This window comes from Equus przewalskii, chromosome 1 (assembly GCF_037783145.1).
Source record: "Equus przewalskii isolate Varuska chromosome 1, EquPr2, whole genome shotgun sequence".
Classification (NCBI taxonomy): domain Eukaryota; kingdom Metazoa; phylum Chordata; class Mammalia; order Perissodactyla; family Equidae; genus Equus; species Equus przewalskii.
This window is the reverse complement of record NC_091831.1, coordinates 181,787,170-181,859,258: the sequence shown is the minus strand read 5'-3', so window position 1 is coordinate 181,859,258 and position 72,089 is coordinate 181,787,170. Positions and strand designations below refer to the sequence as shown.

At 36.9% G+C, this 72,089-nt stretch overlaps 1 pseudogene; it reads left to right on the top strand.

Annotated features, from left to right (window-relative positions):
* Nucleotides 1–28,550: 28,550 nt before the first annotated feature.
* LOC103543738 (Y-box-binding protein 1 pseudogene) lies at nucleotides 28,551–32,437 on the top strand (annotated as a pseudogene).
* The last annotated feature ends 39,652 nt before the right edge of the window (nucleotides 32,438–72,089 follow it).

Below are 72,089 nucleotides of genomic sequence, written 5' to 3'. Positions count from 1 at the left end.
TAAATTAAGTTAAATGATAAAAATTTGAGTTTCTAGGTCATTTGCATATAAGATAAAATATTAGACATTAATTACTAAATATAGGGTTGTCTACATTTGGTTTCTTATTACAAAAGATATTTGGGTTTATTAGCAAACTTGCCTTGTGTTTTATTAAAAAGATTGTACTATGAAGTAGCATGTTTCTAGAAATTATAAAAAGTATTTATAAATTTGCCAAGCCACAGAATGTTAATGTAAAAGACAGTTTATAACTACTTACTTCTTAGTTTTCACCAAAAATTAAGGTTTCTAAGGGTTAAAAATTCTAACTAATATATGTGATTAAAGCTACTAAAATTAATAGGGAATATCTTTGTATTCAAGGAAAGTAAGAGGTATGTTTTCAGTAAAGAAGGTATAAGAAATAGAGATATTTTTGTTTGTTAAAAAAAAGTTATAGAAGGTTTATGGGAGAAAAAGTCTGGGAAAGGAATTTTGCACATGGTCAAGTTGGCTAAGATTAAACTGGATTCAATCAAGTGAATGTTCTTATATTCATGGCAATATAGTTATTTGCATAAGTTCAGTAAGACTCTGTCCTCCTATAACAGGAGATGATTGGAAACATTTGTTATATTACCAAGGCTTTGACTGGAATATCTTATTTGAGAAAAACATGCAGACTCAGATATGACAAGACAGCTAAGGGACAAAAGTTGACTTTATGAAATAAAGCCACTTGGAAATATTGGCCTGCTACCTTGCTTACAGGATTCCCAGAAATCTTATCAAGTGAGTAAAGAAGGTCACTTCTCTGGCAGGTGCAAAGAACCTCAGGATATTTTGGGGAACCTCAAGAGAAGAGAGGAATCTACCCAAATCTATATGTATTGCAGGTGGGATCTATTGACAAGTCCTTGGCTGTGCTTGGTCCAGCCTTGAGAGACCTTTAAAGTTCAATCTGAGATTCCTTATAAAAATTTCCAGGAAAACAGATTTTAAAAGCCTATATGGCCAATAGTTACTCTTGCTGCACTTATGGAAATCATTGGGCCAACTTTATTGAAACTAGACATTTTGCAAATCAGTCTTAATTTGGTTATCTTTTGTAAAAATGAGGGTGATTTTAGAGAGAAAAATTATGTTTCAGTAGAAACTATAAAACACGCTTGTGGATATTAGATTCCAGTTCTGTAAATTGTCTTTGAGGTTTTTGTTTTCTATCTGTAAACTGGCTATTATGCTTCCTTGTTGGCTTTGACCCCCAAACCTGGAAGGACACATGTATTATTAGAATTTCTCAGATGTTGGCAAAGGCAAGTATATCCTTCTAGATGTTGGACGTCATATAATGTCTAGACTGGTTTTCAGGACTGTTCTCTTGGATTCCCAAGGGTTTATATGTATTCTCAGAGACTCTTAAAATTTGCATTGTCTATATACTACTTATTCTTCTGGCTAGATATTTGAGGCTAAAATAAGCTTTTAGATGTTGTACTAAAACTATTGAACGAGGTGCAAAAATTCTAATAGTGTAAAATGAAAAATATAACCCAGTACTTGAGAGTATGTTCAATCTCAGTTTGAAAAATTTCATTCCTCAGTTTCCCCATCTTCACTCCCCTTTCAGCAGGAAATAGTCAGAATTATCGATGCCCCGCTTCCTACAAGAGTGAGGAAGGGAAAAAAGACAGTGGGGATTGAAGCCAGGTACCTAAGGGTTACTGTAAATATGCAGTAAGATTACCTTTTGACTTTGTTATGAAAAGAAGTTAATCTTGTCAATTTGCTGTTTTCCTGTTTAACCTGAAGGGTAACTCAGTGGTCACAAGGATTTATGAGCTTGTTTTACAGAATAGAGAATGCCTTCAAGGATCATCAGATATAGCTGACCACCAGCTGCTGTTGACCCTGGAAGTCAGATTGCCCAGGGGCTTATCAGAAGTGAAAGAAATATGATTACCCCTTTGTTTCTCAGAAAATCCTTCTGCCACACCCCTTAGCTCTATAAACCATCTCCTGCCATCCCCCCCTCCCCCCACTGCTGCCTCCGCCTTCTTCTCTTGTTAAGGCAGATTTGAGAGAACCCATACTCCTGCCTTCTCATCTTGGCCAGTTCAAATAAACCTTTCTCCATCTCCAAGCACTGATGTCTCAATGTTTGACTTACTGCATATCGAGGGCATGAACTTGAGCTTAAGAGGTTCAGTAACATATTAAATAAATAAAGCCTACTGATAATTTTATCATTGACTACACTCTACCTTTTATGGGTCTTTTTTTAGACATGTTGTGAATCATGTTGCTTCCTGCTGTCTTCACGCTCTTAAAACTATGAAGAATATATTTGTTTTTTATTGTATAGCTGATGAAACAGAGGTTGAGGGCACCTAAGTAAATCATCCAAGGTCAACATCTAGGAGGTCACATAGTCTGAAACCAAAGACATTATTTTTCAACCCCAAAGTCTGTGGTCCCTTTTAATATGCTACACTGCTTCCTACAAGTTTCACTAATGTTATTCTGAACTACTCTGTTCGAGGAATAATGCTGCTGCTCTCATGTCCAGCATATGACTGAGCTAGTCATTTTTCCCAATTCATGATCAACAGTAATCATCACAGACAAATCAGCTCCAGCTCGTGTGTCATTTGTTAAAGCAGCGACAGCAATCAAATTAGCTGTGCTAAAGCTCAGTACTTTTAGAGATACAGACTTTCCCAGGGCAGATAGCTCTTATTTATTTTTAAAATCATTGGCTATTGACTACTTGCTGGTTAACACTGAACTTAGGAGTACTATAATTTGATAATGTTAGGAAAATGTTTGGGAACATATAAATTGGTATTTTAATGAATGCTTTGTTAGTATTGTCATCATATCCTGAAATTATAAATTGACCTAAGAGAAAAATCTGTAGTTTAAGTTAATTTAAATAAGCTTATAGCCCTAATTTCTCTGAATCTCTGAATGCAGGGTTCCCACCCTTGTGTAAGTCCTTTTACTTCCCCAAATTTTCAATAATTCTTAAGTTACACAGTATTCTTTGTCTCATGAATTCTCAAGAAGATTAAGTAGTTTCCAATAATTAAGAATGGCTTCCAAATAAACACCCTCTCCTCTGTAGATGAATTCATCAATATTAGCAACTTTTAAATTGACAACTGTGAATTGAAAAATCTATGCTTACAAAAGCACAGTACTAAATGCTGTGGAAGATACAACGATTTTACAAGACCTTCCAGAAACTTGCATACAGGATCTCACGCAATGAGATAAAATTAAAAGCAACATACAAGTTAATGAAAATTCAAAACTACAAATTGTTAGTCCATCTGTGATTATAGACTCTACAACTTGACTCCTCTTAGAGGAGTTGGACATTTGCAGGACCACCTATGTCGTCAATTATTGGAGGTGACGTACCTAGAGATCAGGACCATGGGCGCCAGGGGAAGAACATCTGTTTACAGTTGCCTGAGCCTGGAATCTCACTCCAGGTTATGTGAAGGGCCAAATATTTTGTACATGAGCTCATACATACTCAAGAAACATACTGCTGTAAAAATTAGCGAAAGAACATAAATTTTGGCAATAAAGTTATCAAGACTTGTTCACTACCTTAGATAACCTTGTCATTGAATACAAAGCCAATTGCAGTTATGGCTCAATTTATTAGAGTTATCAATACAAAACATCTGCATTGGTCTGCAGGTTTTGCTTTCTTATTCAGACTAAGTTTACAAAGCTTGATTGTTTGATAGTGCTTTTTTGGCATTGAAATATCAGAATATTTACATACTAAGTACAAATTATTTTTTAAAAATAATTTACACTCCTTTTATTTCTCCTGTATAATTCAACTAGGGTGCTATATTAATGTTAGAAATTATGTTCAGGGGCCAGCCCGGTGATACAGCAGTTAAGTTCGCACATTGTGCTTCTTGGTGGCCCCGGGTTTGCCAGTTTGGATCCCAGGTGCGGACATGGTACCACTTGGCAAAAGCCATGCTGTGGTAGGCATCCCACGTATAAATGATGTGGTCCGTGAATTTCAGGATTTCCATTTTCATGCCAGTGTTTGTTGGCTGGGTTGAGGTTGGTTTCACAAATATTTCATAAATTAGCTCTCCAATATGTCATGGTTGCATAAACTTAGTATTTTTTAGCTGTTTTTAAAAAGCTTTAAACCTCAATTTGGAAGTCCAAGGTTACTATGTTGCCTCTCTAAAAATGCAGATAAAAGGTAATGAGGCATTAAAACTTAAAACTTAGCCACGACTTGAAAAGCTTGACTACAGTCTTTAGAAATTTTGAGTTTATAGCTGACAAAGAATAGCTAAGATTATTTTAATAACATTTTTGAACTTCTCAAAATACTATGACATATTTATAAATATTTTCTATCCAATAGTTAACTCTTAAATTGTCTTTTAAATGCAATCATTGTCTCCCTATAAATTGAATTCATTAAGAAATGAAAGCAATTATTAGTGTTGCTAATTCAGATTTAAAATAAAAATATCCTAGCACTCATTCTTGAAACTTCAGACAAGTTTATTACAAAAGGATTCACCAGATACATCGCAAATAGTCAAAAACTTCTATTTATCAGCACTTACTTGTATAAAAATTCTTTTCCTACTTTGCAACAACAAAGAAAGCACAGCAGTAAATTAGGTAACGAGGCAAACAGGACCTCTGCTGTCATCCGAAATCAGCATGAAAATTGTGGTGCTAATCAAAACTCCTCCTGTTCTTAGTAAATAAATATCAAAATTTGAACTTATTCAGTAAAATTAGACTCACTTTTACCCAGTTTATAGGTTTTTATCTGCAAACTAGGTTTAAATAAGAAACTAAAAACAAGGAATTAAAGAGAATTATTCAGCGGCTGATCTCCAGTTCTGTTCAGCCAGTGTCTGTCCACTAACATCCTGGCATCAAAGAAATAAACAAGAATAAAGGCAAAAATATAAGAGAAAGGAAAAAAGAATGTGTTCTTAAGAATGAATTAGTGTTTCTGTAAACTGATTTTTGTTAAGAACTTGACATGACCTAAATCTAAATTTAAAGACTTTGGACGTTATTAAATTATGCTAATAAAAAGGGTGGGTGTTCAAAAAATAGCAGCAGGGAATTGGGGTCTATCGGTCCTCATTAACTGCGGACTTGGTCATGGCTCTTCCCAGCAGCGTGAGGGAGTTCCTCTAGGAGAAAGCTCCTGGGCTTCCGGCTGAGACACATAAAAAACTAAGAAAATAGGACGTCTACGTTATGCAATCAAAATATGGCGTTTTCATACGCATATTAATTCCATGTTTTATCTTTTCCTGTGTGGCTAAGATTTCTGATACCCTAAAAATGATTAAGACGTGGCACTCTAACAAAACTAACCCACAGAGTTTGCTACCTATTAGGGTACATTTTTCATTGTGTGATTCTTTATAAATTCTGTCAAAGTACATTTTTGGCAATACAAAAAAGACAGAGAGAGTCCCTCATGTGTGGTTTGTCACTTTCCTTACTTTCGATGTGCAAATCTTAGAATACTCTGTGTTATAAAAATTTCCAAAGCTATACTTAAAGATTCAGAAAAATATAAATGAAACCGCAGGAGTGTCACGAGGTCAAGGTCGGCGTTAAGAGTAATCAGAATGTGAGTCAGCAATTAAGGGTGACTGTGTCACATGGACCGCTTCTCCACTGGGAAGTTACTCCTTTGGATAAAACCTCGCCCTGTTGTGGTTCTGCTTTGAAATACAAGAACTCCTGAGAGAGGGAAAATACAGGATCTGTAGTGGTAAGGTTCTTATTACGTTATTATCCTATTAGTGCTGCTGAGCCCCGCCAGCTTGAGACCTCTGAAATTAGAAGCAAGAGCTGAAGGTGGAGCAGGAAGAGTGTCACAAGTGTGATGAGGAGTCAGAAAACGTTTTGCCTACAGCACATTTTACTTAGGGCTGACCTTGAGAGAAATAGCATACAGAAAAAGGTTATTAATTTTTAAACATTCAGCCTCACAGTGAAAATGGGGTAGTGTGGGGGCTGCAACAGAAGCAATTGTTCAAACAGCAGTTCCCAGGCTGTTCTGCCGGAGTGCTTAGAGTTCCAAGCGAAACTTCACAATCTTACTGGTTTAAAGAATTAGAGGAGGGCCCTGTTCGCTGGCCAAGTGGTTAAAGTCCCTCAGGCTCCACTTGGGTGGCCCGGGTTCTCGGGCTCAGATCCATGGACATACTCCACTCACCAGCCCTGTTGTGGAGGTGTCCCACATACAAAGAAATAGAGAAGGATTTTAAAAATCCTGGCACAGATGTTAGCTCAGGGCTAATCTTCCTCAAGTAAAAAAAAGAGGAGGGTTTAAAAAAAAAAGAATTTAAAAAAAAAGAGGAGGATTGGCAGGGGATGTTAGCTCAGGGCGAATCTCCCTATCTTCCTCAGCAAAAAAAAACAAACAAAAAAAAGAATCAGAGGACCTGGTTTGGGGCAACAACAGCCACTGAGAAAATCCTAGAAAGGAAAGAGACAGAGAGCCACTGGAATTATCCCTCAGTTTTCAGTGGCCTATCACTATAATTACATTTTTACTGAGGCACCATATTTAAACAGCAGGCTCCTCGGATTATGGGTAGTGGTGTGGATAGTGAACTACAAGACTGACATTTTCAGGCCAAAGTTTGTGAGCTGGATTAAAGTTAGCTAGGCACAATGTTTCACTACTACATGTTTAAGTTTTCAATATGTGGTGGCTATTCTGTGGAACATGTTGAATTTTCTCTTAGCTAGGAAACAATTTTAAATAAGTTTGAATTTCAGGTTTATCCACGGCCTGATAGGAGACAATAAGGAGTCCAAATTGTCTGTTTAACAGAAAAATATCAATTTACTACCAAATAAGTTATAGCAATATTCTAGAAAGGTGCGGTAATAGACTAAAACAGGGAATAGTTCTAATAGGACTTTTTGACCATGTCTGTAAAATAGAAAGGAAAAGAATCATTTCAGGGTGATTTTCGTTTTTTATCCTCTATGCAATTAATTGCCACCCAGTTATTTAGATCAGTACACAGGTGATTTGGTTCAGCCCTTGTTCTATTCAGAGTTGCAAAATTGCTAATGTAAAGGTGGTAATTTTGAAGAATGCAACATAATTTCTATCAACTAGGAATAGTCAAGGCTTAAGGAAGCCATTATTTGTTGTTTGTGTAAACACGGTCATTGTGCCTTTAAACTGCAAATTTCAGAGAAGCTAGCTTTTTAAAACTTTTCCTGAAGCAACAATTTGTAGACTCAAGTTTATTGTACTTAAATGGTTGCAACACAAGTAATACGATAAGAGGCTTCCTCGAGGCACAAGTAAGAAGACATTTATCATTGTTTTAATAATTATTTTAATGTGTTTATCATTATGAATGCACTTTAATCACCAAGATAAGCAATCTCAAATGTTTCCTATTTTGTAGTCTCTTAGAAGAATCCAGGAAAATGTTTATGAGGCATTTTATTCCTTATGCCGGTCTCTAAAGTAAAAGATTTTAGAAGTACCTGGAGATAAGGAGATCCTAAATTATATGCAAGACGTTACTGCAGAATCTAAAAATAAAGAAGATTTAGTCCCTCTAGGCTGCTTCAGAGCTGCCTTCTTACAAAGAAATGTCAAGATGTCCTAACACACATTGCTTCCACTATTTCAGTCTCAGTTGCTAAATAACTTTATAATAAATAATTGGCAACATTTTCTTTAACTGACAGATCTCCTGAAATTCAACAAACAGAAACATGAAATATGAGCCTAATACAAGCTCTTAATTAGGACATTGGTCCCTAAGAACAGATTTTTCTTTCAGCCTAAAGATGGCTCTGTAGCTGGATTACCATTGTATTTTCAGCTGGTTTCTAGTTTACGTGCAAACACACACTCACACACACAATAACACAAAAATATCTTCTTTGCAGGCAACAATAAAAATATTATTTTGCAAATCAGGTTAACTATCCAGATGTTATTTTAAATATATCACATATTTTTTCTTTACTAACGTTATTTCAGAATGAGAAAAGGCTTCAAGATGTGGAGTTTACAACAGATCTTTTTCCTAAAAGAATTTCCGTATTTTTCCACAAAGCCTTCATTATCCTATAAAGAGAAATATTATATGCTTTTCACTATATTCAATTTATTTTCTATCTTTTACACAAGACGTAGGAGCATAAAAAGAAAAGTAATTGCTTTCCTTTTTTCTTCTATCATTCTTTGTGTAAAATCTATGTATTAAATTTGATCTATATATTTATATTTTCCCTTAATGAAGATGTATTATTTTATAATGAAAATGTTATTAAATAAAACATAGCATTATGAATGTACTCAGATCAATATTATTCACAATATCTAAACATTTTTCAGAATAGAAAAATGAGTTCATGATAAATTTAGATAAAATATTCTTCTTGAACAGATTTCGTTAATCTGTTGATACGAGTTTGATTGTGTACACCTTTCGTTTTCAATGTGCAATGAGGCAGCAGGAAGGTAGCAGGGCTATGCTAGGTTCTGGAAATAAGTAATATGAAATAACCGTTACTGGTCATGATGTTAGTTTTCTTAAAGCTCCTTTTAAGTTGGACTCAGAGTTGTGTGGCCTGTGTCTCCTGGCTTCTACCAGCAGTTCAGTCCACGTCAGCGTTTCCCCACCTTCTGTGAAAGACCTCTCTGGCCTGGTCTGGAGCTCTTCTTCCTACAACATACATCAAACCTTAATGTAAGACAATGTAAAGAGTGATAGTAAAATTTAGAAATACGTTCAAAGAATAAATGTTGAAAAAAATTCTCTCAGATGGAGACGTAGACATTCTGAACAATAGAAATAAGATGGATTTCATTTTCTTTTTTTTTTTTAAGTTAATCTTTTTTTTTTTTGCAGGGAAGAGTTGTCTTGAGCTAACATCTGTTGCCCATCTTCCTCTTTTTCTTCTTCTCCCCAAAGCCTCACTACAAAGTTGTATATCCTAGTTGTAAATCATTCCAGTTCTTCTATGTGAGCTGCTGCCACAGCATGGCAAGTGACACGGGTGGTGTGGTTCCGTGATGGGGAAGCAAACCCAGGCCATCGAAGCAGTGAGTGAGCGCCAATTTTCAACCGCTAGGCCATCAGGGCTGGCTCTGGATTTCCTTTTCTTGATCTAATCACATCTGCAGCCAGTCCTGGAGGTCTAGTGGTTAAAGATTCAGTGCTCCCACCTCCGCAGCCCAGGTTCATTTCCCAGTCAGGGAACCACGCCACCCATCTGTGGTAGCTGCATGTTGCTGTGATGCTGAAAGCTATGCCACAGGGATTTCAAACAGCAGCAGGGTCACCCACGGTGGGCAGTTTCCAGCAGAGCTTCCAGACTCGGACAGTCTAGGGAGAAGGACCCGGCCACACACCTCTGAGAAAAGAACGGCCATGGAAACCCTGTGAATAGCAGGGAACATTGTCTGATAGAGCGCCGGAAGGGGAGAGGATGGAGTACAAAGGCCGGGCAGGGTTCCCTCTGCTGTCCACAGGGCGCTAGGAGTTGGAATCAATTCGATGCTCCACAATTACAATCATGCCTATGCTATTTTATGTTCTGAACAAACTTCAATCTCCTATAAACTGCCATTCCCTGTAGAGTTCTCGTCCTGGCATGACCAGGTAATCTCCCGCAGACGTGCAGTCTCTACTAAGACCCAGTAGCAGGCCAAGAGCTGTTTCTTGAAAGAGAACAGTTATTCAGAAGACAGCAGGGCTCCGCCCTCGAATCCTAAGGGCCTGTGCTATGATTCACCTACAAGGCCTGCCAAAGGCTGCAAACAGCATCCCTGTCTGCCACAGACGCTTCAAGCACCAAGGATCTGTTGGGTCACATGGCCCAGTGGCAGAGCACTTGCAGGGCGGGACGCACCTGTTGCAGAGCCTTCTCACGTTCTGGGCCCCACTCAAAACTAGCAGCTTTTCAGGTCGCTCAGCAAAGGGCCAGATTAACCCACCCAAACGATAAATATGCTGCCTCCAACGTCCAAAGAAAGCCACTAGGTATTGTGCCACTTTTTACTTGTAGGAGGGGCCAGATGCAACAACTTCTTCTTCACTTAAAAGGACTATCTCAACATGCCCCACACTGCCAGACCCCTAGAAATTTTGCTAAATATAAGGCCTTGAAATTTGTTGGATTTATTTCCCACCAGGTTTCCACAAATCAAAATAAACTAAATAGGAGATTACAAACAAAGATCTTCAAGATGCTAGTGACACAAAAAACCACAAACAACTCAGAAGCAAGAATCGAATGCCATTATAAACTCAAAAGAATTTCAAATATAGAAAGTATCAAAAACAATATAAAATATTATATATTAAATGTTCAATGAAATAAAATTTGGGATCAGAAAAATGAAGTATCAACAAAAGACAATTAAACACGATCAGATGTATTTTTTTAAAAAATGAAACATGGGGCCAGCCCAGTGGCGTAGTGGTTAAGTTCACGTGCTCTGCTTCAGCAGCCCGTGGTCTGCAGGTTCAGATCCTGGGCGCGAACCTAGCACCGCTCATCAAGCCATGCTATGGCCGCATGCCACATAAAGTAGAGAAAGATTGCCACAGATGTTAGCCCAGGCTAATCAACCTCACAAAAACAAAAAAACAAACAAACATGATCAGGCGTATGTTTTGAAAAAAACAATAAAACATTCAACAATAGATATAAAGTTGTTGAAAATGAAAATAAATGTTAGATACAGCTAAACAGAGAATTTATAAACTGTGAACTCTCATAGGCTGCAACATATGGAAACATGGAGACGTACAATATTAAAGTCGTTTTAATGCATATGAAGCATTGAATGAAAAATTCTAATGTATATCTAATCAAATTACTTGGAATAGAGAATGAGCAGATGCAAAATTTAAAGTGATCATTGCTGTGCATTTTTCATATCATAAAAAAGTCATGAAAAAGTGAAAACTGGAAGTAAGGTATATTAAGTAAAATAAAATTTATACATTGACACAGAGTTATATGATATCAATTAAAATAGAGATGACTTTAAAGTGCCCACAGAGAAAAGACAGATCCTGTACAATTGAACAACCCCCAGACTCACAGAAAGTTTCGAAACTAAAGAGGAATCCAGAAGAGAGTGGAATAAAATCTTCGTTTGCTGAGGGTAAGTCTCAACGTTTAACTGTCTACACAGAGGAGCTCTTTCACAACTTCGGGTGAAGCGAAGACATTTATAGGTTTAAAAATATGGAGAGTTTAGCATAAATGTCCTACACCACAGATAGTGCTAAAGGACGTAATTTACTCATTAATCCAAACATTAATTTACCACACATTTCCTGAGCGTCCTCTATGTGCTAGGTGCTGTTCCATGTCCCGAAAATACAACCAAAATCCTTGCTTTATGACACTTATATTTCCATTTGTGAGAAAGATAAACAAAAATGTAAATAAGTAAAAACTGAATGAATACATCCACAAACACATAATATATAAAATCTAACACATTAAAATATATAGCCCATCTAAGGAGAAAAATAGGGAAGGAAATATGGAGTGCCTGGGGTGGGATTGTGAGTTTAACTAAGACAGGAAAACTCACTGAGAAATATCCAATCATGTAGACAAATAAAGAAAAAGACATTTTGAGCAAAGGGAAAGCAAGTGGAAAGACCCCAGGTCCCGGGGGCATGTTGTGTCTTCTGATGACTAGTAAGGAAGTCAGACCCTTAGAAGAGAGAAGGGCACCCCAGGGAAGGGCGGTGGAGACCATACAGCTGTGTGCAGCCCACTTTAAGGCTTTTGGCTTTTGAAATGACTAAGATGAGAAGGATTTAGGGTAGAAGGCTGAAATATATTATCTGAGTTTTGTTGATTAGTCTAACTGCTTTATTGGAAATAGACATAGGAAAGAAAGGAAAACATGAAAAAAAAAAAGGGAGGAGGGGAAGGTAGAAGAAGAGGAGAAGAGGAGTGAAGGAGAAGAAGAAACAGAAGAGGAGGAGACGGAAGAGGTGGGGGAGGAGGAAAGGGAGGTGGGAGGGAGAAAAAGGGAGAGGAAGAGGAGGAGGAAGAAAAGGAGGGGGAGGAAGAGGAAAGACCAGCTAGAGGCTATCACAGTAATTAACAGCAAAAAGTGACATTGATTGAGCCAGAGCAGCTGCGATGGAGGGAGAAGCACTGGCCGGCCTCTGAAAATGAAGTCAGCAGAGATTGCTGGGAGATTGCTGAGAGGTATGGGAGAAAAAAAACAGCTGATCTCAAGGTTTTTGGCCTGAACAACTGCAAGGATGTCACCATTTGCTGCGATGAAGTCTCAGGGAGAAAAAGGTTTTCAGGGAAATATCAGAGTTTGGATCTAGAGCTGGTAAGCCTGAGATTCGTATTCTACATTCAAGTAGGGAGCTAGAGTAAGCAGATGGACACCTGACGATGGAATGCAGGGAAGAGTTCCAGGCTAGAGAAGGAATTGGGGGTCAATACCACATAAGAAGAAACTAAATTAGTTCACCAAGAGCACGAGCAAAGGTGGAGAAGAGAAGAGGTCCAAGCAACGGACATGGGGATTTGACAATAAAATGCTGCATAAATGCCAATATATTTGAATATTTAAATGAAAGGGACAAATTCTTGAAAAATGCAAATTATCAAAATTAACACAAGGACAAACAGTATATCTGAATAAAAAATATAAAATAATATACAAGCATGTCCAAAGCATTATTATTAATGAAATTCACACAATGAAACAGTCCAGTCACATTTGATAGTCCTTTAATGCAATATTAAATGCAATAGTAAATAATAAATAATGCAATAATAAAGCAATGAAAATTAGCAAAATCATGCAAGATACAACAGCTTATATGCAATCCACAGACATCATGTTGAGCAGAAGAGTCCCAACTCCTACTCTATCATTCCACTTTTATAAAGTTCATGTGCAGGCAAAACTAACCTGTCATTATAGATATTAGAACACGGTTTCCGCTCATGTGCAGGCAAAACTAACCTGTCGTTATAGACCTTAGAAGAAGTGCTTCCTGTGGGGGCTGATAAAGATAGGGTGTGCTGGAAATGCTTTATAGCCTGATCTGGGTTTGATGACTTGTCTTTTTTCTCAGCTTTATTAAGATATTGCTTGAGTCTTTTTAGACTGTAATCATTTCATCAAGGTGTACAGTTCTAATTTCGTCCACTTTCTTTGTTAAACTACTAAAAACATTTTATTTTTTATTAGAAAATAAAAACAAATCAAATAAGCAGAAATAACCAGAAATATATTAAAAATAGTAGTGTATGGAGACTAGCCCTATGACTCATTAAAATAGTCTATCAATCTACCATGACTTAGTAACAGAGTTGACACTGGTATGTTAAGAGAAAGATAGAACACAGGTACGGGATAGAATTTGCATGCGTATTAGTAGAAGAGATGGGAAGGTAAAACAAATATAATCTGAAAGTAGAACTGGGCTGTATAAGAAACAGACAAATCCAGAAACAATTGACATAATAAATGTGACTACATATACTTTGAAAATGTCTGAGTAAACAAAATCAAAACGCTATAGACAAATTAGGAAAATATTTGCAAAATATCCAAATTTTTACAGATCAATAAGAAAAATATTAACCACCTAATAGCAAAATATTTAATATAGAGTCTACCGTAGAAAAATACAAACATGTTTTGAATATAAGATGCTCAATTTGACTCATGATCAGATTTTCTAATTCCTCTACTTTTTAATTTTATGATAAGCATGTATTTTCTACATAGTATGAGGAAATGTTAATAAAACTATATGTCTGGCCGCATGCCCAGTGGAGCAAGCAGTGCGGGATAGTGTGTGGAGAGACCAAAGACAAGACCCAGAGACGGCGCACGAGACATACAGGTTCACCGGGACTTGCATATAGGGAGTGTCCAGGGGTGGCCGGCTGGATGGGGTACTGCACCCACTGCCACGGGTGGAGAGGAGGTTGCTCATATAAGCAGAGGACAAAGGCTATGTGCTTGCCAAGAAGGACTGTCCTTGGTGTGACCAGGGTTCCCAGGAACAGCAGCCCACGTGCAAGGGCTCCGTGTTCTTTCAAGACGTGATGTTCTTTTTAGTGCGTGTGAGGAAGACTGGCCCTGAGCTAACATCTGTGCCCATCTTCCTCTATTTTGTATGTGGGACACCTGCCACAGAATGGCTTGATGATCGGTGTGTATGTCTGCGCCCAGGATCTGAACCTGCGTGTGAACCCCAGGCTGCGGAAGCAGAGCGTGTGAACTTAGTCACTACGCCACTGGGCCAGCCCCTTGAATTGATGTTCTTTGAGTGAGGTAAGTTAAGATCCGAGTTGGCCGTGGATTGTTACAAATCCCTTCTGCCCAGGAGGGGGCCAGAAGGACACATGGTTGTAATAGAGCATGTAGTTACTGCTGAGCAAGCAAGGTCCTACACTATGAAAACACAATTTCTACTCTAGTAAGATTTATAATTTAAATTTTGTTATGCTCGGAAACATTCTCCATTAAAATTTGCTATAATGTTGAAAGAAGCAGTCTCTATGTTACCCTATGAAAACGCAAGAGTCATTGCCTTCAACTTTTTTTTGTTAACATATATATATATTTTTTTGGGGGGGGGGTGAGGAAGATTGGCCCTGAGCTAACATCTGTTGCCAATCTCCCTCTTTTTGCTTGAGGAAGATTGCCACTGAGCCAACATCTGTGCCACTCTTCCTCTGTTTTGTATGTGGGATGCCATCTTAGCATGGCTTGATGAGTGGTGCATAGGTCCTCACCGAGTATCGGAACCTGTGCCCCCCAGTCTGCTGAAGCAGAACTTAACCACTACACCACTGGGGCAGCCCCACCTTCAACTTTTTAAACTGCAACCAACAGTAAGACATTTTACATTGCACACTGCACACATAAAACACACACTCGTTTACCAAACAACATTGATGCCCACAACTTGAGTGGCATGTGGAAATATGCTGGTCTGTCCCACCCTTTTGTGCTTTATTAAAATAAATGCTAGTCTCCAGCCAGTCTTAAAAGCACTGCTGTAGCAGATGCCAAACTAGCTTGTATTTATTTTAAATACATTAACATGAATTTTGCGATATAGCAAGGATATTACTATTTATGACCATTCAATCTGAAAGCCTAATGTAGCAAAGTACAGCTGCGATCAAAGATTCTGACAGAAGCGAGCATCAGTTTAGCATCAACCTTTTGTGCCAATCAGTACGTAATTGTTGACTTTGATTACAGGTCTGTTGGATAAAGGAGTACTTTCTAAAACTTATGTGCATTACTTGCCTTTTTGAAAGAGAACATTTTAAAGAATTATGTCACTCTGAAGAGAAGGAAAAAAAGTTGTGGTTTCAAGTGTACCCACCTTTCACGGGAAAGAATGACAATCTTTTCATCATGTTAATGGTCCAAACAGGTGAACACGTAAAACTTCTTCAGAATCCTGTCAGAATTTTCACAGTGTAACCTCTCAATTGTAAGCAAAAAGAGTATTTATTCTCAACTGTAAGTAAAGGGATAGTTCTAAGCAGTTTTTCTGTTTTCTGTTCCCAAAACACAAAGTCAAGTCCCCTTTCTGTCTTCAAAATGAAAGAAGTAGTGAGTTCTCATCGTACGTGTGAACCTGAACATTTCCTTGTACTTTTTATTATACCACTTTCAAAGCTGCCAGGCTTCCAAGCTTAAAGCCACTTTGTCTTTGTCATTTCCCACTTCCTGTTACCCCAAGAAATAATGTTACTCTGAATATAGATTGGGAATTGTCACCCTCTAGTCACAGGTAAGGTGTAATTTCAGCCTTATTTTATCCAAACTACTATGAAATCATTAATTCATTGTTGAGTGAGTTTGTTTCATCTCATGAGGAAAATGGTGGCTCTATTCCTAAATTCAGCTTAAAAATTAGACGGAATCGCGCACAAAGCCATAGCCTGTTCCAAACTACTAGGATGAGACAGGGAAGGTGGACTGCAAAGGCCCCGGGAGCAGAGGGGGCATTTTGTGTGTAAGAGCTGATTTCTGTTTCATTATTGTGAAAATACGACTCTTCAAATGGCTTGTGACACTTTTCAATCACAAGAAATCTCTTTGCTTGTATTCAAATCGTCATGAAAGAGAAGGCTTTGGAAATAAAATGGATAGCTTTAATGAAGCTACAGCTCTTATGAATACATAAAATTCTGCATTTTGTTTGCTGTTTTTGATATTGACCTTAGTTTTTACTTTGAAAAATGTACAGAAAAACCTACAGAAAAGTTGTAGTAAAAGTCATATTTTAAGGACACTCATTTACCCCTTACTAGGATTCTTCAATTGTTAACTTTTGGAACATTTGTCTTCTCTTTCACTTTCGCTAAACATTCAAAAGTAAATCACAAACACAATGACACTCATCAACGTGACCCCGCACCCCCACATCTGCCCTGAGGGGAGGGCCCCGTCCGCCCCTCCCCAGGGTTGACAAGACTCCCAGGAATTCTCTGGTAAAGCGCCACAAGTTATTCCCTTAAAGAGCCCAGGAAAAACTAGAATTAAAGTGAACGGAAAACCTTGCCAGATTCCTGTAGATAATGGGGCTGCCCTCTCTGCTTTAAACCTCACGCGCTCTGGAGCCTGAAGACGGGATCCTGGGGAAGGCGACAGACGCTGGAGAAGCGTGAGTAGCGCCCGTGGGAAACGAAGGAAACATCTTAAGTCCCTTACTCTCCCAGGGACAGCTATTGCCTTCTTGTGAGTCTCATTTGTGCCCTGAAAACTCAGCTTGGCTTTCTGTCTGCCTGGAGCACTCAGGTGGTTGATGCTTGCGTATGCAGGCAGCTCAACCGTCCGGTCCGGGACCCAAAAATGTGGCTGGATAGAAATATGGGGCGTACCCCATTTGTGGCTAGAGTCTGCCGAATGACAAAACTGAAACAACTTGGTAACGCATCTGATGTCCTTTACTCAAGGGAAAACAGTCTATGGCCTGGGGCAGGGCAGTGCCCCCCTCACAAGTAGTGGATTGCTCTTTCTGTGGGATTTTGGCAAGAGTGAGGTCTCTAGAGCGTCTGACCAGGCAACGGGAAACGCTGTGATGGGCTAGGAGGTCGGAGATTTCCCTAGATGGCCAGCGGGTCCTGCTTCCTGGGGTCAGTGAACTAGCTGAAGCTGAGTTGGAGGACTGGATTGGTAAAAGCCAGAATTCTTCGACAGCTGTTTCCTGTAAGCGCAGGCTGACAGGGTTAGATGTGTGGTGTGGCCTGGGTCTCTGGGCCGCCTCCAGTTTGTGGGTCCTTGATATACAAATTAACCTTATCAGGTCCTACCAACCGTTGCCAGCTCTCAGGGGAATTGTCTAAGTCTTTCTGTCTTTCGGCTGTTTTTTGGGAGTGGCCAGGGATCTTGGAGAGTAATATCTTTTGCGCTGTCTTTGGAGATGCCTTTTGCATCCGAAGAGTCCTTCAATACCGCCAGGAATGTTTACTATTGGTCCCGGCTGAAACCTGACCAGATATTTGAAAGAAATTTTTGTTGTTTTTTTAAAGATTGGCACCTGAGCTAACAACTGTTTACAATCATCTTCTTTTTTTTCTGCTTTTTCTCCCCAAATTCCCCCAGTATATAGTTGTATATTCTAGTTGTGGGTCCTTCTTGTTGTGGCATGAGGGACGCTGCCTCAACGTGGCCTGATGAGCATGTCGGCACCCAGAATAGGAACCATCTAAACCCCCGCCACCCAAGCGGACATGATCTTTCCCACTAGGCCATGGCCGGCCCCAGGAATGTTTTTTTAAAGTAGCTCTCTGATCAGAAGTTGGGCAAATTGGGAGCTCATGCTCAGACTGGTAGAATTTGTTTTTCCTGCCTTCTACCCTCAGCTAAATGAAACTATGTACCCAAAGGAAAGAAAAACATTCCAAACACAAACAGCTCTAAATCTGGAACATAGGAACATTTCAACTTAGTTGAAGATCTGGTCTCCCATAGAAAGAAGCGAAGGTCATACAGCGGGATGGTTGGCTCAGCCCGTGGATAGCGTTCAGGTTGCAGCCCAATCCTTGAGAGATTAAGAACAACTGTCCTACAAATTAAGGCCAGTGTGTACAACTCGAGTTATAAACTGAACCTTTACAGGAACAGAAAAAGCCCAATCATTCTTTTTACCAATCCCCAAAACCCCTCATTCATCTCAAAAAGCTCATAGTTGTTGCAAAAATTCTGGATTTAGGAAACATAGGCCCTCCTTGGAGGAACCTGCAATCTGTCTCTGTGCCTTCGAGGCGTAAGTGTTCTGCCTGGTCTCCTCTAGGAGCTGAGGGTCGGCTCCTTGAGATGCCAGCTTCAGGGAGGTGATTCTATCAGAAGGAAAAAAAGGGAAAGGCTATTTACAACGTAGGTAGGTGAATGAAAAATCTTAAAAGTCTTCTCCACAAATACTAGTGAAAAGTTTAAGCCATCTGAGCAGGTAACAAACTTATTCCATTGGCCAAAATCATGATTTGGATCCAACTATTCTCTTATAAACTAGTGTTTTGCATTATCATCCCTGTGTCATAGCTAAAATTGTAAAATGAAAGCTGTAAGATCTCAGATTGCATCCGTCTGTATGTTCACGTGTGTCTATGTGTATATGTTACAGACGTGTGATATTTTTTCTACCTCCAGATGGTATTGCCAGAATTAATTTGTAAAGAGTTCTACTTAATTGCTTTAAAGACAAACAAACATTTATATAAATCAAGTATACTTTCAGAAATATAAAAACTAGTTTCAAATTCACATGATCTAGGATGATCTTTGGTAAATAAAATCTAGTTTAAGTTTGTTGATTTAATTAACACAGGCATGCCTTTAGAGCTATCAATATTAAATATAATGCAGACATACAATTTTTATTCTACTTAGGTTTACTAAAAGTCAAATAAGTTCGTGTTATCTCTGTTACAGCATTTGTCAGCAAGAAAGATAATAAGATGTTGGTTAGCTGTTTAATGTCTCATGAAATTTTTTTGAGGAATGTAAACATAACTGTTAAGAACAAGTAAATTAAATATATGTAAGTAAGATAAAAGTTTGCAAATGGATTTTTCAATAATAATTATGCTTTATGGTATGTCTACATAAAAATAGTTTCCAAAATCCTTTTGGTGACTTGAAACTTTAAAGTTATACTGAGATAAGTTAAATGATGGATGTTCACTGAATATCTAGATCATTTCCAAATAAGATAAAATATTGAAACACTAATTATTGATCATTGGTTTATCCACTTTTCACTTCTTCTTATAGAGAACTAAAGATATTTGAGTTTGTTAGTAAACATGTTTTGTGCCACATTGAAAAATTTATGTAGGGGAGGAAGACATTTCCTCTACCCACTGTGGGTTCTTCTGGCCAGAGAATGAATTAAATTCACATAAGACAGAATAACAGGAGAAAATTAAACAAAGCTTTATAACATGTATACATGGGAGAGGCTCAGGCAAGCTGAGCAACTCACCAAAATGGCTGAAGCCACCACCTTAAATATCATATCAAGCTAAAGACAAAGGAGGATGTTGGGGGTGGAGGGGGAGTTGATCATGGGAGATTACCACACAAGTACAGTAAACAAATGCAGATTTAACTCCTTGCCTTTGGCATTGATTAAGAGTTTCTAGAGATAAGGTCATTCCCCCTTCTTCCTGGAACAGAGAGGGAGACACATTTACAGATGGAGATTTCCTTTATGATGTAAATATTTCTTAACAAAGGGTAAGTAAACTCTACTTTTCAGCGCTCCTTTCCTGTCTGCAGTTTATTAAAAGTAACCCTCCCCAAACAATCATCATGCCAAAGAGACATATCTTGGGGTGGCCAATTCTAGGGCCCCACATTTACTGTGAGGAAGAATGTACTTCCAGAAATTATGAAATGTGTAAATTTGGCAATCCACAGAATCCTAGTGTTAACAGTCCACAATTGCTTACTTTTTAGTTTTCACTGGGAATTAATGATTCTAAGGGTTAAGAATTCTAATCAATTAAAACTACTTAGAAATAATAAAGATGAAAGAAAATAAGCATGTATGAAAAGTGGGTAAGGAGAGTAGAATGTGGTGGGGTTTTTGGATAAGGAAAGTTATGGAAGACATGGGTTTTTTAAAATCATTTTTAAATACCTCACTTAATTAACTGAGATTGATGGCTCATTGTGTTCTAATTTGCATTTCTTTCATTTAGCATTTTTCCATCTTAATTGACCTTTCTGTTTGTTTTTCAGTGAATCGCCTACACGTGCACTTCAGTGGTTATTTTTCCTATCAACTTGTTGCAATATTATTATTGCTTTGTAGGAGCCCTGATCAGTCCCCTTAACCAAACAGGGAAGTAATTGACAAGAGATGAAAGATAACATAACTTCTTTGAAGGTTACCATTAATTTAACAGTAATCATTATCACACAAAAGGAAATAACAAGTTTTAAGTCCACCTATGCTGAGTTCCTTGTTTCATTTTAATTGAAGTAATCTTGACAAATGCACTAAAAACAGTTATATATTTGATGTGATCCTGTTGATTTAGACTTCCTAGCTTTGAAAAAGATCTGTTAAATGTGTCCAATTTATGACTCTTTATCATTAAAGAGCAAAGTCTTTCACTTTATCCAGACTTTTTTCTTTGTAATGATTTTGTTTTTCCTCCATGAAGAAGAATAAAACTGTGACCAATATTTCCCTGACAAATCCTGTACTGGTAAGCCAACTTTTAAAAGGACTTTTCACTCTCCTTACTAATTTATTTTTAAAAAAGAATATCCAAAGCACTGTTAAACTCATTTTTGATGCAATTTTTTTTTTTACCACCTACTGAATATATAGAGAAAATAAACATGCAAAATGCTAAACGCAGTCTGCTCCCTGGCTGATTCACTGAGCACACTTACTTTGGTGCAGTCTGCTATTTCCCGCAATCGTGTCTGCTGTGCATTTGATTCTATTCTATCTGTATATTTTTTTCCAGGAGATACCAGGCTTCCTAAAAACACTCACATATATTTCTCCAAATGTCTTTACTTCGTATTTTACCATCCAGCACAAATTAGCCATCTCCTTAATTTACCATCTACATGGTAATCACAATGCTTACTCATTCTAGAAAGTCACTTGTAAAAGGATGTATTTTGATGATATTAAAATCTTTCTTGCTGGTACCATTGAACTTTTGTATTAGCCACCTTGTTTTGCGTTAGTCAAAAATATATCTAGATTAGCGCTATAAGTCCTTTAGCGCTTAATTCATGATATTGTAAGTCACTACAGTGTATGTACACGTTATTTTTAAAATATTTTATCTATTGTGATGACTGAATATCTTGATACAAAAAATATCTCCCTTAATATTAGCAAAAAAGAGTCCTATTTTTATTATGATGATTATTTAATGTTATGTCACTATGGCATTAGGATACAACTCTCTGAAAGACCAATTATTATTATGGTCACATAAAATAGAAATGGTTATTTCACTGTGGGGGTGTTCAAATGATAAAGGGAAATGATCAAGGATCTTCAGTGAAGGCATTCTAAAATGTGCAGGGAGGAGACTAAATCAAGACAATATACAAAATCATTAAGCAATTTTATGTCAACTCTTCTTTCAATGTCCAAGATATATAAAAAGAAACAAAAATCTGGTCTGCAAAGAGCTTTTAAAGTCCTATAGAATAGTGAAAGCATCAGTTTGCTTTGAAACGATCTCTTCCTCACTTATTCCTGAGAATGGAAAGTTGAGAGGAATTGATTGCAGTGTCTAATGTCAGCAAGTTAACACCTTCTTTTCTAAAAATATTTTAAGAACTGCAATTTTAACTCTCATCCTTGATCTTCACAGAAACTCAAACTCAAACAACTCTAGGCAGCAGGAGTCTCATTCTCAAAATAATAGGTGGCTCCTTAAGCAAGCCAGACAGTGTGGGGAATATCCATTTTAAGGCAAGCCAAACAGTGTTGGGAAATATCCATTTTAAGGCTTCTCCCAAACTAACCAATGGAACAAGAAAGGAAAAAAATATTCCCCTTGCATATTAAGCTCAAAGCAAAAATACTAGACCCAAATGTGAAATTCACAGTAGTGTATGTGTGTGTGTGCGTGTGTGTGTGCAAGAGAGAGATGTTTTACTTGAATGGATTTTCCCATTAGCTAGAGATCATTGACTAAGATGAAAATAGTACACTTTGTTAGATTCTTTGTGTCTCATATCTATAAACTTAAAATTTCGACAGAAGACTCTAAGGAGATGACTCTTATAAAGCACTCTCTAAATCATATGCCAAATTCTGTAAGTGATGTTTTATTAGAAAAATAAAGTTTATTTTCAAAATTGCGTTGTGGCTTGTATATAGTTACCAAAGCAGTGTGTACTGTGGGTCATTTTGAAACTATAAAAAAGCATAAAGAAAAAATAATTCCAGAGTTACTTGTAATGTCAATCCAAATGTCAGTTCAAAAGATTAATATACTATTAATACAAGATGAAATATCAAACAGCAACCTGATAGTTCTTCTTAAAATAAAATGCAAATTTTTCCATGTTGTTGGGTCTCCAGGAAGCTCTTGTTCTGGCATGTTGTTCTGTAATGTCCATAAATTTTTCTCTATTATTGGACTTCAAGTTTTTTCTCTAATAGTTGCTATTATAAACAATGTCCCTATGGATTCTTAAAATAATTTTTAAGGACAAATTTTGCTATATGTATTTTAAACCATGAAGATAACTATGTTATCTACCTATTGCTCCTTGGATATTTTTTTAAATGTATTTCAATGCCATATTATTTGGTCCATAAAAGTCACAAATGTTCTTTTTTCTTTGTGGATGCACTCTGACCTATATAAAAAAAATCCCTTTTCCCATTTAATGCTTTTGACTCTCAATTCTTTTTACATGCTAACAGTATGGCCATCACTGCTATCTTTTCATTGACTTTTCGCCATTATATATTTTTATCATTCCTTTATTGCTAACCCTTTATTTCGTTTTGTTTAATGAGTATTGCTTGCAATAGGTAAGTAGTTTCACCCACTTTTATTATGTCAGTGGACCTACTTGATGCGTGGTCTCCTGAGGGTCTCTTTTAAGCTGCGGTGTCTTTCTTTTCCTCCCCCCTCCTCTGCTTTCTCTCCTTCCCCTCCTCCTCTCTCTCTGCCTCATTTCCCTTTTCTTCTCCTTCCTCCGCCCCCTTCTCCTCCTCCTTGTCTTCTTCTTCTGTACTTCTTTGCTGTTGCTTTTTTTTCTTCTCTTCCTGGTCTTTTCCTGTATGCTCCAAAGCATCACTGATCTTTATATTCTCTAGACTCAGAATCATTTAGGCAGTTTTGTGTGGTCTAGCATCTCGAGGCGCAGGAGCACCACATCTTTGGTCTGAACTCAGACTGCTCAACTTAAATTCTAGCTCCGTCTCCTGACAGTTCTATGATTTGGGGCACATTATCAGTATTTTCTGGAGCCCAGTTTCCTCATCTCTAAAAGATACTAAATACATTACACATCTCATTGGATTACTTTCTGCATCAAATGACACATCGCTTGCAAATATTTAGAAAAATATCTGGAATTTAGTCATAATGTTACTCAATAAATGTTGCACTATTTTTATTAACATCATTATCATTAATAGTATTAATAATAAATAATAATAGCACCATCAACAAGATCTAGATTGAGTTTGAGAAATACTGATCCACAATTCTGCTTCTTGTCCATCATCTGCTGTGTGGAGCCAGGAGGTTTCCATGGCCTCTGCTGTCCTGTCTTCTAATTGTTTTCTAGCTTTGCTGTTTTTCCACGTGTGGTAAGTCTCCCATAGGGGAATCTTTTCTCCAATAGATTTGATGTGTCCTGTAACTTTCAGATTTTTCTGAGGTTCTTGGCATGTAGGTAATATAGTTTATTTTATATAGCAACGGTACTACACTTTTCTTATTTTTATATTAATATCAATTCAAAAGGAATGATCTTGGTGGAGGAGAGTAGCATTAAACAGGTAGGCTTGGTCTATCATTATTATTATTATTTTTTTTGAGGAAGATTAGCCCTGAGCTAACATCTGCTGCCAATCCTCCTCTTTTTGCTGATGAAGACTGGCCCTGAGCTAACATCCGTGCCTCCTCCACTTTATATGTGGGACACCTGCCACAGCATGGCTTGCCAATGGTGCCAAGTCCGCACCCGGGATCTGAACCTGCGAACCTCAGGTCGCAAAGTGGAACGTGCGCACTTAACCCCTGTACCACCCGGCCCCTGGTCTAGCATTTGTAATCTTAAGTCCAAATAAATTTTGTTTCAAAGAGAAGAATAATGTATCAACATGAAAAAAAGTATGTCAAATTCATACTCACAAGAAAATATTGATCATTGTCATCGACTGTGTCCAGAAACAATTTTGACTACAAATAGAAGAAGAGTGAGAGAAAAAAGGAAGCTTTTACAACTACCTTCTTGCTTCCTAAATGTGTGAATAGCCAGCCCTGAAGATCTCCATTCTGATCTGTGTTCTCTCTATACAATTAAACCCACTCACGTGACCTGGCATGGGGAGAAACGGTACTGGGGAGGGCCTGATGGTTTGTCTCTAGCATCCACACTGTCTCAGAAATATGCATAATCTTAGCACTTTCCAATCCACCATAACTATTCATAGGTGATGGATATGTGTACTTCTACGCAAGTCTATAAGAGTACATGGTTTTAAAAGTTAACTTGGGGGCTGGCCCAGTGGTGCAGTGGTAAAGATAGTGCATTCTACTTTGGCAGCCCAGGGTTTGCTGGTTCGGATCCTGGGTGTGGACATATGCACCACTTGGCAAGCCATGCTGTGGCAGGCGTCCCACATATAAAGCAGAGGAAGATGGGCATGGATGTTAGCTCAGGGCCAGTCTTCCTCAGCAAAAAGAGGAAGATTGGTGGTGGATGGTAGCTCAGGGCTAATCTTCCTCAAAAAATAAATAAATAAATAAAAGTTAACTTGTTTGGAGAATTTAGAATCCAGGCAGAAGACACCTCTATTATTGCAAAAGCAGTGGGTGTTCAGGAAAAACCTGTAACTAATGACATGGTCAAACTAGATAACAACAATCCTTAGACAGCCATTTCTCTGGTATGTACCTGACTTTCTCATTTGCTGTATAATGAGATGAGCTTGTAATCCTCCTTATAAAGGAACACTGGCACAACTCCTTTTATTCATAACGGCTGTTTCCTCTGCTTGTTAGTGCTGTACCCATGTATTTGGAAATGCTTTCACAACCAAATGACTTCCGAGTATCCATGAGTAGATTCCTCAACTACTCAGTAACAAGAATGAGAGAGTGGGTACTTTCTGTTCTTTGCATTTTTTATTATTTTCTTTTGCTCATCTGAAAACTACAGCCATGTTTTCTGGTATCTAGTGTGTTAACAAATAGAGCTTAAGTTTGCTTTGACTTAAAGATTATAGAAAAGAGTGACTCCTTGCTCACTAGAATAAATATCTCAAGTTCTAACACTACCTGAGAATAACGTATTTAAAGACGCTAACATTTAAATTAAGGCTGGAAAATTCTTTTTTTTTTTTTTTTTAAGATTGGCACCTGAGCTAACTGTTGCCAATCTTCTTCTTTTTTTTTTTGCCTACTTTTTCTCCCCAAATCCCCCCAGTAGATAGTTGTATATTTTAGTTGTGGGTTCTTCTAGTTGTGACATGTGCGATGCCGCCTCATCATGGCCTGACGAGTGATGCCGTGTCCACACCCAGGATCCTAATCGGCGAAACCCTGGGCCGCCAAAGCAGAGCGAGCGAACTTAATCACTCGCCCATGGGGCCGGCCCTGGCTGGAAAATTCTAATAAGGAGTATTATTGACTCACGAAAGATTTTAAGATATTAATAATATATTTGCATTGTAAAGCACCTTTTGGCAAATGACAAAAAAAAATAGAAAATCAATGACACAAAAACCAAGATATGAAGCTTATTTCATTAGAATATTTTGTTCAGAGTATAGACTTTCTATTTTTAAAAAAAACATTAAAATATCAGCTTTGACAGTTTTAGCTATGTGATACTGGACAATTTATCGTTTTTTCTCAACTAAAGAGGTTATGTTAAAACATAACTTTAAAGATAACAGCCTTATTAAATGAAGTAATGTGGACCGTCAAGCATAGAGTAAGTGCTCCACAGCTGGGTAGAACACGTAAAACTACGTCTGTTTTCAAAACAAAACAAGATTCTACTTCTTGAAACACTGAGGTGAGCACTTGTGGTGAATTTGAAACATATTTTAATTTTCAGTAATGTTTCCATATGACTCATTTCACAGCACATTTATATTCATTATATTCACACTAGCTCAATAAATTAGAAATAATCATTTACGTAAATAGAATTAAATATGTTCTGGCTTTTACCGCTTTTAAAGATATACACCAGAAGATGATGGTGGTTGTGTTTAAAACAAAGTATAAGAATTTAACTGTGAGACATCTTATTTAAATCTTTTCCTTTTTATTTTTAAAGCAACCATAGTTTACTGTACATAGAATAAAATTACTCACTGGACCACACAGCTCATTTTGTTTACTTTTGGCACCATAGTCCACTTTAATTAAGAACGTTTTCAGAGAATCACAATGCCAAAATTCTGCTTTCCTGATTGAAAGAAAAGGCGCAGTTAGCTGTTCTATTAGCAACGTGAATGATGCTATTAGAGCAGATAATGATTTAGGGAAGCACACTTAGAAGAGGGTAAACTTTAGTACAAAGAACACAGAACAAAATGAAGTCCACACTGATCAGTTACTCAAAGTGAGATATACGGGCTCATGGTTGCCAAATATTCTTACATAGACAGGTAATGTAGAGTTTTGGTTTTGTTACATATTCTAAAGCCCTTTGTCTCAAAATTGGCGATCCTAAGCTTTACCACAAATGGAGTAATGTCATATAATAGAAAGATAATTGAGTGTTTGCATGTGTGCCTGTGCCTATGGGCCGGAGGAGAACATACATGTAAATGTACATTCATGATAGTAGAGACAGAGAAATCCTTGAGGCATTAGTTTTTAAACCAATAGACAGCAAAGAACTGAAATTAGCAACACAATCAGGCTGGTCAGAAAGGTTATAATACATTTATACAAAGAATTATTATGCAGTCAATAAGTACATTCAAGATATATGATTCAGTGGAGGGGACAAGATGTGGAATAGTTTGTATTATAAATTGCTATTTGCAACATCCGCATAAAATTTTAGAATCCTTTCAGGCTGTGAGTAAGCAGTTTCAGGGTCACGGGTAAGCTGCATGATCTCTGAAGAGTTACCCGGCTGCAGCAATCATTCCAGGTGAGGCTTCCGTAGATGCTGGATTTCTTTTTGGAATGTAGGCTATATAAGAAGCTGTTAAGAGTGGGAAGTTAAAAGTAAGATTTTAACATTTACTCTTACTAATATTTGAATTTTTAAAACTTGTTTAAGTATCTGTAGACAATTTAGTTTTTAAAATAAAAGACCTTACAAAAACAATATTTTCTGCATCATTAATTCATGTTTTAGTCTTTCATAAATAGACATTTTACTATAAACCTGAATGTATCCAGACTTTTTTAAAAGAGTAATATCAATCAAGAATTAAAAGTTTCTGGGGCCAGCCCAGTGGTGTAGTGGTTAAGTTCACACACTCTGCTTCAGCGGCCCAGGGTTTGCGGGTTCAGATCCAGGGCACATATCTACACTTCAATCATCAAGCCATGCTGTGGCTGCGTCCCACATACAAAAAATAGTAGTAGATTGGCACAGCTGTTAGCTCAGGGCCAATCTTCCTCACCAAAAAAAAAAAGAAAGAAAGAATTAAGAGGGGCTGGCCTGGTGGTGCAGCAGTTAAGTGCACGCATTACACTTTGGTGGCCCAGGGTTCACTGGTATGGATACCAGATGTAGAACCATGCACTGCTAGTCAAGCCATGCTGTGGCAGGTGTCCCACATATAAAGTAGAGGAAGATGGGCATGGATGTTAGCTCAGGGCAAGTCTTACTCAGCAAAAAGAGGAGGATTGGTGGCAGATGTTAGCTCAGGACTAATCTTCATCATAAAAAAGAATTAAAAATTTTTCTCTGAGTGACTTTCAAAATACAACACAGTATTTTAACCATAGTCACTTCTGTACATTTTGCAATATATATATATATATATATATCAAACCATTATGTTCTACACTTGAAACTAATATGTGATGTGTCAATGACATCTCAATAATAAAAGAAAAGTTAAATAATTACTACATTTTTCTAAACTATCCTTTGTTATATAAACACAAGTTAATTTTCCTTCTTACAGTTATTTTGTCATGAAAAAGGAGGTGAATATGAGGAAATTATGTGGTTCTGTAAATCCATTACTGAACTTTTCTGTAGAAGTCCTATTGCCTGGCATAGAATTATCTCTATCAAGGAAAGCATCTATAGTTTTAAAGACTGCTTGATCATATCCCAATGGGATTGCAAAATGCTAAGACTTACATGCTTCTACGGTAGATGTGACAACACAGTGAACCGGAAGTCAGTGTCAGGCTTTAGCACAGAGAAGCCCAGACTCACAGGTTCACATCAGCCTTTGGTAAGATTTTCAAAAGTGGTTTTCATTTCTACTGAAAAGAGAATGAAAATTATTGTCAATATACGTATATACTGCTGTGCAGGACTAGACTCAAATTGCTCTAAATAAGTGGTGCTATTAGTCTGTACTCTAAATCTCTGTGCTAATCAGAAACTTTCTACAAAATGAATAGAAGTTTACCGTATGTGAAAATGACCCCTAGACTCAGTGAAATGCACGTAGATGAATGTTTATAGAAACAGCATGTTTGCAGAAACATTATGAGAACTTCAAGTGAGGAGATACATGAGGTGAACTTGTTTATTTACAAATTGGGCACCTGCTATGTGCAAGGCACCAGGTGAAGCTGCGGGCATCGGGGAGGGGCTGTGTAAGGGCAGATTATCTGGTATGGATTACCTACCAGCTGAGAAGATTGTAAACTATTGAATTCTTATATTGAATATATATAAGTATGTGTGTGCGTGTAGGAAATGTGTAGATAGGCATCATGGGGCAAAGCCTTAAAAATGTAGTCTCTTAAAGTGAGAAGTCTGTCTCCATAATCACAGAACTGGATTTTGCCCATTGTGTGTAATTGTGAAGGGTCTGAAACTATACGCCATTTGCATGCGACAGGTTGGCCTGCCATAGTTTCCTGGATCTTGGCAGATGTCACAAGATTCCTGGGACAGAAATAAAGGACTTTATTACTCATGGCACAGCAAGCAATTTGGGCATCATGTGTATGTTTGTTCTTCTTGCCCCCCGATCTCGTGAAGCTGATGCACAGACAGACCTGGGTGGATGCTGCACACTGGTGGGTTTGCCTTATAGCCCAGGAAATCTAAGCTTAGGAATGTGTTTAAGGGAGCTGCTCGTAAATCTGCTCAACCGTTGCCTCAGAGGAAGACATTTTCTTTATTATCTTGGACAGCACATGACTCTGGATTCTGAATTCTGCCCCAGAGGAGGCACTATCTCTATCTTCCAATGCTGTTTGCTATACAAACGTCTAGGAAAACATAGTCCAGAACAAACGCTCTTAATGCTTCTGTTTGGAAGACATGCAGAAGTATGAGAGACCCTTGGAGAATTGTCTCCCAGCACATAGCTCCTGGATAATCTTCTGACAATAGTAGGAATGTTGGCCTTTTGAAAGAAGTTTAAAATTATTTCATAATTAGAATATGATTCCACCTAGACTTTCTCAATATTAGATTGGTCTGAGATTTAATGACTTTGATAATTCTTGATTATCTTTACACAAAGGACTTGATTTGATTTGCTTTTTAGACTTTAGTAAATATCATTTCTCAAGCATCTGTTGAATCGATGATCCACAAAACAGAATAGTATCCACTCAATAAAGATCCAATTCTTAGACTGATTTCAAGTTTATTTTGAGGGTTTTTTTTTTTTTTTGTAATGACACATGTAAACTGTGTAAGTATAGGACAGCCTTTTGCTCCAATTACACTATGGAATTATAATAAATAATAGTCTCACTATAGAATGTTGTTGGAACCATTCCAATATTTATTCTGTCAAGGTAAGCATCAAAAAGTGGAAATATATTCTAAAACATATGAAAATATTTTGAAAGTTTCTCTTTTAATCTATGCCACTCCCTGGGTAGTAGTGCCACTCCCTGGGTAGTAGTATGTGAATACCTGGACCATAAATGTCTACCTTTAAATATGTTTGTAATTTTACCCATGTTACAAAGGTGAGTTTGTAAGATTTCATAATATTTAAACAAAATAGAGAAGTCACCTAATATACTGGATTAAAAAAAACTGTTACAAAGTGTTTGACATTTCTTCCTGTCTCTGATTTTCTCTCTATGAAAATTAACATGATAACCTTTGAAAATTAGTAGTAAGTATTTGGATCTTTATAGATCTTATATATTTCCCTTTCTTTTTCCATCCCGCATTCTCTCATGATAATTGCTCAGATTTACATAAATTGATTGCCAAAATATTCTTTTTTTTACCTAGATAAATGTCACTTTCGCAGGAAAATTGATAGGGTATAACTCTGTGTCTTGAAGGGAAGTTCATAGTAGACAAGATAATAAGGTCTGAAAACATAGCAGTTAACTTTTGGATAAGGAAAATCAGATGAGGCCTGGTGGTCAATAAATTAAACTCCAGTAGAATATTCCAGAGAAGAAGCGAGGGGAGGTATCCACTACTCTATTAGAGAGTATCCTCTGGTGAATTTAGATGAACAAACATCTGTTCTATTTAAAATGTTATATAAGGCCAATACTTAAAATACTGTTTCCCTTTTTATATATTAAGAAAAAAGTGAACATCATGCAGATTAGAGCTGACAGTCAAGCTGTGCAAAAGAATGAGGCTACAGAAAACCGAGGAGAATCACAGACTTCGTTCCTGGAACGACCTGTCCTCCATCCTGTATCACTTTTTCCGTGATCCTTTTGTGTCACCGTTTTACACTTTCCTGCTCCTCCCCTCTGTTTCTTCAGTTTTGGGAATTATCTGCTGGGCTCTCTGGGTCCTCAGTTTTCCTTGCTCTAGTTTCTGGAGTTAATCTAGGCATTTTAAAAATGGCTCAACAGAGTTCGATCGGTAGGGGGAGCGGAGAGCGGACCCCAGAGAGCACTGAGCACCCCCACCGCCGCCGCAGGCCTAGTTACCATCACACCCCGGGGGGAGCCGCAGCTGTCACAGCAGGCCCCACTCACCATCACCGCAACCGTGAGCAGCGAGGCGGAGACCCAGCAGCCGCCCGCCGCCCCCGCCCTCAGCGCTGCAGACACCAAGCCCGACACCACGGGCAGTGGCACAGGGAGCGGCGGCGCCTGCCCGCGGGGACAAGAAGGTCATCGCAACGAAGGTTTTGGGAATAGTCAAATGGTTCAATGTAAGAAACGGATATGGTTTCATCAACAGGAATGACACCAAGGAAGATGTATTTGTACACCAGACTGCCATAAAGAAGAATAAACCCAGGAAGTACCTTCACAGCGTAGGAGACGGAGAGACTGTGGAGTTTGATGTTGTTGAAGGAGAAAAGGGTGCGGAGGCAGCAAATGTTACAGGGCCTGGTGGACTTCCAGTGCAAGGCAGTAAATATGCAGCAGACCCTAACCGTTAGAGAGGCTATCCACGTTGCAGGGGTCCTCCATGCAATTACCAGCAGAATTACCAGAATAGTGAGAGTGGGGAAAAGAATGAGGGATCCGAGAGCGCTCCCGAAGGCCAGGCCCAACAGCACCGGCCCTACCGCAGGCGACGGTTCCCACCTTACTACATGCGGAGACCCTATGGGCGTCGACCACAGTATTCCAACCCTCCTGTGCAAGGAGATGATGGAGGGTGCTGACAACCAGGGTGCAGGAGAACAAGGTAGACGAGTGAGGCAGAATATGTATGGGGTTATAGACCACGATTCCGCAGGGGCCCTCCTCGCCAAAGACAGGCTAGAGAGGATGTCAATGAAGAAGATAAGGAAAATCAAGGAGATGAGACCCAAGGTCAGCAGCCACCTCAACGTCGGTACCGCCGCAATTTCAATTACAGACGCAGACGCCCAGAAAACCCTAAACCACAAGATGGCAAAGAGACAAAAGCAGCCGATCCACCAGCTGAGAATTCGTCCACTCCCAAGGCTGAGCAGGGCGGGGCTGAGTAAATGCCGGCTTACCATCTCTACCATCATCCGGTTTAGTCATCCAACAAGAAGAAATGAATATGAAATTCCAGCAATAAGAAATGAACAAAAGATTGGAGCTGAAGACCTTAAGTGCTTGCTTTTGGCCTGTTGATCAGATAACTAGAACTATCTGCATTATCTATGCAGCATGGGGTTTTTAGTATTTTTACCTAAAGATGTCTCCTTTTGGTAATGACAAACGTGATTTAAAAAAAAAAAAAATGCCTGGTTTCTCTCAATACACCTTTAAAGGTTTTTAAATTGTTTCATATCTGGTCAAGTTGAGATTTTTAAGAACCTCATTTTTAATTTGTAATAAAAGTTTACAACTTGATTTTTTCAAAAAAGTCAACAAGCTGCAAGCACCTGTTAATAAAGGTCTTAAATAATTTAAAAAAAAAAATGGCTCTACAGTTCCTTGCTTGAATTTCAATAATTACTCCGGAAATAGCCGTATCCTGAGATTTCCTTAAGAGAAATAGCAGAGCCTCCGAGGGCTGCTCTGTGGCTCCAAGAGACTGACACCGTTCAAGACCACGTGGCCACAGAAAGGAATGACCTTGAAGTTTAAACTTCTCTTTATCCATAAGAAGAAATGAAACAGAACGAAATAAATACAGGCTTTGCTTCCACATGGAGAGAAGGACAACCTGGCTATTAAAATAGGTGTGTTAGGATTATCAGGTTGTTAAAGCTATGAGTATGCAAATTTTGAGTCATCTCTGAAAAGTAACAGAAAGAAGTCTCAGCTGGTGGATGGGCAATAACTCAGAAGGAAAAAGATTGCAATCTTTATAGTTAAGAAAAAGTCTCTTTGTTTTCTGTGGTGAAAGTTTAATGTTGATAAGGTTATCAGAGAAGTAGGTTTGAAATGTGGTGCATTCCAGTACAGAAGAGAGGAGAGGCATGTAGATTAATTCTCAAGGTCAAAGTAGGCCACTTTGCATCTCAGCCTTCATATCTGAATGGCAGAGCCATTAATACTCGGGGATATCTCAAAGCAAATTCTTTCTTTCTTTCTTTCTTTTTTGTTATAAACTTGAACAAGACTCTTAAAGGTTAGGAGCAGGGCACATCAGAAGAGTTTTCCTAGAAGGAGTTTAGTCTGAGTGGGGGGGCTATATCCAAGCTTTCTGTGCTTTCATTCATTGCATCCAAATTCAATCTATCGAATGCAATATCATTTTTTAAAAATTTTCAAGATGCTTACTCATCTTCCCACATTTGAGTACTACAAGGTAAGGTTTATAGTATTTTTCTGAATCCTAATACAATAAGGAAACAAATATATGAGAAAATAAACCATTAAGAACCTAGAAGAATACATAAAAAGGATAGTGTGAAGACACATGATGACCAGGAAAGAGTTCCTGGAAGTATTTTTCCATCATAATAATCTGAATTTTCTTTTAGCTTTCCATATTTCATAGTCATATGATTTAAATGCATTTAATATATTTTTACTGAGCATTTATGGTTAAGTCACTGTGTGTGGTAGAAAATGAACAAGGCAGAGCTCCTAACTGCAAGAATGTCTTGAGATCCAGAAGGAACCATAAAATATACATGTGGAGGTGTGGAGACAGAATATGATACATATATATATAGTTTATATAATAAAAAGCAGAATATCATTTATTATATTAATTACAAGATCAAGATAAAATTAAATTTCATAATGTAAATGAGTAGGATAACGTTCTAGTATTAGAGAGAATGTAAATTAAAATAATGCCATGTGCATGAAGAGCCATTAAAATATTTGTGTTTTCCTTTCCTAGGAACTTCTCCTAACACATTAATCCCAACAACAAAAAAAGTTACATGCCTAAAATTTATCATTCTGTAAGTGTCAAAAGAGCCTAACTGTTGAACAATAGCAGAAAAAAATAATTTTTATAATTTGATTCAATGAGATATAATGCTGCTTTAAGAGGACAGTTTTAAAGACTATAGTAACAGAAAATGTGTTAAGTAGACATGACTTCAATTTTACTAAACAATGATAAAATTATTTTAGAATTAAGAGGCATGGAAAAATGATTCTAAAATGATATTACAGCAAGCAGATAATGGACAATAGTAAAGCACCATTATCAATTTAAAATGTACAGCAGAATACCATTATTTTCATTATTATCTGAATATGTTGGGTTTTTTTGGTTGTTTTTGGGGGATTTTTGCTGAGGAGCATTAGCCCTGAGCTAACATCTCTGCGAGCCTTCCGCTATTTTGTATGTGGGTTGCCACCGCAGCATGGCTGCCAGCAAGTGGTGTAGCTCCATGTCTGGGAACCAAACCCAGGCTGCTGAAGTGGAGTGAGCCAAACTTAACCACTAGGCCACAGGGCCGGACCCTGAATATGTTGTTTTTATTATTCCCCCTTAATAAATAGAAAAAAATCATCTTGTTTTTGCCCAATCTTGTTCTTTCATACGATTTAAAATTCATTCATTGCCCATTCTTTGTGCAGCTTTCCCAAGATTAATTCCTGGTACTTGTTTAATAAATATTTGTGAATTGAGGAATTTCTTTTTTTTGGTAGGAGAAATAAATTCCATATTTTAGCTGTAATATCTCTCAAATATATAAACCTTTGTAACTTAACTTTTTCTGTGTCTGTATTTGGAGCCATGCTCTGTTATTCTGTATCTTTGTGCCATGCTGGGAACTGTCAAATCAGCAGCATTCTCCCCTACATTGCATGGGAGAAACCTTGGAAACGCATTTCCCAGAATCTCTTGTCAGCAGGATTTTGGGTTAGATTCTACCAATGAGAGGCATTCACATAAGATCTGGAAGACTGAAGAGAAGGAGAAGCCACTGACCTCCACTGGCCTCTGGCCATGGTGGGCAGATGCACAAGATTTGTGTAAGCCCCCAGGCGCATATGTGCCCCAGCATCTGACGCACATTAATGGCTGTAAGATCCCCTTCTGAGAAGTCATATTTACCCATCCAGCTGATCTTCGGTCTGTGAGAAATCTAATAATATTACCATTTAAAGTTGCAAGGACTTTAACCAACCTTATAGTTATCCTAGAAATCATCAAAAAAATTTTTTTCTTGTACCTAGTCTAGAGCTGTTAGCCTAACCTATCTTCTGATAATATAGCTTCTCCCAAAAGACACATTAGAACGTACTTTGTTGCTGGTTCTCTTAACACAAGTTTGAAATAAAACTTTTACCCGTATCTGCAATGAATTTGTTTAAGCAGTTACTTTGTCAGGTTGCTTTGATAATTCCATTCACTAGGTTAAAATAGACAGTATCCCAAAGAAGCTGAGTGAAGATCTTGCATCCACAAGGTGAAATTGACTACTGCGAGAAAGCACAGCAGGAGACAAACAAAAATAATTATTTAATTCAGGTATTATCCTATTAATATTATTTCCATTGCACAGCTTTCTTAGCTTTAGTTTTAGAATTACAAAATTATTCTTTTTCAAATTTTTCAAATTTCTTTTTTTCACTTGCATTTACAAACTAATTATAATCTTTCTGTTCATTCATGGATATAAATATGAAAGATCACTGACATTATAATTTTGTTATTAGCATTTTCCTCTATTCTTCAGTTATTGACTAAGGCTGTTTCACTCTCCCTACTATTAACAACCTGGCATTCTGTCCCTCTTACCCTGAGCTACTTTTTTCTTCACAGAATTTCTAATAAAGAATATGGTTTACATTTTAAGTCGCATTTGTTGTTTATTGTGTTTCTTCCCTGCTTGAATGTAAGCTTATAGGGCAGGCATTACTTTGCTTTATTCAGTGGTAGATACCAAGCATCTGAAAGAGTGCCTGCCACATGAAAACATTTGATGAATAAACCAGCGAATCAATGGAGAATGAATATTTGTTGAAGAAATAAATAAATGAATGGAGGGCTTTAACCAAAGGAATGATGTAACAATTTAGATGTGTTACTTAGATTAGCCTATAGGAAAGTAACCATGGAAGCAGGGAGACAAGCCATGAATGCAGGGAAGAGATATTGGTGGCTGGACCAGGGTGGTAGCTGCAGAGACAGTAATGGGGTGCTCAGCATCTGGATATATTCCTGCTAAGAGATTGGATGCAATTTTAAGATAAAGAGAAAAGTTGAGTATCATGCCAAAGATTTTGGTTGAAACAGCTAGACAAACAATATTTCATTTGACTGAGATGAATGGATGAAACAGGTTTGGGGTGGCAGGAGAAACCCGGAGTTCCATACTAAATATGATCACCAAGAGAGTGAATGTGAACAGAGAAGGGAAGTCCAAGGATTGTGCCCTGGGCATGCCAACATCCAGAGACGAGGGGGCTGAGCAGGGCCCAAAGGAGAAGTAACCATTTAGGTAGGAGGAAAATCAGTAATGTACGAAGTCCTAGAAACTAATGGCGGGAGGGATCAATTTTTACTGGTGGGTCAAGTAATATGGGGAATTTAAGGATTATTTAATATTGATAGAGTAATATGGAGGTTTTGGTAAGCTTGACAAAGCATGTGACTCCCCCCAACACACACACATCACTTCCGATGCACGTCATCCCATTTCTCTCCTTCTGGCATACAATCACCGCTGATATTGGTCTCACAAACCTTTGCTTCCCTCCCTTATAAAATGACATTGAATTTATCATCTTAAACTTTCATTCATTTGAGCTCTTGCCAGTGAATTTCCAGAATATTGCTATCGCTTGCTTACTTTTGATTTGAAACAGCAAAACATAAATATACAGGCAGCATAAATCAGAAAGTCCCATTTCTCTGCCTATTTTGGCAACACCTTAGTTGTGTCTTACTGATATCAGTGCTTCTCTGGGCTTCAGTGTCTTTTTACACAGAGCAAGGAGAGTAGACTAAATTATTTGGAGACTACCACTCCTTCTAAGCCTGAAAGGAGATCCCTGGCCATCAAGTGCCCTGTGGCTCAAGTACTGATGTGATAATTGATTGTGCGGAAAGGAGAAGAGAGCCCAGAAAGAGCACATGAAAGAGCATCAGATAAATTTCGCTTTTAGTTAGCCATGGGCTGACTCAAGCATCTGCTTGAGCTGTCTCAGGAAACTTACAACTCCACAGAAGCAATGGAGCTTAATTTCCATGAGAGCTCACAAATTTTATGATAGTGCATATTGTTACTACTAAAATCTCATTAAGATCTGCAGTTATCTAATTGAAGTGTAGAATGATGTGCAATGTTAATGAAATGACAATGACGCTCAAATGTCATTGTGAAGATTTAGAGCAATAACAAGTTTTAAAGAGTCTGAAATGTTATGCCATTATGTGTAATGGGCCACTCGTTTCATCAGTAAATGTTTCTTATCTCAATAAAATCAACTTAAATTATTTGGGGAATAGAACCATATTATAACATAGGTAACATGAGAATTTACCCTATATATTATCTTGCTATAAATGGTTATATCAATTACATTGATATTTTATATTTTTGCATAGTTCAATTTTGTTGAAAATATTGATTTAAAACTAATTAGGTGCCAGCCCCGTGGCCGAGTGGTTAAGTTTGTTCGCTCCACTTTAGTGGCCCAGAGTTTCACTGGTTCGAATCCTGGGCATGGACATGGCACTGCTCATCAAGCCATGCTGAGGCGGTGTCCCACATAGCACAACCAAAAGGACCTAGAACTACGTAGTGGGGGGCTTTGAAGAGAAGGAAAAATTAAAAAAAGAGGAAAATTGGCAACAGATGTTGGCTCAGGGCCAAGCTTTAAAAAAAAATTAATTTAATTAAATATCCTCCCTAATTTTCATTAATTTTACATTTATTAAAAGGGGCATTTCTGGGCATTTAATCTAACAGAAAGGAAAAGTGATGCAAAATGTTTTAAAACCCACCAAGTTAAGGATTAATCTAATAATGTTTACTACATGTTTTGTGGTTTCCCTTGAATTTTTTATCTCATTCTAGCATTAGTTGAATGTCCCTAAATGTACATAAACCTGAAAAAGTAATAAATTGCTCATTCGACTGTAGAGCCCACAGCATAATACCTTTATCTACAGAGATCTCAAATAATTGTTGGTTGGTATGTAGCACTACGCCATCCAATCAATCAGCACTCCCGTGAGTTTTGAATAAAATAATGCCTATACAATGCTTATTAAAGTTGTGGGACATAATAAAAGTAAAGTCATAATAATTAGTTATTATTGGCTGTTGATTGTGTTTTTATGAAAGAAAATAGGAGCACCAAACAGTAGGGGAGGCAGAGTGGGGTTGGTGAGGAAAAACTTCCTGAAAAAATACACCCAAAAAATGCCTAAGGGATGTCAGAAAAATGCAAGTTTGGAGTAGGTGAATGGTTAGATGAGTGAATTCACAGAAACTTTTTATGACTCTATTTAAATAGTGAGCACTTAATGTCTATGATGCTAAAAATATTTCAAGGAAGAGATATCTAAATAAAAGGTTAGGGGTACTTTTTATTTTAACTCTGGTGCCAACTGAATATATATTAAAAAATCTTTTCAGCATGTTTAATGTAACTTATTTATTGCAAAATGTTATAACTAAAACATATGGTCTAGCCACACCTTCTACGTCTTGAATGACAATTTAAAGCTCAATGATTAAATATGGCTCCCGTAGATGAGTGTTTATGGCTTGGTACATATGCATTTACTTCTTTGTTTGGATAACTTGTTAGTTATCCAAGAAAAAATAAAATGAAATAAAGAAGAATTGTATATATGGTGATAAGAGTGAAGCGGTATTTGGATTAATCCTTTTTCTGAAAACAACCAAAAATGTTGAATGACAGAGATTTTAAAAACTTCTGAAAGCATCCAAAAATAGATAAGAAAGCAAGAAATAATTGTGCCAATATCTAAGGTAAACCAGAAGGCTAGGAAGTAAGGAGAGTATTGAGTTCCTTTAACCTGAGAGCATTTTCAGAACCTAGAAATCACTAGCTTGGGTGCCCAGATTAAAAGAGACAAACCAAAGTGCTTACATAGGGAGCACAAAAGGCTGCCTGCTCAGGTTGAGGTGCTCCAGCGGCAAACACCCCCAGTGAGGGCAAGGAAAGTTCCCAGGTGCTAAGAGAATCATGATGCTATGAAACTGCAGCTCCTCGTCACCCCTCTCAGGGATTTTCCACCCAAGTTTCAATTATCTTGGCATACCAAAACCTCGTCACAAATTTAAAGTTCTCCAGGCGGGCGATCCTGTTGCTCTGCACTGAGGGAATGCAAGCCTACGCTAAATGCTTCTTCTATTGTATACCTAAATGGATTTCCACAAATGTTGTTACAAGGGAAGCAAAAAGTTCAAAATAAAAAAATCTTGTTAACAAAGCATTATGGGTCAGCCAGCCAGACATGGATATGACAAATAGACCAGCAAAATTTTCAGGTGTTTAGAAGATCCGATCATGATAACATAACCATGTTCATTATATTTAAAGAAATAAATTGCATGTTTTTGAACATTTACAGGAAATTGGAAACACTGAAAATAATCAGATTTTAAAGAGAATCTGATACAAATTCTAGAAATGAAAATATAGTCAAAAGTATGAAATTATGAACTCAAATTAAAGATTAAAACCTCTGTTTAATGGTGTAAAGATCAGAAATGCTGAAGAGAGAATTAAGAAACTGGAGAATTGATCAAACTACATTCTTCATAGTGCAGCCCAGAGGGACAAAGAAAGGTAACTAGTTTAAGAAGTAAGGAATATGGAGGAAGGAGTTTGAAGTTCTGACATATGCCCAAGAGGAATTCCAGAAAAGAGGAAAGAACAAAGCCGAATCTGTGACAAGACACCTAATCACATATTCATGAAACCTGATGAACCTCAGGCAAGCACAAAAAAATTCTACCCCTAGAAGCATATAGTGAAACTGTGAAAAGGTGAGATACAAAGAAAATCTCCAAAAGTATCCAGAAGGCAAAAAGGACAAAAATGTCTTCAAAGAAGTGAGCGTTTGGCTGTCAGAATGGAAAGTAGAAGCCAGAGGCCAGTGGGAATATATCTAAACCATAGCATGGTGCATCTCAACTAGCTGAAGAATTAGGTTTAAATGAATTTCATAACTCTTTCCAAAAAGACTGATTTGGTGACAGTTAGGGGTTGACTTGTGTCACCTCAAAAAGATATGCTGACATTCTAACAGAGTTGTTGCAGATGTAATTAGTTAAGATGAGGTCATACTGGAGTAGAGTGAATACTAACATGATGTCCTCATAAGATGACCATGTGAAGATACAGAGATGCAAGGAAAATACCATGCGACAACAAAGAAAGAGAAGAGAACTAATGCAGCTCCAAGCCTAGAAATGCCAACGGTTGCCAGCAAACCACGGGAAGCCAGGAAGAGGTGACGAAGGATCCTCCTGCAGGCTTCGGAGGGAGCCTGGCCCTGGCAAGCCCATAATTTTGGACTTTTAGACTCCAGAACTGAGAAACTAATTTCTGTTGCTTAGGAAACTAATACAGTAACTAAGTCAATTATAGAGACATTGAATATCTGTATCATGGCTCTGCTATAAGAGATTTTGTTGTTATTGAATGGAACTCCTGTTACTTCACTAAGGATGTTAGGAAAAATTCCTACTAAGTCGGCTACCAAGGATCTGATGAGTATCTATTTAATGGGGCTCATGAAGGGGCATAATTTAGTTAGTAACGGCCACATTAAACAAGAGATTGCACTAAAATTTCTTGAAATCACCAAACAAATTGGAACATATTATAATGGTTTGATGAATAATGTACACTACAATTTACATGACTGAGTAAGCAGTTCCATACACACATATACAGTTAATTTATATTACTAGATTACATTGCTAAATTACTAATTTGTGTTACCAGTACTGAATATTTCAGTGTTACTTATTTATAAATATATTTATATTATTTTTATATTCAAAACATTTTGAATATCATTCCTTTATATTATGAAAATATATATACCGTATCTTTTAAATTTAGAAGAAATGTTACTCATAAAAATGACAAGAAGAAGTAGAAAATATCAATATAACTATTAACAAAATTAAATAGTCAAAATTTTCCCCAACAGAAAACTCTAGTATAAGTTAGATTTTTAGGATGAGTTTAATAGGATGTTCAATAAGAAATAATTCTGAAGTTACAGAAACTTTCCCGCAGAATAGAAAGTTGGGGGAAAACTCTCAGGTAAATATAAATCTGACACCAAAACCCAACAAGGCCAGCATGAGAAAGGACAATTACAGGTTGGTCTCAATCTTTGAGGTGCAATGAGTGTAGATGTAAATATCATAATATGTAAATGTCATATTAGTAAGCCAAATCCAGCAATGTATAAAAATAATAAGTACCATGCCCAAGTTTGTTTTTCTCCCCTAGAAATTCAAGTTTTGTTTAACATTGGAAGAATAATAAAAGTAACTCAAGGGGCCGGCCTGGTGGCACAGGTTCTGCTTTCGTGGCTCAAGAATCGCCGGTTCGGATCCCGGATGCAGACCTACACACTGCTTGTAAAGCCATGCAATGGCAGGCGTCCCACATATAAAATAGAGGAAGATGGGCACGGATGTTAGCTCAGGGCCAGTCTTCCTCAGCAAGAAGAGGAGGATTGGCAGCAGATGTCAGCTCAGGGCTAATCTTTCTCAAAAAAAGAAAAAAAAAGTCAACATCTGTGCAGAATAAAGGAGGAAAATCACATCATCTCTCTAGATACAGAAAAAACATTTGATAAAATTTAGTATTTATTTATTATTAAAACTCTTAGTGAAATAGGAATAAAAAATGAGTTGCTTGACTTGATAAACTAAATCCCCAGAACTATGATAAACTCATAGTTAATAGTAAAATATTGAAATATTTCTCCATTTGGATGTAAGACAGAGGTACACACCTCTGCAGCTGTTTTTGGATGGGCTGCAACTTGGTAAAATACATTCCTCGTTTACTAGGTGGACCTCTACTAGGTTTTGCCAAAAACTTCACCAGAGAGAGATTGGAAGGAAAAAGGAATCGAAAGGAAATGCTCCTTTCTGATTCCATCAACAAACAATAATTGAGAACTTATTCTGTGCTTAGCCATTTGTTCCAGTGATAAATTTGTTTATGTTTACACCAATTGCATGCAATATTGATTAACATTGCTTTGTGTTAAATCTTGAAATAAAGTTGTACGTCTTCCAACTTTGTTTTTTAAGGCTTTTTACTAAGGCTTTTTTAAGGCTTTTACTAATCTAACTTAAAAATTTCCACATGAATTTCCATACAAATTTTAGAATCAACTTCTCAAATTCTATTTTTTAAAAAAAGCCTGTAGGAATTCTGATAGAGATTTTCTTGAATTTATTGATCAACAGTGTAGAATTAACATCTTAACAATATGAAAATTTCCAGTCTATGAACATGACTAACTCTTCTTTATTTGAGTCTTTAATTTCCCTCAATAACATTTTATAGCTTTCACTGTAGAGGTTTCATACGAGTTTTGTTATTCCTATTTATTTAATGCCTGTTGATGATGTAAATAAAATTTTTATTGCACATTTTAGTTATTTGTTACTACTATATAGAAGTGCAATTCATTTCTGTATATTGACTGTATCCTACATTCTTAATGTCCTCATTCTAACTCTAGCCATGGTTTTATAAGTTTATTAAAGCTTTTCTAGGCAAAAAATAATGTCTTCTGTGATAGAGAAGTTTTAGTTCTTTCATTCTAATCCCTATGCTTTTTATCCTTAGCACTAGCTGATACCCCTCAAAACAATATTTAATAGAAGTGATAACATTGGCATCCCTGCCTTGTTCTCATAAAGAGAAAATATTCACTATTTCACCATTAAATACAGTGTTAGCTGTTTGTTTGTTTTTAAAGATGTACATTTTTAGACTGTGGAAATTCCTTTCAACTCCTACTGTGCTGAAAATCTTTATTATGAATAAAGATTGAATTTTACCAGATGATTTTTGTTCAATCTTTGAGACGATCAAATGGCTCTTCTTCTTTATTTTGTTAATGTGGAAAATTACATGGATTGACTTTTTTTGATGTTAAAATAGTCTTGATTTCTTGAGTTACATTCCAATGCTCATCATTTATTTTTCTTTATCTATTTTGCTCAGTTCTGCTTCCCAATATTTTGCTAGGATTTTTTGAGTCTCTGTTTCTCAGGGAAATCAATCTATGATTTTCTTGACTTGTAATGTCTTAGCCAGACTTAGTATTCTACAAATTCTGATTTGTAAATACTATTGGTTAGTGCCTCTTCCCCTGCAGAGGAGACCTTGCAGGCCACATGTTGCACACTTCATAACAACAACATGGAAGTGCTCAGCTCGATGCAAAAAGGAGTGAGACTTGAGGAAACAAGGTGGCATAGCAGAAATGAAACAGCGCAAATTTTATTGTCAGATAATTCTAAGAATCACGGTTACAGCACCTAGCAGCTCTTGATCTTGGTTGATGATCCTGAGATATTCTCCAAGAGATTTCCTGCATGCAAATATCCTTCTCAGTGTCTGCTTTCTGGGGAACATAATCTGTGACAGAAATTGACCCTAAGAAGTTTCTTTATGTACCTTAGAGGTTGTGGAAGAGAAATCTAGTGGTTTTCATGGTCTATGTCAAGGAACGCAAAGGTCAGGGAAGGAATAGGAGTCAGAGACACTTCAAAGTCACTGAGACACCCAATCCAGGGACAAGGTTGGGACAGCTGCCCCTGGCAGAGCTGAACAGTTCTCGGTGGTGGAGCTGAACCTGAACCCTTTCCAGGAAAAGCCCACTCACCACCTAGGTAGAAAGAATTACTTCAGAACAGGCTACCAGCCAAGCAGACCGAACCACGTGAGTCCTGGAGTACTTCCCCACCACTGCCGTGTGGCTGGTCATGAAGGGAGACCTCTGCCACTCCTGTCCCCCTTCAGAACCCCAACATTGGAGAACCCAGCTCTCAGATAGCAGTGAGAGGCATCTCAGAGCCACTTCATACCACCCACTTACTACAGGCAGGAGTAACCCGTGCTGCAGTAGAGCATGAGATAATCTCTGAATCAAGTTCAAGATTGGAAATACTTAATGAAAAAGACTGAGTTCTAAATACCAAGATTACACCACTGTAGTAACCAAGAGTAGCTGAAATCTCATGGAATCTGGCAAAAATTGTACGACGAAGGGGCCTGGCATGTAGCAAAAAAATGAGGGTTCAAAATTGTCGTTACTGAGGGACACTGTTAAAGAAAAAAAATCAAATTTATTTAATAAAATCATTGAGAAGTGTTTTGTCCTTCATTTTCTAAGATTGTTTATTTAAAGTTGGCATTATTTCTTCCATAAACGTTCCACCACTGAAAGCATCAGTATCTGGAATTTTCTGTGTGTTTTTTTAATTTAATAATTCAATCTTTTGTTAGATATAAAACTATTGAAATTATTTAACTTTTCCATTTCTTTTTGTGTTAGTTTTTGTTAATCTGTATTTTTCTAAGAGATTTTTCTATTTCACTTAGTTATTACTGTGAAGAACTTGGTATTCTCCTGCGATCTTTCAATGTCTATAGAATCTATGGTGATACATCCAATGTAATTCTTGATATGTCACTTCTTTTCTCTCTTTTTCTCCTTCTCTCTTTTTTGGAGTTTCTCAATCTTATTGTCTTTTAAAATGACTAACTTTTGACTTTGTTGATTTTCTCTATTGGTTCTGTGATACAACCAATTATTTATATTTCCCATGTATGAAAAAACACTTTTACAATGTTTTCATGTGACTGGTGACATTTTAATTAGATAACCACAAGTCATGCAAAAATTGAAGGTTTACTGAGGCAGATATTGCAAAATTTAAATTCAAATTCTATCTTTTATAATAGCTGTCAGCAAACGATAGCCTGAGGGTCAAATACAGCTTGCCCCCTATTTTTTAAATAAATTTTCATTGAAACACAGTATCGTTCTTTTTGTTTATGTATTCTCTATGATTGTTTTTGTTACAAGAGCATGTAGAGTTGAGTAGTTGCAACAAACATCGTACGACCTGCAAACTCTAAAATAGTTAACAGTGACATTTTATAGAAAAAGTTTGTCAACCCCTGTTCTATACAATATATGCCATAATCATACTGATCAAATATAACTAATGAGAGATATTCATGAGAATTTTTTGTTAGATATAGTATCATTTTCCCTCTACATAATTTATTTCCATCCACGATATTCATAGTGAGTTCCCAAACAAATGTTAGTCAAACATCTTATACCATGCCTAGCTGTGTGCTAGGACAGGGAATAATTAATTCACCATGTTTATTCACATTATATTTATATTTGAGTGGTAATGTTGCTGAGGTTGAGTTCTCACTTTTTTTTTAAACTTGCCAGATAGTATTTAATGTTTTTTTTTTAAGTATGCTTTTTTTGGTGAGGAAGATTGGCCCTGAGCTGAGGTCTGTTGCCAATCTTTTTCTTTTTTTTTTTCTCCCCAAAGCCCCAGCACATAGTTGTATATCCTAGTTGCAGGTCATTCTAGTTCTTTTATGTGGGGTGCAGCAAAAGCATGGCTTGATGAGTAGTGTGTAGGTCCGCCCCCAGGATCCAAACCTGCAAACCCTGGGCTGCCAAAGCAGATTATGCCAACGTAACCACTAGGTCACAAGGCGGCCCCCGAGATCTCATTTTTATTCAAGAAAGAAATGGACCATTTTGCATAGCCACGTAGCTTGATGTCAGAGATTTATCAATCTTTGTTATCTGTGGTAAGTCATACTTTCACAGCAGTCCTTTTGGAATTGTGATTCCAGGAAAAATTATCTGGTAACAAAGATATTAATTGGCATTCTGTTTAATGAATGAATTACTAAGTGACATTATTAGCTAAGTTAGAATGGGGACTTTTCATACTGTGTAGTCTATTCTTGATCATGTACGCTGCTAATTTGTTTATTAAAGCCCCTGGAAAGTCCTAGAGTAAAGACGTTAATTTGGTTTAACTCAACGCTGGCCAAGCTCGCGTGATCATGGAAGTCTGTCTGCCTTTCCAAAGTCTTTTTTGACTTCAAACAACCAGATTAGGAAGATAGCTCTACTACTTTCTATTATCTCTCTTCACAGAGTCTTTGATTTTTAAAAAAAGCTTCTGTTTTCTTTTACCTGTTGAGTTTCTTTCGCTTGTCTCTACAACTCTTATCCTTGGAATGACTTCTTTTCAAGCACTATTATTTAAAAGAACACTTTTTTGGTATATATATATCGAAAATATACTTTTTGAAATTACATATAATAATATATAATTTCTTTCAATTTTTGTGTTTGACAAATTTTAATGCATATTTCATTGTTCTTTAGCCAGTTGCAGATATAGTATATAAATAATTGTACTTTGTTGAGGCAAATGGTAATTTATTGGCTTAAATCCAGTTTTTATAAATAATCTTATTAGTTAAATATGTGTTAAGATTATGTTTTAATGAAGAAACCTAGAAATATCTGTAACATAATATTTGACCAATAAAATTCATATAGATGATAAACTAGTCCATATCCACAGATTTTTCTTATCAACTTCAAAACAGTGGATTCTTTTCTTTTTAGCTTTGAGTGGCAGTGTCGGAGTACATTAGACAGATTAAAATTATCATCTCCTTCAACTTGTAACTTGGGAAATTTTAATGTCAATCTATGAATGGCTTCACTGAGCTTCAGCTTCTCCATTTCCCATAATTCTCTAACAGCCAGTAGATGCTGGAAGCTGAAAAAAATCACAGGTCTGGGTCCAGCTCCAAATTCCTGCCAGCTCCTTTAGTTGTGTCTGTTCTGGAGCTTGGCCTTCTCTCTCAGGAGCTGTTTGCTCCCAGGGCCAGTTTTCTTTTCTCTTAATCCGTTAATTTCTCCCCCCTCAGAGGCCCATCTGCACTGGTCTCTGACGAGTTTCTAATTCCAAAGACTAGTGTCTGTTTAACACGACTTATTTACCTACTTCCCAGGTCCTTTCTGCTCCTCTTGACTCCTTCCTAAGTCCCTCTGTGTCTTTTCTTTGTCTTTCTACTTTCTTGGAATCTGAGGGCCAAGTTCCACTTATGGGGAGCCACAAAAATACAAACATGTAGTCACCCCTGAGTTACTTATCTTAAGGCAAGAGTCAGCTATGTGGAATTTATTTTGTGTCACCTCTGCCATTTAGTTTTCTCTATATGATTGGGTTTCAAAATGTTTAGACAATAGTAACGAAGGTGAGGAAAACTGAGCAAAGATAGAAGAATTTTAATGATTTTTCATTTCTGTGATGTTGGAAGTATTTTAAAAAGGCATCCTAGGATGCACTTAAAATTAATTTTTTTTTTATTTTGGCCTTCAGAAAACTGGTCATCCTTTTATTGTAGTGATATGGGTATGCATATGTAATCCTGTCTGACCAGTATATTCTGACTTCAGAAGCAATGAGCCTCCTTAGAGGCAAGATATGATTCAGTCTCTAAGTTCTTTAATTTTATGTGAAGTACAGTTCCCTTACGGCAGCAATGTGTATTGGTCCTATACTTTTTGTTTGTGTGCTTATTATCTTTCATTTTTCTTTCACAGTCGTCAAAATGATGCACACTACCACTCCATAGATTGCTGTTTCACTCTGTTGATTATTTCTTTCACTGGGCAGAAGCTTGTTAGACTGATATAGCCCTATTTGTTTATGTTTTCATTGACAATATTTTTGGTATCATATCCATGAAAATATTGTGAAGACTAATGTCGTGAAGCTTTTCCCTGATGTTTTCTTCTAGGAGTTTTAGAGATTTAGATCTTAAGTTTAAGTTTTGAATCCATTTTGAGTTGATTTTTGTTTATGTGTAAGATATGGATCCATTTTCATTCTTTTGAAAGTGGATATCCAGTTTCCTCAACATCATTTTTCGAAGAGACGTTCCCTATTTTGTGTTCTTGGCATCCTTGTCAAAAATCAGGTGACCATATATGTGAGGGTAGATTTCTGGGCTCTCAATTCTGTTCCATTGGCCTATATGTCTTTATTTATGCCAGTACCATATTGTTTTACTTACTGCAAATTTGTAACATATTTTAAAATCAGAAGTGTGATGCCTCCAGCTTTATTCTTATTTCTCAAGCTTTTTGGGCTCTTTGGGGTCTTCTGTGTTTATATATAAATTTTAGGATTGTTTTTCCTATTTCTGTACAACATGCCAGTGGTGTTTTGATAGTAACTGCATTGAATCTGTAGATTTCTCTTGGTAGTATGGACATTTTAACAATATTAAGTCATACAATCCATGAGCATGGCATGTCTTTCCATTCATTGCTGTCTTCTATAATTTCTTTCATCAGTGTTTTGTAGTTTTCAGTGTACAAATCTTTTCATTTCCTTGGTGTAAATATTTATAGACCATATATGTGATAAGGGGTTAATATCCAAAATATATAAGGAACTGCTATAACTAAATAGCAAAACAAAAACAAAAACAACCAAAAAACCCAACTTAAAAATGGGCAAAAGAACTGAATAGACATTTCTCCAAAGAAGCCATAAAAGTGACCAACAGTTATATGAAAAGATGCTCAGCATCATTAATCATCAGGGAAATGCAAATGAAAATCACAATGAGATATCACCTCACATCTATTAGGATGACTAATTATCAATATATATATTAACTGCCCCCCCCCCCCGCCCCGAGAGATGGTGTCAAGATGGCAGCATAGGCAGAATCTGAACTCACCTCCTCCCACAGACCAAACAAATTTACAGCTAGGCTTGGAACAATCACTCCTGACAGAGAACTGAAAACTGGACAAAAAGAAACCCAACAACGAGGGACAGTGCTGACTGAGATAGAAGCAGAAATTATTTTCTGGAGAGGAAAAAGCCACCTTTGAGTCATGGTGCTTCACGGCTGGCCAGGAGCAGCCTTAAGGTACATGACCTTCTCTGGAGGAGTCAAGGAGCTGAGTGGGAGCGTCTTACCACAATAAGCAGCTTTTGGACTTAGCACAACTGAGACAAGCATCACAATATCTGGCTTTACTGGTTACTAACAACAACAGGGAACAACCCCAGAAAAGCTATCAGACATAAGGAAAAAACGCCTCCTCATAAAGGGCCCATGCACAAATTCACCCATTTTCCAAAGCAATTTAAAATCACCAGAAAGAAAGGTGTACAATCCTTTGGTGAAAAGAGACTCACCTGATAGGCTCTGGGTGCATCTTGGTGAGAAGTGAGACCTCTCCAGGGACTGAGACATTGGTAGCAGCCATTACTATGACCCAGTGCAGGTGTGTTGACACAGATGCTAGCAGATCCCATTGGAGTTCTTCCCAACTGGTTAGCCCAGGGTCTGCCCCATCCACTAGAGCATTGATTTAATCCAGCTCAGCCAAGGCAGGCAGCCCGCCCTAGGGACTGGCCCCACCCAACAACAAGCTGTCAGTCAACTTGTGGATCTGCATAGGCTGGACGACTGGAACCTCTGCAGCTGGGGCAGTGGGACCACCTTGGAGGGGCAGGGAATGCACGAAGAGTGGGTTGAGTGTATGAGGCATTGGTGGAGTGTGTAGGGCATCTGAAGTTGGGTGACTGGGTCTGCTTCAGAGCATTGGGGCATGCACACAAGGAAGGACCATGTTGATGGAGTGTGTCGCCCTGTGGAGTGCTGACAATTGCAGTCGACTTGTGTTTCTGAAACAGTCACATTGGGGATCGGCCCCACCTTTCAAAACCTGAAACAACTGGGTGCTCCCAAGCCTGGGGCCAGCCCCACTCAGCTGCAATCCTGAGAGAGGTGACAAGAGTCTTGTAGGCAAGAGGCCTACAGCAATTATAAGCCCCTGAGCCTAACAACCAGCCATGCTGGGGGTCTACTCACTTAACAGAAAAACTGGAACAGGAATGTGCTATTAGATCTAGCAGCCAACTGTGCTCAGGCTCCCCATGCCCAACAAAGTGACTGAAGGGCTCATAGCAGCTACACACACCTGAGAATTACAAGCAGCTGGCCAGGGAAACAGACTAGCCCCCCCAGCCACCTGCAGCAAGAGCCACCCTGCCACAACAGAAGGACACATATAGCCCACATAAGGGTCACTCCTGAAACATTTGGTACTGGTGACAAGCAGGAAGCACACTGCTGACCTCATAAGGCATCTCTTACATAAGGTCACCCCTCCAAGATAGGAGACATAGCTGACCTACATAATGCATGGATATAAGCACATAGAAAGAGACAAAATGAGGGGGGAAAGGAATACATTACAAGTAAGGGACAAGAGCAAAACCCAGAAAAAGAACTAAATAAAACAGAAATAAACAATCTACCTGACAAAGAGTTGAAACAAATATTCATAAGGATGTTCACTGATCTTCAGAGAAGAATTGATGATCTTAGTGAGACTGACAGCAAAGAATTGGAAAATATAAAAAAGAACCAATCAGAAATGAAGAATACAATACCGGAAATGAAAAACTCACTAGAGGAACTCAATAGCAGAGTATATGATGCAGAAGAAGGGAACAGTGAGCTGAACAAAAGTCTAGAGGAAATTACCCAAGCTGAATAGATAAAAGAAAAAAGAATTAAAAAGAAAGAGGACAGTCTAAGGGAACTCTGGGACAACATCAAGTGAATTAACATCCATCTTATAGGTGTCCCAGAAGGAGAAGAGCGAGACAAAGGGGCAGAGAATGTATTTGAAGACATAATGGCTGAAAACTTTCCTAACCTAAGGAGAGAAACAGACATCCAGATACAGGAAGCACAGAGAGCACCAAACAAGATAAATGCAAAGAGGGCCACACCAAGATACATTATAATTAAAAGGTCAACAATTAAAAATGAAGAGAGAATCCTAAAAGCTACAAGGGAAAAGCAACAAGTTAAATACATAAACCCCATAAGGCTATCAGCTGACTTCTCAGCAGAAACCTTACAGGCTAGAAGGGAGTAGCACAATATATTTAAAGTGTTGAAAGGAAAAAAACTACAGCCAGGAATACTCTACCTGGCAAGGTTATCATTCTGAATGGAAGGAGAGATAAACAGCTTCCCAGACAAGCAAAAACTAGAAGAGTTTATCACCAAGAAACTAGCCTTACAAGAAATGCTGGAGGGATTTATTTAAGTGGAAAAGAGAACACCACAAATAGGAATAATAAAATAATAATAAAAAATGATAAAATCACAGTTAATAGCAAATGTACAGTAAAGGTAGGAAATTGAGCACCTTTGAAATTAATGTGAAGGTCAAAAGACAAAAGTACTAAAATTATCTATTTCCATGATAAGAGGGTAATGGATATACAAGCACAACAAAAGAGGTTAGATATGATATCAAAAACAGAAACTGTGGGAAAAAGGGAGTAAAAAAGTAGAACTTTTAGCATGAGGTCAAACTAAAGAGACCATCAACTTAATATAGATTGCTATACCAATAATCTCAGGGTAATCACAAACCAGAAACCTATAATAAATACACAAAAAAATTGAGAAAGGAACCCAAACATAATACTAAAGAAAGCTGTCAAACCAGAAGGGAAGAGAGTAAGAGAATAAGAAAGGAATAGAGAAGAACTACTAAAACACCCAGAAAAACTGACAAAATGGCAATAAGTACATCCTTATCAATAGCTACTTTAAATTTCAATGGACTAAATGCTCAAATCAAAAGACATAGGGTGGCTGATTGGATCAAAAAACAAGACCCATATGTATGCTGCATACAAGAGACACTCTTCAGACCTAGAGACGTTCACAAACTGAAAGTGAATGGATGGAAAATGATACTTCATGCAAATGGCAAAGAAAAGAAAGCTGGGGATTGATACTTATTATCAGACAAAGTAGACTTTCAAACAAAAACCCTAAGAAGAGACAAAGAAGAGCATTATATAATGATAAAGGGAACACTCCAACAAGAGGATATAACACTTGTAAATATGTATGCACCCAACATAGAAGCACCTAAATATATAAAGCAATTATTAATAGACATACAAGAAGAAATAGACAGTAATGCAATAAAAGAATGGGACTTTAACATTCCACTTGCACCAATGGGTAGATCATCCAAACAGAAGAACAAAAAAGAAAGGTTGACCTTAAATGACATGTTAGACCAGTTGGACTTAATAGATATATGCAGAACATTCCATTCAAAAACCTCCAAATACATATTCTTTTCAAGTGCACGTGGAATATTTTCCAGCACAGTTCACATATTAGGCCTCAAAACAAGTCTCAATAAATTTAAGAAGATTGAAATAATACCAAGCAACTTTTCTGACAACAATGGTATGAAAGTAGAAATCAACTACAGGAAGAAAATTGGGAAAGCCACACATATGTGGAAATTAAAGAAAATGCTACTGAACAACAATTAAGTCAAACAAGAAATCAAAGGAAAAATCAAAAAGTATCTGAAGATAAATAAAAAAGAAAATACATGCCAAAATTTATGTGATATGGCAAAAAAAGTTCTAAGAGGGAAGTTTATAGCAATACAGGCCTATCTCAACCAACAAGAAAAATCTCAAAGAAACTATCTAACAGTGCACCTAAAGAAACTGGAAAAAAGAAGAGCAAACAAAGCCCAAAATCAGTAGGAGGAAGGAAATAATAATAAAAACCAGAGCAGAAATAAATGAAATAGAGACTAAAATCAATAGAAAAAAATCAGTGAAACCAAGAGCTGGGTCTTTGAAAAGATAAACCAAATTGACAAATCTTTAGCTAGACTAACCAAGAAAAAAAGAGAGAAGACTCAAATATGTAAAATCAGAAATGGAAGAGGAGAAATTACAATGGACACCTCAGAAACGCAAAAAATTATAAGACAATACTATGAAAAGCTATATGCCAACAAATTGGATAATCTAGAAGAAATGGATAAATTATTAGAATTATGCAAGCTTCCAGAACTGAATCAAGAAGAAATAGCCAATTTGCATAGACCAATCACCAATAGGGGGATTGAAACAATAATCAAAAACCTCCCAAGAAATAAAAGTCCAGGACCAGATGGCTTCACTGGGGAATTCTACCAAACATTCAAAGAAGACTTAAAACCTATCCTTCTCAAACTGTTCCAAAAAATTGAAGAGGAGGGGAAGCTTCCTAACTCATTCTGAAAAGCCCACATTATCCTGATACCAAAACCAGACAAGGACAACACAAAAAAAGAAAACTACAGGCCGATATCACTGATGAACAATGATGCAAAAATCCTCAACAAAATGCTAGCAAATCAAATATGTCAATACATTAAAAAGATCATACATCATGATCAAGTGGGTTTTATTCCAGGGATGTGGGGATGGTTCAACATCCACAAATCAATCAACGTGATACACCACATTAACAAAATGAAGAATAAAAATCACATGATCATGTCAATAGATGCAGAGAAAGCATTTGACAAAATAGAGCATGCATTTATGATAAACATATTTTAAACAATACCAAAATATCAATAAAGTTAAAGCAGAAACTTTTCCTAACTGGCTAAATGAATTGTAGGCAAATGGAAATTTTATATGTATCTATGATACACACATAGTGTGCAAATATATACTTTGGCCATAACCACCTACAGTAAGTCGAAACTAAACTCTGAACCCACCTAATAAATCAATCACTGAATCTTGGTTATTACTTACTAGAACCAAGTATTAGACTGGCGGAGGGTAAACTGTGTACTGTATGTTTGCTGCTTTCAGGGAGCAGCCATTTAATTTGAGAGGGAAAGGAAGCAGTACAGATGAAAAGGACCCAATTTAACGGCCATATCAGCAGACCCTCGGCCAGAGAATGGTTGTTCATCCCTGTCCTGCTCAATCAGGTGTGGACAAGTGCCTTGCTTTCAACTAATGACATATGAGCAGAAGTGATGCGTGTCACTTGTTTGCAGAAGTTTTAAGAACCAAAATGTGACTTGCTATTATTCTCTTTCCCTCTGCTTAGAAAACTGTAGAGTATTCTTCAGTCTAAGCAGTTGTGTCATCCTGGATGATGTGTGGCAGACAAACAGCATGGGAAAGAGACATCCTTTTGGTTTTGAAGGCCACTGAGATTTTAGGACTCTTTGTTACTACAGAGTAACCAAGAACATCCTGACTAATACGACTAATGTGGAACACATGAAGAATCGTGAAGAGTTCTTTCTAATTTTTTCAGTCTTTTTAATTTCAAAAGAAACACGTTCATAGCAATAGATTTAAGCAACACAAACAGGCCTCTGTTTTACCCTAAGGTAAATGTGGTTTATTAATTTTTTTATCCCAAGCTTACTCAAAAGTAAAAATGATGATCAAGAATTCATATTTCCAAATATATGCTATATTTATACAAAGGTATATGCATAAATATAGGGTATTTATTTACCCAACATTATATCATATTCTTTATATTGACCTGCAAGTTTTCCCTCTTCACATGTTTTAAGGAGTGTGTATGATTCTTCACATGAGGTTTTCACTGATATAGGTCTTAGCATCGGGTCTTTCTATCAAGTAAATAAACCATTTTCTATAGAATGCGGGTATGAATTCCTATTTATCTGAGCAATCATGTATCTGTAGACTCATATTTAACTATATAGGAACAGACGCCGACTTTCCAGTGAAATTGGGCATATTTTACAATCTCCAAGGATCAGACTGTCATCATATATTTAATAAAATGACAGAATGATTATTTACAATCCTTGAGTGGCATTTTCTTCTCTGACTCTAACTTGATTCTTTCTGTGAAATTATGAGTGAGACCTGGAGAGAACATAATGCATGTGCACTTTCTTACCATTGTTTGGCAAAAGGTGTATGAAAGTATCGAAATTCGAAATAAGTTGGATTTTAACAGACGAATAGGGGGTGGAGTGGAAAACAAAAGGCAATTTTTATACTGACTGTAAGTTATGCCCTTTATATAGCAAACATTTCATTCAAGGACTTCAGGTAGAGAAAAATCCACCAGCAACGGAAAGAAAAGTAGACAGATCTGGATTAAAAACAGCTTCTATTCATGTATTCATGTAAAGAAAGAATGGGCTGAATTATTGATAGCATTGATTAGAAACTTGAGTCAAAGTCTGGAAACAAGGTGACTTGATGTGGAAGATAAAGGAAGGCCTTGAAAAATGAACAACAGTCATGGACATAAAGATGAAATTCTAAAATTACATGAATCAAACACCTTAAAAACATGCTATGTCAAGGAATGTTACAGATTGTTTACAACTGGAATGTTCAAATGCCCACAATCAATAAACCGATGAAATCTGTTTGTAAGTCAATCTTTGAGTCATTATAGAAAAAAATTCTCAACTGAAAGAGAAGACTGTTAATTAGAAGATGAATATTCATATATGTTTACTTAATTCCTATTAATTTTGTTTTGAAGCAAAATCATTTTTTCATTTTAGCAGTAAGGTGATTACTGCCGGGATGAAACATATTTATTCTTATGTCTGAGGGATGCCAATGCCATTTTCATTTGTAACAGCTCAAAATTAATGTCTGTAGGCGAGATAACAACTAAACAGCATTTGTATTTTCCTATCAGCAAATATTGAGATTTGTTTTGTGACATCTTCTAGAATTACTCTGAATAATAAAAATTCTGGCTTAGAAATAATTTCAAGTGATGCTAGCAAACATATATAAATTAGTTGATAAGCTGCCTATCACATAATAGATACTAAGTAAGTGATATTTCTTTTTACAGCTACTTAAATTGCCAAATAATTTAGAGTCATCCACAGGTATAAATAAGAAAGAACCCTGGGAAAGGAAGAGCGAATAACTCTCATCAAGGTTTTCAAACCAAAAGTTTGCTCTTCACTACTTCCATGATAGACTCACTGGTTGAAAATGCGGCCCCATCAACCATCCTAAGTGTCTGTCTTTGGCTGTGAAGGAGCATAGTTTCAAGTACACTCGAGGAACTAATGCACTGTAGATGCTGGCATCATCCTAAGATGGCCAAGGTACCACCATAGCATGGTCAAAACTTGGTGGTTCCGGATAAATAAATATAGTAGAGTAGGGCTGGGCCGAAGATGCTGAAATTGTCAGCCAGCCTGCAAAGACAGGTGGGAAAGTCAAAGCTGCTTTCTACTGGATCAAAGAAACCCCATCGTTTTACTTCCTGGCAAAATGAAATAAGCGTCTCAAATACAGAAGCTTCTAGAATCTAATTAGAATTAGAATCTAGTTCTATTCTACAGCAATGGACAAGATATGTTATATCCAGTTCTGTATTTTCACTGTCAAAGCCTCAGTTCTCTTCTCTCTCTGCTGCTTGATGTGAGAATTTGTACAGGGCAGACGTCCTCTGGGTCTGCACGGAGGCGCTCCAGATCATTCGTCCTAGGCCTGCCGGGTTGTGTCACAAACGTGCCTCCTCTAAGTCCAGTACAAATTCTGAGACTGAAGTGAATTTGAAGGCAGATTGGACTCCTAATGGATTCGGTACAGAAATAAAACTTCTAAAAGAAATTATTGTCTCACATTCTTAAAATCTCACAGACGTTTCTCAACGTTCGCCAGATATACTCTGCATTTTTCCTCTGGTGTGTTTTCATTCCTTTTCTTGCATAGTCCTTTTCACAATACTCATTATTTAGATGTCCACTTATCCTTTAAGACTGCTAATCTTGATTTCACCAATTAGTTGCTTTTTTTTTCATTTTGTATCTTTTAAAAATTCTAATATTGTTTCATTCTATAACGTTTCATTTTGATTAATTATTTTGGATTCTGTATATATCAGTTAACTCTGAAATCTTTAATGTAAAGGCTATCTCATAACTTTTATATTTTTCTGGTTTAATTCGTTAGTGCTAGAAAGTCACAGAACCACTGAGTAGCTACTCAGGAAACGTTTTCCTTGGGTGAGGGGGAGACAACCTTACTTCTCAAAGAATAAATTTTTCTGATTAATTTAGGGTACCCGGTCTCTTAGGTGGCTAGCTCTTTAATTCTGTACCAGGCTTGAATATTGCTTCGGCTACCTTGAAATCTGACCTCGGCCTTTGTGACATGACATAAGCCAACTTCGCAGAATCCAGCCTGACCTGGATCAACACCTAAACCAGCTGTCTACATGGCTTGTCTCCAACCTTTCGTTGATCAATGCCGACTACCTACATGTCATGCCTCCCAATATCTCCTTCCTACATCTGTCATCCTCCCCGGCTCTGCTGAGAATTTGCAGCATGATTCTTCAACCAGTTCCCAAAGTTTGTGATAACTTATGATCTCAGATATTAGTCCTCATTTATTTTTATTAAACTGCCTTGGCTCCTTAATGTCCCCATAGTTCGCAGTTTCTGATTGTACACAGAATTTCCAGTCATTTCTCTTTGTTCCTAAAAGATCTGGTATAGTGATAGCTTTGTATGATGCAACTAGTCAACTTCAGTGGGATCAGGTATCAGATGGTGTTTTAGCACCTAGAATGCTTCATTTAACCTTCTTACAGTTTATTTTTTCCAAATCATTAATTAGGTTTCTGATTCTTCCCACCTGCCTCATGCAGCTTTAAGTGTCCAATCATATATATAGCAGTTGCGCCATTAGACTTTAGTAAGCTGACTGAATTGATTTATTTATCTTTTTGTAGAACTACACACAGTAGTGATTAAGAGTTCATGCTCTGAATGTCAACTACCTAGTTTGACCACTTACTTGCTTCTAATCTCTCTGCATTTTAGTTTATCATGTTAAGTGGGCATAGCACTAATAATACCACCTATCACATAGGGTTGTTCCGCATAGAAGGAATTTTATACATATCCACTGGGAGGGAAGAGGTCAAAGTTATAAGTAGAGAGACTAGTTAGAGCAAATTAGTACAATCTAAACTAGATAGGTGTTGATGGTATGTGTGAATACTAGTGGTAGTTCTGATGAGAAGCGGTTGAACACAGGATATGTTTTGAAGGTAGAGCAAGAAGACTTTCTAAGGGATCAGATGAGAGGATGTGAGCAAAAGAATAACGATGATACCCAGGTTTTGGCCTGAGCACTCAGAGAGTAGAATTTTCACTTACTGAGGTGAAGAAGACTGTGACAGTATAGGTGGGAGAGGGGAGGGGATAGAGGTATTTTGGCGAACATTAGGAGTTTAAAGTGTTAAGCTTGAGATATATTTGAGCCGCAATGAGATATCACCTCATAGCTATTAGGATGACTAATTATCAATATATATATATTAAAAAAAAAACTGAGAGATAGTGTCAAGATGGTGGCATAGGCAGAATCTGAACTCACCTCCTCCCACGAACACAACAAATTTACAACTAGTCTTGGAACAATCACAGTACAGTAACATCCATGACCAGAAAAATTTTCAGTAAACCCTAAGGAATAGCACTGTTAAATTTATACCTGCTATGGTCCAGTGCTTACATCTGAGCTCCATGGAGACATTCTAAGGAGAATGATGTAGAGAATCAAATCCAGAATTTCAGTGAAGTCCAGAAAGATTGACTTTTTTGCCTTCCCTTTGACTATAATCTTGGTGTTCAGTCTCAGTGGGAAACATCACACAGCATTATCTGAGCTTCATGTAACACTTTTTGTTAATTCCATGTACTTCCAATTTATACAAAATTGATGATCTCACATTTTTTACGATAACAGATGTACAATTGTCATGGTTTCCATTTTCCCTTTGGCAAACTTCAGATACTTAAGTTGTATTCTATAATTCTCCAGAATTATAACTGATGACTTTGCAATAGGAGCTATCAATTTCTCAAGTATACAAAGATTCATTTATCAAGCCTTTGTTGATTTGATTACATTTAGCTTTACGAAGATCCTAAACTGAGTGGGAAAGGATAGAGTTGAACTCCTCATTTTCTGTTCCAGGTAATGCACTCTCACTACTGATTTTTAACTGCAGAATGTAGATTGTGTGGAAGAAAGAGAAGTCTTATTTTCTACATCTCTTTCTTTGGGTAATGACACATTCTGACAGAAAAAACAGACAATAATATTGTATTAATATATTACCTTTCAAGATGTTTTTATACAATACCAAATTCAATGGTGAACAAGTGAATAATAAAAATAATTATTATTGACATCTCTGAGTGAAAGAAAATTAGAAAGAACCAAGGTATTGGATCTCAGAATCTTGTTCAACCTTTTGTTGCCTTCCAAGCCTTCTGAAAAAGATTTCGATGGGGATACCTCAGGCAAAATCTCTTTAGAGCACAAGCAAGATTGTTGATTACAAAGTCCAATGAAGGCTTCTGGTGAGATGATATGGAAAACGCAGAGATATCACTAACCCCAGACTGTGGCCTAGATTTGAAACACCCTCTTTAATCACTTTCCTTTAGGCCCTACTCCAATCTTGGTCTTTAAATGTCTTATCATAATATCATTTTCTACTTTCTAATAAGTAGTCATCTCCTTAAAATCATCTTTGTTCTCTCATAGATTTTACTTTAAATTACTAAAAAAGGAAACGCAAAAACTTGGGATGTTTCCTCAACAAGTTAATTCTGTATAGCCAATAAACTGCATGTATTAATTTTAGGTTAATTTAAAACAATCAGAATATGATCCATTTTCTGTGGATTAAAAACATAATTAGACCATAAATAAAAATCATAAAAGAGCAAATTTTTCTGTATTGGGAGAAAAATTTTGGCAGAATTTTTACTAATTGTGATGGATGTAAAAAATTGATTTAGCATCTTAAGAGGAGTTGAAATTCATTTATATAGATAGAAATTATGGGAAGATGTGATCTTTATTTAGGTTCATAGACTCTAAGTCTAAGTGGTAGAGAAAACTTGAGAAAGAGAAAATGCTAAAGAAGGTCATAATTTAGGTAATGAGAAAGCACTAATATCAAGTTTATAGTGGCAACTTCCATCAAAATATTTATTTTTTGTTGCTTCTGACTTGATTTAGGAGCTCACTCTCCTAGAAAGCAGCAAGCACATGTAGAATTCTGCAGCCGACCTCACGTGCCTCAGGAGGCAGAATGAGGCAGAGATGTGAGCAAACCCAGAGGAGAGCAATTTAAATGATTAAGGAGACGGATATGTACTCAAGAAGAAAGATTTTAAAAACAAAATGAGTGTGACCTGGCAAAAAATGAGAAGGGAACAGAATCACGGAATTCTCAAGCTGGAAGAACTTCCAGCTTTCTTATCCAGTCCCACCATTTGACAGACAAGGAGATATTCTCACCAACATTAAGTGACCTGCGCAAAGTCACTCGTCAGTGAAGGGTACAAGTAGATACTTAAAATTTATGTTAAGATCCATAACTAGGCATCTTCTGCAATACTCTACGTTAAGATGTGTAACGAAAACTGAGGAAGAGGACGCAGGGTATGTGCAACAAGCCTTTTTGAAAATATATTGAAGGATTATGTTTTAGCTGAATAATAGGCCCAAATTTCTGAAAAAATAATCACTTTTAGATTATAAAATTTAAACCACAAAATTGAGGGACAGAAACAAATCCCATTTTAAATAGACCTTACAATTCACACACTTTTCTATGATTTATTACGTAAAACAGTAAGATAATCAGGTAAATGTTTGCAAAATTCATATGTTTTCAGATGTTGTCTGTACAATTTATATATTTTCATACAGATATAGATATTCAGATAAGTTGAAAAATTTGAGGTGGGACTTGTACTTTATACTAAGACATATTTTTTGTTCTTGATGGTTGTGATTATTAATCAATTATCTGTGTGTGTGTGAGAGATATTATTTAGAAATAGCCTCCACTTGTTGAGTGACTTCTGTGCCAGGCACCATACTTGGTGTTTATACCTCTTTAAATCCTTGTGATAACTCAATTCTCAATTAACAGATATTCCACCTGCATTTTACAGATTAAAAAGCTAAAATAATTTAAAAGGTAAATTACATAATTTACCTAAGCTTACATAATTAGAAAGGCCACACAATTTCCTACCATCTATGTCTGTTTGTGTGAGTGTATACATGTATACATGCATGCAAAGATATATATGCTGATAAAGAATTTTACATCTACTTCTTTAATAGTCAAAACCTGATAAGAGAAAACTAATGATGAAAATCTGATTTATAAATTTAAATTTCAATTCCTTTATGTGATAAAAGACCTAAAAGGAGATATTAGAGTTTAACCAAGAATGATTCCTGAAAAAAACTTCAGTGAATTCATTTTACTAACAATAATTCCTTAAGAAGTAATGGAAAAAATCAAGAAAGTATACTCATCTATCAAATTGTACACTAATGAGTTGCCTCCACGTAGGTCCCTTTTATATTTTATCAAAGATCAGAAGGAAGACGACAGCTACGATAGGAGCACCTTATACACAATTTTTACATCTACTTGGAATTGTATCTAATCATCAAAACTGCAAGTTTTCAAAGAAATTCTCAAGAAAATATTAAAATATAATTGGGTAAAATATGATGCAGCCTGTATAACTTACAAATCTTTACCAGGTAGAAGTTTTACAAGGAGTTTTTGCTGAAAGGTTTTGAGAGTTGAATATGAAATGATTGAAAATTATCAACTGTTCCTAAAGAAGCCAATGACATTGGAAGTAATGAAGTTTACTCTTGATATTGTTATTTGAAATAGAAAGATGCCAAAATGATCTGCGCTTAATTTTCAAAGGTTTGGAATCTGGCATAACCTCACTGATTGTATGGAGGTTGGAAATCGTTTACAAATATGCTGCATAATACATATATTTGGAATAGAAATTTAGTGCATTCCTATACCAATCTGTAAATTATAAGGAGAAAAATAAGCGAATAACATAAAATATTTAAATAAGAATTGACTGTATTCTGGGTGATACACTTGACGCACACATGTATCGATGTTAGAAGAGCTCCCTGGCTACCATCTTTTCATATTTGGTTAGAGCCAAACTTACTATCTGCTTAGAAGTCAGCAGGTACAAAATGGGAGCAAACAAAAAGACTGACTTTCTATTATGAATGTCACTCTCAGGTTCAAAAGTGGCTACTTTGATTATAATTAATACCTTATTTCCGGCCTTTGTTCATCATTCATTTTTTAATAAGGTAACAAAATGTGTCCCAGTAATTGAGCTGAAGCTTCTAGAAGGGGCACATTCTTTTCTGCGACTCTTTCAATCATTCTTCAGCAGATTGACATATTTTTGGTCTATTTCCCATCTCTATGGTCTACTTCTGCACAGGACGTAAACCTGTGTCCCTGGAGTTCTAGGATTGTGTCTAGCTATCCTCTATTTCCTGCAAATGTGGTTAAAAACCAACCTGCCTCAGTCCAGCTCTGTGGCCTAGTGGTTAAGTTTGGTGTGCTCTTCTTCCACAGCCCATGTTCAGTTCCCAGATGCGAACCTACACCACTCATTGGCCTCCACGCTTTGGTGGTGACCTACATACAAAATAGAGGAAGGTTGGCACAGATGTCAGCACAGGGTGAATCTTCTTCAAGCAAAAAGAGTAAGATTGGCAACAGCTGTTAACTCAGGGCAAATCTTCCTTTGCAAAAAAAAAAAAAAAATCAATCTGCCTAAGTTAAACATTAGACTCACATTTTTTTCTTTCAAAAAGTATTTATTGAACTCTGTACTCGGTGCTATGCACTACACAATTGATTGTGAATACAGAGGTAAACAAAGCATGCAAGAATCTTAAATTCTGCTGGGGAGGGACACAGGTGGGTGGTGGTTAGCCCATTCTTACTTAAGAATAGAGCCTGGGCTGGGTAGAGAATGGAGCTAATCACTATTCTCATTTTTCTAAATGTACACTATCAAGGTAATTTTCTGTATACCTTACACGGTAGTGGGCATGCCATTATTTAAAAATTACCTGAGCTCTGGCTAGGAGTTTGTTGTAGCATATTCAGTAATGATCCTAATGACAGCACAGCTATGAAGGTAAACTCATGGCTTGGAGGGGCTGAGAGCTGCAGCATCTTATAGCAGGAGTCAGCATGCAATATACAAAGGATTCATCAGACACGTGCAAATATTGGCTTCAGATGCACTGCAATGGGAATAAAGCAATTCTGAGCACCTGTAACCTGCCCCATACTAAAAATCTATCTTCTTTTCCTTATTCTATAATATTTTCTTTCTTACAATTTCATAATCCAATGTAGAACTGTAGGATGTGAGTAACTATTCAATGTACTATTCAAGGAATTCAATTTTTATGTACCTTTCTAGGTAAGTTAGACACAATTCCATGATGGAGCTACAGAGACATTTATACTAATAGTGCACACACAGCCAAGGAAAATTTAGGTAATCGTAGACAGATTAGAACAAATATCACATGGTAAGCTTGCACTAACTTGGGCGACTTGCTGATTATGAATAGCTGGGTTTTTCCTGCCTAAAAATATTTCCACTTCAGCTTATCAGGGAATCTACTCTACTTAATCTGTTATTCTCACCATTGGACTTAGGCAAACATTAAGGAAAAATGGCTCCAGTAAGTGACTAAAAATAACACTTATTAGTAGTTCTGCTTATAAAAGCAATATATGTTGATTTCAGGAAATTGGAAATTATAGAAAAGCATGAAGAAATATATATACATACATATATTAGAAAGCCATCAACAAAGTATGACTTTTTAAATTTTAGGATATGTATATTTGCCTTTTCAGCCATATGTTTTCTTCATATATATATTCGTGTTTTTGTTTAAAACTTTCAACACTAAAAATGTAACTAATAAGCTAGTCACAGAATAAGAATGATGACAGAAACTAAAGGTACTCTTATTCAGATCACCTTCTAATTCTTGTTCAGTCATTTATTCTTATTGTGATGCCCTAAGTCTACTTTGCAAAGTTCTTTTTTATCTTTGGTTTATCAAAGCTTGTCCTTCGTGTGCTTACGTATAAATGTGATCTAACTGGAGTTCTGCAAGCTTCTTGAGTCTGAGGGATGGTGTCCTTCAACAAGTATGGATCATTCTCAGCCATTTTTATTTTCCTCAAATATTGGTTCTGTCCTTTCCCCCTTGGGTTTCAATTACTCATAGGCTAGACTTTTTCATTGTGCCCCACTTCTCTCTGACACTCCACTCTTTTTTAAAAGTTGTTACTTCTGCTAAAGTTTGGATATTTCTATTAACCTGTCTCTGAATTTGCTAATCTTATCCTCTGTTGGTTCTGGTTGGTTGTTAGTTTCTGTATTATGAACTTCTAATATAGACAGTTGGTATATTTAATTGATTCTAATTCTTGAAATTCTCAACATTTTCTTCCACTTAGCTCATTTTTTCTATTTTTATTAGTATATTAATTTTAATTATTCTGAGCTTTTTGTCCACTATCTGCATCATATACATTATTTTTGTGTCTATTACTATTAACTCATTTATCTCTTAAATGTGTCACATTATCCTGCTTCTTCACAAGTGTAGTATTTTTTTATTCGGCGCTGGGCATAGCGTATGATATCTTTTGAGCCCCTGGATTGTATTGCATTCCTCTACAGAATGTGTGTTGTTCTGGCAGGTACTGTATTGCCTCTATATCATTTTGATCACGTGGAGACATAGTTTCAGACTTAGTTCAGGTGGCTCTAATTTTGTTCTTGAAGGGTTTGGCCTTTCTTGGATATCCACTAAAGTTTAGAATAGTTACTAAACCTTGGCCTGGGTCAGAACCATAGCGTTTCCCCAACCCTGTGTGACCTCCAAAACCTCTTTTTCGTTCTTAGCTTTCCAGCAGCTGTCCTTGCCCTGTTTATGCACAGCTTAGGAATTTTCCAAGGAACCAAGGAATACTTTAATGCAGTTTTTGTGCTTCTCCTCTGCAATCTTTTTCTCTGATAACTAGTGCCCCAAATTCCAGTTGTTTTAGTAGTCCTGAACTCTAATGTCTGTTTCCATTGCAGAGTAAAATTGTCATTCTCTGCTTGGGCTTTATTTTCCTGTACCAGTATGTTTGAAAAATGTCCTAAGTGGGAAACCCAGGGTGAAAAATGGGTTCACGCCTGAAAACAGTTATTTTATATATTTTGTTCAGCTCTTCTGGTTGTTTAACACAGGAAAAAAAATATAATATCAACTATTCTATCATGGCCAGAACTTCTAATAAAATAAAATAACTTTTTTACATACTGCTTTATAAAGCATATTTTAAAAATATTGCATTAATTTAAAAGAAGTTAAAAGGACCAACCTGACCACCTTTGACTGACGTCTTGTATTACTTAAGTGGTTCTCAACTTCAGCTGCACATTACACTCACCTTGTCTTAGTCCGTTTGGGATGCTATCAGAGGGTACCATGAACTGGTTGGCTTGTAAACAACAGAAATTTATTTCTCACAGTTTTGGAAACTGAGAAGTCCAAGATCAAGGCACCAGCAGGTTTGGCGTCTAATGAGGGACCACTTTCTGGTTCCTGGCTCCTGGTTTATGGCTGTGTTCTCATATAGCAGAGAGAGCGAGAACGCTTTCTGTGGTCTCTTTTATAAGGGCATGAGTCCCATCATGAGGGCTCTACCACCATGATCTAAGTACCTCTCAAATGTTCCCACCTCCAATGCCATCACATTGGGGATTAGATTTCAACACGTGAACTTGGGGTAGAGGCACAAAATTCTGTCTATTGCACACCTGATTAGTTTTTAAAAACTGGATGTCTAGATAACACCTTAGACTAATTAAAATCTATTTATAGAGTAGGATCTTAACATAATTAATTTTTAAGTCTCTCCAGATAATTTTAATGTTTACCCAAGTTGAGAACCACTCTTATAGATTAAGTGCATTGATTAGTTTAGCAAATTCATAAAATAACTTTTGAAATACTACCTTAAAATGTCTTTGAGGGAAAGGAAACAAAGGACACGTACGTATAAATAATAAATGTACTGACAAAAACCAAACAAGTGTTTTCGTGTGGGCCCCCATTTTGGCAAATACTTTATCAAAGGACCTGTGTACTGAGGGAGCAACAAGAGAACATGATCCAACAGTTACCATTTTCTGAAGAGACTTGAAAGAAGAATAAAAGAAGGAAAGATGATAGAACAGGCTTAGTGAGGAGGCAAAGTGCAAACAGGAGGTGTATGAAGTGTCAAAGAAAATTGGGTTCAGGGTTCACTCTGGGTGCAGGGCAGATGTATACTCATATGGGAGAATATACTTTCTTACTGGTGGCGATTTTTTAAAAATTAGAAGAATAATACCTACTAATTATGTGATCTCAGGTCTAATAATATATCTTCTATACAGATATACTTTTTGAGCTTACTCCTGATTTCTAAGTGAATTTAAACCACCTGCGAAATAACAGTATAAGCAGCATCCTAAAATAGGGCATGCTTTACAGCAATGACAGTGAGGTCATTGTCACACTGCTGGCATCATTCTGATACAGTAGCTAGACTATTTCATGACTAGTATCCAAAACAACTCAAATAAATGTGCAAGGAACTTTTCTTCCATAAATCATTTATTGCAGTCCTTGCTAAAATAAATGGCCTATAAGAGTACACGTTGATACACAGTCAATGGAAAGCAATCATGTTCAATTTAATACGACACATCTTCCAGCTGACTCAGTAATTCAAATGCAAAATCCCCAACTCAGGCAAAGCTTGGGCATTCACTGCGCTCTCGAAAAGACTTGAAGTCTAAAGACCGGTGAATAAAAACCATGGATTACCGGAGTCTACATAGTCATTTGTTTTGCTTTGAGAGAGAAAATATGGGTAATTTTGCCATAATGAATAATACAAATATGTACACAGCAAATTATTGAGAGTTTTTTCCTGAAGCCACTTTAATAATCAATGTAGAAAAATGGGAAATTGCTAAAAAGGCTAGAACAATTAGGGAAAATGCCGAGAAAAATGTAAAGTTCCTTTGAGTTCTACAACTTTTTTCAAGTCAGACTGAACCATGATATGAAAAAAATTACATAAATATCTTCACTAACTTCTATGTGTCAAGATTGAAATCCTAAATTTTCACTCACTTTCAGACTGAAACAAAAATCAACCAGAACCAACAAAGAATATTCTTATTTATATCAATACATATTTTAAATAAAGGACTGACTACGTACTTTATGCTTTTCTAGACTTGGGAATAAAAGCCAAATTCCCTGCTCTTTCCTTACCGTCTCTTCCAACTCCATGACCAAATTAAATGTAACAGGGCTTCATTTGATTCATTCAGAATATATTGTTGGTACATTTGCTGTCATTCAGGCACTGCTCTGATACGGAGATTAAAAGCTGAGTGTGTCTCCTCAAGACTCTTACTCTCTGACATGGAGAACAGAAAGAATAACTAATCAATTGCAGTAGCAAAATAAATGCTCTAATACAAATATTCACAAAATGCTACGGGAATAAATAATGGAGAAAAAAAACTTGAAGGTCAAGGAAGTTGAGAGGCCTGAAATACGTTGTTGGAGTTGAAAGGAGCATAAAAGGTAGGTAAGCGGAAGGTTGGGGAAGTGTTTAAAGAAAAACAAATCATATATAATCAATCACGTAGGCATGTGATTGATAGTATGGCCCATTTAGGGAACTGTAAATTGTACATTAGATTAGGGTTTGAGGGTCTCTTAAGGGGTGAAAATCATTGGCTGGAGAGGTCAACACTGCTCAAATCTTAAGGAGGTTAGTATACCCTATTAGGGAGTTTCATACGTATATTATATATAATGTGGAGCTGTTGAAGAATTTTAAATCATAGAAATTGTATTTAGACATTTATCACAGACAATTCTAATTTCAACTCTGAAATATAAAAAACTTGGGAGTCTTCACTTACATCCTTAAAACCAGAACAAAAAGCTGCTCAAACTGGAAATCAATGACTTTTTTGTACCTAGCAGAGAATTGAGGTTGCAAGGCAAAGTGGCACCCTATAAACGGGAGATAGGAGAATGTAGAAAACACAACTGAGATATCCTTACCGGAAGCAAAAGTTACTGGGGCCATGAACGGTCCCAAAACTCATAGGGTAAGTGGAAATTTCTGGAGTCTGAGTTGGTACTAGTGTGAGTACAGTGGGTCCCTTAGCCCCCACAGTCTTAGGGGGCCCCAAAACTTGCTTGGATTTTATCTCCAGGAAGTCCACCAGGATTTCACTGACATGAGCCAAGAAAAATTCTTTCATGGTTGTGGGAAAAGGGGGGACAAAGGAACAATTTTGAAATAAGGGAGAGACTTCTCAATGATAAAAACCTACTCTTCAAGAGAAAAGACTTTACTGGAGCTGTATTCCTCCCAGGTAGGAGGGAAATTCCCCAACTCCAGCCCTGTCTGGCCTTTTGTCTCAACAAAAGGGAGTGGGAAGCCTTGAGACACTTGAGAAGTCACAGACCAGGGACAAATGACCACTGAAAGACTGTAATTTAATCAGATTATAGAACGCTCACAGTCTCCCACACATTACCTCCACATCAATAAGGATCCAGTGTAATAACTGGATTATGGGTGAAAGAGCTGCAAGGCTCAGACTCTGTTTAAGGAGGAGCTCTTAGGAAAAAGACAGACAGAGGGGAGCCAAAAGGAAGGACACTAGCGGACACTGAAGCCTCTGACACCTACAGCTATTGCTAAAATTAAACACAGCCCAAGTCCCAGCCAGATTAATATAAAATCTCATGCTAAAGGCCTTCAGTCTTGCATCATGTCTGAGTTTCAACAAAAATCATAAAGCTTGCTGAAAGGAAAGAAAAATTGTAACCTGAAGAGACAAAGCAAACATCAGAATCAGACTCAGATATGACAGACATCTTAGAATTATAAGAGAATTTAAAATAACCATGATTAACATGTAATTAGACAACATTCAAAAATAGATGAGTAATGTAAGATGAGAAATAGAAACTAGGAAATAATCAAAAGAAAATGCCCAAAATAAAAAAAATTCTGTAAAAGAATCCCTTGATGGGCACATCAGTAGACTAGACATAGTAAAGAATCAGTGAACTTGAAGATATGTCGATAGAAACTTCCTAAACTGAAGTGCAAAGAAAAGAAAAATCACAGAATATCCAAGAACTGTGGGACAACTTCACAAGGTGTAACGAGTGCATAATTGAAATGCCAGAAGAAAAAGAAAGAGCAAATAGAAGAGAAGAAATATTTGAAGTAATAATAGTGAGACTATTCCAAAATTAGTTGCAGACACCAGCCCCTAGCTCCAGTAAGCTCAGAGAATGCCAACCGGGATAAATACCTAAAAATCGACATGTAGGCATATCACATTCAAATTACAGTAAACAAAATACAAAAAGAAAATCTTGACAGTAGTCAGAACACAAAACAAAACTGAAAACACCTTCCCTCTAGAGGAACAAGAATAACAAGTACAGTGGACTTCTTGTAAGAATGCGTGCGCAACTAGAGAGCAGTGAAATATTTAGTGTTGAAAGGAAAAAAACACCAAACTAGAATTCTATATCCAGTGAAATTATTCTTGAAAAGAGAAAGAGAAATAAAAACTTTCTGAAACAAAAACTGAGAGTGCAAAAAAATGATAAAAAGAATTTCTTTAGGACAAAGGAAATAATATGGTTTAGAAACTTGGGTCTGCTTAAAGAGAGCAAGATTATCGGAGAAGTAATTAATGAAGCTACGTGAAAGTATTTTATTTTCCTTATTCCTACATACAGTTATCTGTTAGGTAACAGTTCAAAGTAATAATAGTAACAATGTATTGGGTGTTATAGGATATGGATTAGTGAACTAATGACATCAATGTCATTAGGAAAAGGAAGGAGGAATTAGGAATATTCTGTTAAAATATACCAGCACTACATTTGAAGTGATACAGTGTTAACTTAAAATACATTTAGATTTATATATATATATATACACACACACATATACACATGCAAATATGTATATATACATACACACTAAATTTTAAAAAATATATATCAAAAGATATAAATATATCAAAAGATGTAAAATATCAAAAATCTATGCCACCACTAAAAGCATTTTAAGAAGCACAATTTATATACTAAGAGAGGAGAGAAAATGGAATAATATAAAATGCTCAACTGAAATCAAAGAATGCAAAGAATAAGAGGAAAAAAGAAACAAAGAACAATTGCAGAATAGAGAAGCTTTATGAAAACGGTAGATATTAATCCAACTATATCAAAAATTATATTAAATGTTAGTAGTCTATATATACCAATTAAAGACATATATTGTTAAAGTAGACAGTATAAACAACTACACTTTATCAACAAGAAAACCAGTTTAAGTATGAAGACACAAGTTAAAAGTAAGAGGATGGACAAAGTGAAACCATTCCCACAAGCTCAAAAGAGAGTGAGAGTAATTATATCAATCTCAGACAATACAGACTACAGAACAAGGAAAATTACGAAGATTAAAGAGGAGCATTACATCGTGATGAAGGGGTCAATTCTCCGAGGATACCTAACAATCCCAGGCACATATGCACTTAACGACAGTGTGTCAAAATACGTAAGGATAAAACCAGTAGATCTGAAAACAGAAGTGGACAAATCTACTAGCATAATTGGAAACTTCGATACCCACCTTTCAGTCACTGAAGTGCGTTAAGAGGCAGAAAATCCATAAGATACCATTGACCTAAGCAGTACGATAACTTAATTTGATCCAAATGAACATACATGGAATCTTTCATCAAATGACAGCAGAATACACATTCTTCTCCCTCTCACTAGGAACATTCACCAAGGTAGACCGCATTCTAGCCCATAGACACACCTAACAAATTTAAAATATAGAAATCATGCAAAGAATGTTCTCAGACCACAATCAAATTAAGCTAGAAATCAATTACAAAAAGATAGCTGGACAGCACAGCCACTATGGAAAACAGTACGGAGATTCCTCAAAAAATTAAAAATAGAACTACTGTGTGGTCCTGCAATCCCGCTTCTGGGTATATCTCCAAAGGAAATGAAATCAGGATCTTGAAGAGATAGCTGCACTCCCGTGTTCATTGCAGAATTATTCGTAAGAGCCAAGATATGGAAACAACATATATATACGTGTGTGTATGTATATTCCACACAGAGGAATATTATTCAGCATTTAAAAAGAAGGAAATTCTGCTATTTGCAAAGACAGATATATCTAGTAAATGTTGTGCTAAGTTATACGTCACACACAGAAAGAGAAATATTGCATGATCTCACTTTTATGGGGAATCTAAAATAGTCAAACTCATAAAGCAGAGAGTTGAATGGTGACTGCCAGGGGCTGAGGGGAAGAGAACATGGGGAGATGTGGTCATGGGGTACAAAGTTTGAATTGTGTAAGATGAATGTGTTCTGGAGGCCTAACGTACAGCGATGTGACGATAGTGACCAGCCCTGTATTGTATACTCGAAATTTGCTAAGATGGTAGATCTTAAGAGTTCTCATCACACACATACAAAAAGCTGCAAAATTCCCAAAGATATGGAGATTAAATAACACACTCAGAAGTATCATATGAATCATAAAAGAAATCTCAAGAGGAATTCAAAACATATTTTGAACTAAATAAAAAAAACAGAAATAACACCAGCAATTTCTTCCAGAAAATAGAAGCAGAAGGAACACTTCTTACCTCATTTTATTAGGATAGCATCATCCTAATACCAAAATTCAAGAAAGAAATTAAAAAGAAACTACAGACTGATATGCCTCATGAACATAAATGCGATGGATGGACAAAGATGTGGTGAGTATATATAAATATGTAGTGGAATATTATCCTGCCACGAGAAGGAAAGAAATCCTGCTGTTAAGGCCAACATGGAGGGACCTTAAGG